This window comes from Telopea speciosissima, chromosome 9, assembly GCF_018873765.1.
Source record: "Telopea speciosissima isolate NSW1024214 ecotype Mountain lineage chromosome 9, Tspe_v1, whole genome shotgun sequence".
Classification (NCBI taxonomy): domain Eukaryota; kingdom Viridiplantae; phylum Streptophyta; class Magnoliopsida; order Proteales; family Proteaceae; genus Telopea; species Telopea speciosissima.
The window spans coordinates 39,631,987-39,692,934 of NC_057924.1; the positions used below are offsets into that span (position 1 = coordinate 39,631,987).

A 60,948-nucleotide genomic window follows, 5' to 3' on the forward strand; every position below is an offset into this window, starting at 1 on the left:
AAACCGTTTACAGAAATCAAACCGAACCTTTTAAATCAAAACCATCTAATAAATGGTTTGGTTACGGTTTCAAAATTGAAATTGTTTAATTAAATGGTTTAAACCGAACTGGACCGTTTGACACTATTAGATGTACATAAATGTGTCAAAATCAAACATAAACTGTTTATCAAAACCGAATCGAACCATTTAAATCAAAACCATGAAACCATTTAATAAATGATTTGATTATGGTTTCAAAATTGAGACCGTTCTGTTCAATTTCTATTGAACAGCATTCAATAGAATCTGTGTGTGTGTGTATGTGAGAGAGAGAGAAAGAGAGAGACCTCCAGTTAACTTACTTGCAATCCTGCATTGATAATAATGAATATACTAAAAATAGAAATAATTATTTTTCATGTAAATTTGCTCAAGTCAACAGAAGGAAATCAGGTTACTCGGTCAATAACAGCTCCTCCAGAAATAATTAAATAAATAAATAAAAAGAGGTCTATCATCTAGAGGATTCTTCTTACCCTGATCAATGAGAGTTCAGCAGTGGAAGCTGTAGCAATATAATAATTGAGCGAGAGAGAGAGAGAGAGAGAGAGGGAGAGAGATGCAAACGAGTAATATTAATAAGGAATAAGGGCAAGAGATCGCTGTCTAGTTGCGTAGTGCCTACATTAGCGTGGGAACAATGAAAACGCACACATGAGCATCACCATTGATGTTGGTGGTACTTTCACGTGCTCCCATGCTAGGAAACGAAGAGTGAAATGGGGGGCGGGGGAGGGGATGACACTGAAATTACAAATATAACCTCATTTCGAAGGGGTTAAGTGACGTAACCAAGGATTAAAAAAAAAGTAGTAGTTATCAAGACTGCCCCATAATAATGCATATATCCTAGTATCTCCAAGTTTGTGTGTATTGCGGCGGGGTCGTGCACAAGTCCTGGGGGAATTAACCTCCATTTTCCAAAAAAAATAGCATATATCAAAAAAAAAACAAAACTGATTTTCATGTAAATTTGTTCAAATCAAGAAAGAAAACATGGTACTAAATTTTTTATTTTTTTTTTGTTGAATAACATGGTACTAAGTTAGTAACACCCCTTCCAAATAAATAAATAAATAAATAAAATGAGGCCTCGAGAATCCTTCTTACCGTCAATGAGATTTCACCAGGAGAAGCCGTAGAGCAATATAGCAACGAGTCGTCCCTCAATTGTGAAGTTTTCTGGAAAGCCACAATGGATGGAATTCGACCATCTCTAACATATATATAGTAAATGCAAGAGCCACAGTTGTTCTTTGTATTTTATTGCTTTACAAAGTTACTTCTAGAAGTTTACCCAAAAAAAAAAAAAAAAATTACTTCTGGAAATTCCCTCCCCTTGGCCACAAAAGGAAAAAAAAAATTGCATCCTAAAAACAAAGTTACCCATATACAATGCAAAAAGGCTCTTGTCCTGCAGTGGCAGGAGCTGGAGCGTCCAGCCCATGGGAACCACAGCAAAAACAGGGGTGGGATGGTTATTTCACAGGTGGGGACCAGGTAAAATTGCATCCTAAAAACAAAGTTACCCATATACAATGCAAAAAGGCTCCTGCCCTGCAGTGGCAGGAGCTGGAGCGTCCAGCCCAGCAAAACCACAGCAAAAACAAGGGTGGGGTGGTTATTTCACAGGTGGGTCCCTCCTGGTCCCCACATGTGAAATGACACCCCACCCCTTGTTTTTGGGTGGTTTCCATGGGCTGGACGCTCCAGCTCCCGCCACTGCAGGACAGGAGCCAAATCCTATACAATGAGCCATCTAATAACTTTAATGTGGTTATGCTTTGTCTTTTGGACTTAAAGTGGAGTTTAGGGTTGTAAAAGCAATGTTTATGCTACACTCAAGGTGTCTAATTCCTTATTAGTTGAAACATTAAAAAGATAAAGAGGGAGGTGAATAAAGGGTTTATAAATTGTTTTATACTACATTCAAGGTGTCTAAGTCCTTGGTTGAAACAACAATAAACACTTTTATGGAGTAAGAATGTAAGAAAATTAAGGAAGGAAAACCAACTTCCCAAGTAATCTCTTCATGGCATGTAAAACACTTTAGAACTTTTAATTTAAGAGTCTTACCTTTTCCTATGACTCCCTCCGCTTTCATGTAAAAAGAGAGCAAATACAAAATTTTCATATAAAATAAGATTTTCACTATTTATTTAAACATATGATACTTAAAAAGACAAAGGAAAAAAAATTACAGGGAATTTTACTTTTAGGTAAAACATAATTTCAAAGAAAAAGTGTAAAGCGAAATAAACAGTGCCTAAAGGGCAATCTATCTATAGGAAAAACTATGACCTGGCCATATAGTGGAGCTTTTCATATCCAACGATCGATATGGTCCCACATCGGTAATCTGAGACCTTGGATGTAATTTTAGATATCATTGGGCTATCTCCACCTAATAGCTTAAGTTTTTATGTTGGATTATATATTAGCGCTAGTCTATTCCTATCCAAAGGCTCAAATAGAAAGACTAGCAATATAAAAGGAACGGGTTGGGGGGGGTGGTTGGACAACATGCAATCAAGATCAACTCCCAAATGAATCACACAAAGCCCACCTCATTGTCCGGTAAATTTAAGCAGCATTCCTAAACTTACTTAACTATAATGGGCTGGGCTTGGGCATCCTACCTTCTAGCCCATATAACTATGCAAGCTCAAGCTACGCATATAACTCAAGATCCCCAGCATTCAAGCTAAAGTCATGGCCCTAGATTGCATTCCTTGGTGTGTATATATAGCAGTGGATGGTCTTTCTTATGAAAAAATTTTATACACAACATCGCTTTATCTTTGTTACCTTGTGTCGATCTCTGTTATAGATTCATTATGGTTGGGATTCCTCTATAAAAGAAGGGAGTATCTGATTGATTCCTCTATAGCTGTATTTATAACTTGACATCTTCTTTTTAATTGTCTTTTGTCTTATTCTTAAAAGGTACTTAAGATAGAGCATATATGGGTTTTCAAAAATAAGTTGAAAGTGACATGTTATTATCGATCATTTCTATATACATTTTTCGAGTACGCATAAGATTTGACACTAATTTCTAACCCTTATAGTGTGAGGTTACAAATTCTAACACCTTGAGGGCGTCAATAAGAAAATCCCTCTATGTTTTGCTTAATTGATTTTATAAGGTCACACTAATCATGCCACATTTTTTGACTGAGCATTGAAAATATCCCCCCCCCCCCAACTCTTAAATATGTGCATTTGCCACATAGAAAGATATCAAGGAAGCTTCTTTTTTGACACGTACTAAACAAAAGGATGTTCCTTTTTTTGTTTCATCTGTCTTCCATTCTTTTATGGGAAAATTTTATTGTCACCAAAGTTGGTTACAACAAAATGGTAACCTTACTTTCTTACCATTTTAGTGTAACCTTAATTTCTAACCTTTTTAGTGTGAAACAATGTAAACTTAAATTAAGAAGTCGATGATTATGACCTTTGTATTTTAATTGGCAAAAGCATATCATTTTAGTGGAACAAGTCCCAAAAAAAAGGAGCCTATGCAATCACACCCAGCAGGCCTTATGACCTTAATAAAAGCATATCTTTTTTTTTGTTCCACCAAGAAAATAAAAGGTCGCATAGAAGAAATATAACAATAAACACCGAAATCACTCATATTCTTAGCATTATAAAATACCACACTTTACACATGATTGTACATTACACTTCTTTCTTATATTGTTCCCTCTACAAACACGCTAATGGTAAAGTATATATTATTACTACCTACCCATTCCGGCCTGCATGCTTATTTAACTCTCTTTCCAAAGACATGTGATGAGGATGTGGTAAACATCAATTGTATGAACAAGAGAAATTCCACCAAAGCATATATGGTGACTGGGATACTTGCTAGTAAGACAATTATAAAGAAGATACGTAGACGAAGATCATAGTGAAGCATAAATAAGATAGCTGCGACAAATGCTATCATCAATCCCACTATAGAGACGAAGAGAAATAAAAGGCCCAGCGTCAACATACGAGGCAAAGTCGAGAAGAAGTCTTCTTCCGCATATCGTGAAGTAATAATGGCTAGAAACAGCAACATTGAAGCGACCGAAGAGCAAAGTGCCGTTATGTTTGATATGACAAAAACTATTGGAAATTTGCCTTGTATGTAATTGGGTTCTCCTCCTCCTCCTCCTGTATGACCACCTGGTACGGTAAACACTGTTGCAAACATAATTGTAGTGATAAGTGTTGCTACCACCATGCATTGTGTTGATGTTTCCTTCATCCATGCTGCTCCTTCTTTAACTAGGTCTTTATGCTCCTCTGCAAATAATATTCTTGGTGTTTTCCCTTCTTTGTTTGGATCCACTCTATTGATGGAGTATGTAATACTTTCCACTTCCTAACATGAAAATAAAAAATAAGAAGTTTCTAAATTAACACATACATACTTGATGACTAGAATTAACTTGACATAAAATCAATGTATGAGAGAATTAAGCAAGGGAATTAAAATCAGGTACCTTATACCAAAGTAGCTCACGTTGCATTTGGAAAGCTACTCTAGGAATTTAATTGACCCTCTGAATAGGTGTTTTTTTGGCAACTAGTGATGGCATCGCTAGTGCGATAGCAACGGAAGCGTAAATAGGATCACAGTATCGATGGAGAAGTCATTCAAAATAGAATGAAGCAGTGATCGATTATTACCTAAGCCTCACAAGTGCAAGACCTCCAACCGATGATAGCCCTTTCTCAATCGTTCCACGCACCACGCAAGCTTTGCGTTCCCACCACGGTCAAGCTTACTCCTCCACAGTTCCAAGAACACAATAGCTTGGACCACCTCTAGGATCAAATACCAAGAGAACAAGAGAGGGAGAAGACGATTTTTCTAGGAGGGAGAGAGAGCTCTGCGATTTTGCTTTGGGTTTCCTTGTCTTGTGTGATTTTGTGATCTCATGAATATATATATTTCTCTCACAAAATCCCCTTATTGCAAGCTCACATGGGATAGATATATTGAGTTACTATAAGTGACTCAATTATCTCCCAACCAATCTTTCTCTAAATTAGGAAAGACATGGATTGCTAGGAAAATCCAATCTTGAGTGAATATGAATATTCTCTCCATTGGGTTTCCTTTTCTAACAACTAGATGTAACATCCAGTTTCCTGATGCATCCCCCCTTCATACACGATCATTCTTTTTGATGAGCTTAGATGATGGATAAGCCCGAAAACCTTTTCCTGACTATTTTTTATTGCATGGCGAAATACTATTCGGCTATTATCTCTTTGCAATTTCAATAGAAGCTGAGGATAGTTGTTGATGTTGGATGTAACAATTTTTCACACATTCTTATTATACTCAATTATATATATAGTACATGAGATGAAGCTTCTAGAGCCATCTGGATAGTGACACGTAACTGCTATACAAGTGTGACATAGATAACTACAATACATGAGATGTATAGACCATGCATATGTGTCACCTCTTCTTTGCACGCCCCCACAAGCGCAGCAGATCGGAGACCGCTAGCTTGTCACGAAGAAAGAGAAACCGTGTGTGTGGGAGACCCTTTGTAAGGAGATCAGCCAGATGGTCATGTGTGGAGATAAACCGGACTTGTAGGCGCTTGGCGGCAACCAAATCACGTACGAAATGAAAATCTATCTCGCTATGCTTGGTCCGAGAATGGAAGACTGGATTGGTGGTCAAGTAAGTGGCGCCAATATTATCATAATACAAGACTAGTGCTGCGGGAAGATAGACACCTAGCTCCCCAAGTAAGGAACGTAGCCAAACTAGTTCCGTAGCCGTGGTCTCCAAAGCGCGATACTCTGCTTCGGTAGAACTACACGCCACAGTGCGTTGTTTCTTGGAACACCATGAGACTAGATGGTTGCCAAGATAAATGCCGAAGCCTGTAGTGGAATGACGATCGTCAAGACAGTCGGCCTAGTCAGCATCGGAGTAAGCTGTCAGGAGGATAGAGGAGGCACGACTAAAGGACAGGCACAATGAGATAGTGCCCTTTAAGTAGCGCAAGATGCGCTTGACAGCAGCTCAATGAGAATTGGTTGGTGTATGCATGAACTGTGCAACCTTACTAACCGTATAGCCAATGTCAGGACGTGTAGCCGTTAAATACTGTAAAGCCCCCACTGTTTGGCGATATAGAGTCCCATCAGGTAAGGCAACCCCGGTGGTGGAAGATAGGGGCTGCCCAGCAGCCACTGGGGTCGAGATGAACTTTGCACCATCCATTTTTGTTTTGACCAGTAAATCTGAAATATATTTCCGCTGAGTAAGAAGGAGGCCATTCGTGGTCCGGGTGGCCCCAATACCCAAGAAATACCTCAGCTCACCAAGATCTTTGATTGCAAATGCACTAGAAAGAGCCCGATACAAACTCGAAATGGCTTTGGCATCATTACTCGGTACAAGGATGTCATCCACATATGTGAGGAAATAGATCACTACCGTAGCAGACCGATATACAAAGAGTGACGTATCAGTGCGTGATGCTACAAACCCATGAGAGATGATAAAGGTGCTCAGCTTGGTGTACCAAGCACGGGGAGCCTGTTTGAGCTCATAAAGAGATTTGCAGAGATGGCACACGTGAGTAGGAAATGTGGTGTCGACAAAGCCCGGAGGCTGAGTCATGTACACAGTCTCAGTAAGATCCCCATGCAAAAAGGCATTTGAGACATCGAGTTGTCGAACCGGCCAATTATGGGTCACAGCCAATGAAAGCACAACATGGATTGTCACCGGTTTTACAACTGGTCTGTACGTCTCATCAAAGTCAAAACTGAGATGCTGATTGAAACCCTTTGCCACCAACCGGGCTTTATAACGTTCAACCGTCCCATCGGGGTGGCGTTTCACACGAAACACCCATTTACAACTTATAATATTTTGAGCATGATCAGGTGGGATGAGAACCCAAGTCCCATTCTTTACTAGAGCGTTAAATTCTTCCATCATGGCGTGGCACCAGTGGGAATGGCGAGCGGCCTGTGTATAACACGTGGGTACCGAAAACTCTGAAACACTACCTAGTGATGGTGAATTGGATACATGTAGATTTATTCAGGTTGGCGGGGCCTTTAAAGAGCCAGTTTTGGACCGTGTGACCATTTTGTGGGAACGGGCCACAGCAGGCCCATGATGAGCAGGCAGGGAAGCCACCTGGGTAGGGCCAAATTGGGTAGGCCCATCAGTGGGATTATTACAAATAATGGGTCACGGATGTCCAATATTACAAGTGGTAGGGGATGAGCATGGCCCATCAACATTTACATCAAAACCAAGTACAGAACTAGAAACTGCAGAACAATCATCAACAGAAGGATGCCCAAGAACTGGATCAGCCGTGGTATCACCCGTTGTATCACCCGTGGCAGGAGGCCCATGAACCATATCACCATGCCCTGGAGCCACCTCAAGCACAGCACCAGTGCCCCGGTCAGAAGGACAAGGAAGAATAATGGATGAAGGAGATGGAATCTAAGTAGAGGCTGGAAGAGGGGCAAGCCGGGAGGATCGAAGAGCCGAAAAAGGAAACTGTTGTTGGTAAAAAACAACATGCCGAGAGATGAAATTCTTACAAGTGGAGGGATCATAGCAATGATACCCTTTGTAAGACAGAGAATAACCGATAAAAACACACGGCCTGGAGTGAGGTTGGAGCTTATTCTTGGCATAGGGTCGTAGCCAGGGGTAGCAAAGGCTACCAAAGACACGAAGTGAAGCATAATCCGAAGCAGTACGAAAGAGAACCTGAAAGGGAGAAAGACCACCCAAGACAGCCAAAGGGATCCTATTTATCAAATAAATGGCAGTCTGAAACGCAGCAGACCAAAAACTGTCTGGCATACCCGCCTGAAATAACAGAGCAAGGCCAGATTCAATGATGTACCAGTGCTTACGCTTGGCAACACCATTCTGAGCCTGGGTATGGGGACACGACATGCGATGTCAGATGCCACTGGTAGCCAAGTGTGGAATCAATTTTATAAATTCCCCTCCCCCATCTGTTTGGAGGGAAATGATAGAGGTACCAAAGTACTTTTCAACAAGTGCCTTAAAGCGAATGAACACCGCCAGTGAATCAGATTTATTTTTCAATGGGTAAATCCAAGTATACTTGGAATCATCTAACAAGACTAAGTAATAACAGAAGTTATCAAAGGAAAGTACAGGGGATGGACCCCAAATGTTGATGTGTACAAGTTCAAGTGGTTTAGTACTAATAGAAGTAGAAGTAGCAAAAGGTAACCTATAACTGTGGGAGCGACGACACGCATCGCAGGTGGAGATGGCGTCAGCAGAAGGAGTTGTAGGTAATGTTGATAGAATACAACGAACACAAGAGAGCGTGGGATGGCCAAGTCGTCGATGCCAATCCATTATTGTTGAAGTAGTGGACGAAACAATGGAGAATGCAGTAGCAGGTGAGGAAGGAAGAAGAGATAGAGTGTATAGGCCATTGTCACTCCGGCCGTGAAAGAGACTCCGGTGAGTCCGACAATCCTTGACAGCAAAGGAATCAGATGAGAACTAAAAATAGACCCCATTATTAGAACAAAAACGTGAAATAGACAGCAAATTACAATGTATAGAAGGAACATAGAGAATACAAGATAATGAAAAACAATTGCCAGAGTGGGTAACTGCAGTAGAGCCAACAGAGGAAATAGGGAGAGGATTACCATTGCCAACGATTACATGGTCAGACCCTGAGTAAGGTTCACAAACTGCAAGATTAGAGAGGTCTACAGTAACATGATTATTAGAGCCGCTAACTAAGATCCAACGATTAGAAATTGTGGAGGAAGAAAAGAGACTCAAAGAATAAGCAGAGGTGCAAAAGACTTTACCCAGGTAGGCATGGTTGTAGTGTTGCGGGCATTGGGATGTGAGGTGACCATCCATCCTACATATCTGACAATTCTCCCTGGGTGTATTCATAAATGATGGATTGCTGCCACCAGATGGTGGAGTCGATGGTTGTTGAGATTGAGAGCCACGAATAGAGTGACCACCAGAACCGCCACGGTATCCCGAGTTGCCACCACGGTTAGCCGAATCACCATTATTACGATAACCAGAATTGTTGTTGCGATCGTAACCAGAATTACCTTGATAGTTACCAGAATTACCAGTACGACCTTGAGACCAATTGTATGGACGACGGTAGTTGCTAGATCAAGAACGAGAAGAACCTCGTGACCGACCAGAGTTTCGTTGAGAAGTGGCAACATTCGCTGTCAGAATACCAGAAACACTCGCCGTCGCCGAAGAGGAAAGGTAAAGTTCTTGGCTCAAAAGCAAGCCAAAAAGGTCCAAGAACGAGATCGGCTCTACCCGAAGGCGAATAGAAGTGGCAAAGTCTTTGTAGTCTTCGCCAAGACCAAGAAGAACCGCCAAAACAAGATCCTCCTCAGCAACAGGATTGTTGATTGCTGCCAGTGCATCAGCAAGAGAGCGGGCAGCAAGAAGAAATTTGGCCACCGTTAATGAGCCTTTCTGTAACCGGAATAGACGATCTTTGAGATCCATCACCCTAGATCGTGAAGATGTAGCAAAAACACGATTCAAGGTCTGCCACGCTTCCAATGAAGATTTGGCACAGATGACATGAGGTAGGGTTTCCTCAGACAGAGAAGAAATCAACCAAGAAAGAATCAACTTATCCTGCCGCTCCCACAGATCTACAAGAGAGGGATCATCAGAAGCCGATGGTTGAGGAAATGAACCATCAATACAGCCAAGAAGATTATGTCCACGAAGTAGGGGAAGGAATTGTGCTCACCAAAGGAGGAAGTTCGTCGCTGAAAGCTTCAGCGGAAGAGAAGATTGAGTGTTGAAGGACACCAGAGAAGAAGCAGAAGGGTCTGAAACAGATCTCATCGAAAAGAAAAGCGAAACGAAATCTTAAAAAAAAAAAATCTTGAAATGAAAAAAAAAGGAAAGTCTCGTGAGAGATTAAGCTCTTGATACCATGTTGGATGTAACAACTTTCCACACATTCTTATTATACTCAATTATATATATAGTACATGAAATGAAGCTTCTAGAGCCATCTGGATAGTGACACGTAACTACTATACAAGTGTGACATAGATAACTACAGTACATGAGATGTATAGACCGTGCATATGTGTCACCTCTCCTTAATAGTTGATACACCCTTCGATGATTTCAACAATCCCTAACTCGGCTGCTCGAAAAATTGCAATAGAAAGTGTTTTCTTTACACAGTTAAGGTCATCCGAATCTAATAGCAACCTCCATAGTTCTTTTAGTAGCTTAGAAGCTGCATACTGCTTCAACTTTTCCTCATAGATTTTCTTGCAACCAGGCACTATATATATCAGTCAATGTATATACATGTAGCCAGGCAGGCAGGCAGGCAGGTAAGAGTTAACTTTCATGATTAAGGATGCAGCTTGCACTAAGTAAATTAACTATTTGATATAGATGAAGAAGATGATGATTTGAGGGGTGATTCTCATCAATTAATTTTTCAACTAGTTTGATAAGTGTATTCTGAAATAGCCTGTGGAAGCTTAACCATAGACCCTTACAAATCTGAAAAATAATGCAATTTGTAACCGTGCATAGCCCACAATTGATCATATTTCCTGCGTGCATCAGAATGAACTATTGTGTATATTGGGATATAATATAGTACTAGCTACCTAGGAAATTAAAAAGCCTATTAGCTTAGAGAGAGAGACACACAGAGAGAGAGAGAGAGAGAGAGAACCTTGACTGTTGTTTCCATTGGCATCGAAAGAATTTTCTAGGTCTCCTCTTGTGCGCCAACAAGCATTTTTGGCATCGACATGGATATCTAGCACTGGTCCAATTATATATTAATAGGGAATTTTGCATTTGGAATATGATTTAAGTAGAAAGTGAATTATAAGATCAAAGTTAATTAGATTCATATAAAAATAGGGGTGCAAATTTGGCCTGGCCATGTCAGCCTGAACCCGCCTTGACCTGCCCTGAGCTCGAACAAGGCTTGGGCTGAGAGATCGCCTAGCCTGAGGGCAGGTCAGGGTTGAAAATTTTAGGTCCTAAGTCAGGGATGGACCAGGCCAGGGTTGAAGCCTCGGGCTGAGCCCGGTAAAGCCAATCTCGGCCCTGTTTTAAGTTATGCTATAGAATATATATTGCTGAAGGTTAATTGCAGTAGTTCAATCAAAGTAGGACTAATGGTTGTAGCAATCCAAACCTCAACGGTGAACCAGTTGCTCCCTTTTTTAGATTAAGAGAAGAGCTAAAAGAAGGGATTGATGATGATAGAATATACTTACATGTGTATATGAAATAATATCCCAAGTTCCAAATACTTTTGGCTGGTGATGAACTTTTAAATGCAATGTACCTCGTTGAGAGTGCTTCCATGGCTGTATATTTAATATTATCCTCGATCAAGACTAAACCTGGGTACTTCTGCAGTAGATCAAGAGCTTGTTCCACAAAAAAAAAAAAATATTAATAAAATAAAAACATTAATACATAAGTTATTTTCTTTTGAAAATTGTGAAAGCCGATCTTCCATTGGTCAAAGTTTTAAAACTCGAAAGATCAATTTGGGAGCCTTAACTTTAATCCAATGTCTTAAAAGATTAAGGGTAGAAAAAATCATATTAGGCTTCCAATCCGCAGTTTGGTCAATTTGGACTTAAAAGTAAATTGGATAAAAAAAAAAAAAATTTTAATTTGATTTACTAATTTAATAGAAAAGGTTGAGAATTCTTAATTGAAAAAGACTATGAAACCACAAACTCAACCTTATCCCAACTTAATGGGTCCGTGATATGAATCCCACAAAACAAAGTAGGAAAAACTGAGGTATAAACGAAAAAAAAAAAAAAAAGGAGAATGAAGAGATGGGAAAAGAAATGAGAAATGAAAAAATGATAGATTGAAAAAAGATGAAATTAACAGGAAAGAGACACAGCAACCAGCAAGTCAGGAGAATCTCAGCTAAATGGGATATGCTACGTACATGCATGAATCCTTGCCCTCCAATAGTCCCTATCTGAGGTCGTCATACTTTGTAAAAGACCTAGACTCCAAAAAGACAATGAAACAATTTCATTTAAAAAAAAAAAGGTCAGGTTCAAATCATTTCTTGGAAGACCTTAATTAATTTCTTAGATCGAGTTTGGTTTTTTGAAAAACTTTTTCTATTTTTTGAGTTTTAAGAACAGTGAGATGATCGATCATATGGAGGAATTAAAGAAATTCAGAAAGAAGGGAAGATACTGATAACTTACCAAAGAAATCACTAAAAATGAGGTGAGTAATAAGTTTAACTGTAATTTGTTCAAGTTCACCAGGTTTGCGGTGGTCTTCTTCAACTGCTGCTAATTGGAGTAAGGTGATTGGGTAAAGATAATTCACCACATCTTTGTTGCTGGCAAGTACAGCGACCAAGATTGGGATGTAATCGTAGTAGTATTTAGATTTGAGCATCACCAGTTTCACATCTTTTTCTACAATGGCCTTGACCATCTCTAGGTTCCGACCAGAAGCAGCAATATGTAGGACTGAACCACAATCATTTGCATGTCTTGAAAGATGCTCTGCAGCCATTTTTTTAATCAACTCCTTTGTAATTTCAACATTTCCATTTTGAACAGCCACATGAAGAGGAAGTTCTCCTTCTGATGTGAGTAATGCTGTAAGAAGCTGATCTCCCTCATTTTCATTTTCTGATGATTATGATGATGATGATGATGAGAGGAACTCATCACAAACACTTCCAATTACCATTTTCAATAGCTTCATAAAATGGCACACACCATGTGTACATTGTACTCTTCCTACTCCTCATTGTCCCTACGCTAGCAAGTCAGCCAATAAGATAGTAAGCAGGAGTTAAGGGGTTTTTTTTTTCTTTTTCTTTTTCTTTGGGATGGGGGTGGGGGTGGGGGTGGGAGGATTCGGCTCCTGTCCTGCAGTGGCGGGAGCTGGAGCGTCCAGCACCACCTAAGATAATGACAAGTGTCATTTTGTTAATCCAACGGTCAACCTGAGTATGGGCAAAATGCAGATTCACTTTTCATCCTTCTCTCATTTTACCATAATCCGACCCGAACAAAATTTAAAACCCAAAAAATAGATTAAAATTTCCCCCGTTTTTCCCTCGTCTCTTCCCCCTTTCTTTCTGAAAAAATAGATTAAAACTAGAGGCGAGCTTCCATCGTCCCTTTAAACGACGACCGGCAACCGGTGACGACGAGGCTAAACATTAGTGCTCCTGTAGCGCGACAACAAGCAAACAAAAGAGGAGAACTTAAAGAGAAGGATTAGGGGGACGTGGGAGAGAAAAATTATATCTTTTGCATGCTGTTCGCCTATTCAGTTATTTAGCGGACAAAGTGTGAAAGCCTCTAGTTCTAAACCTTTCTTGCTCTTCTGATTTTGGTCTCATTGGGTGTTTGTGCTCTGTTAGTGATATAACATAGGGACCACTCTTGTTTGTTAAATTATAGCCACATGGCATAACTGATGTACACAAACACATGGGTGCACGTGATTGTTGTTGAATGTAACTGACTCTAAAGTTATTATAAATAAATGAAAAGCCTGAGACACAAGGTCAAGGGATTGAATTGTTTCAATTCTAACTTGGTATCAGAGCAAGTTAGTCCTGTTTCTCTTTTTTTTTTTCTTCATTTCTTGACTCTGGTTCTTCAGAGTTCTTAGCTATGGTGACTTCGTCTTCAACCTCAGATCTTTCCTCTCCTGCTTCATTTGAGTCTTCTCTCACTTTTTCCAATATTCATCATTTCCTCTCCATTAAACTGTCTTCTTCCAACTATGTGGTTTGCCGTTCTCAATTTCTACCTCTCCTTCGTAGCTCAGGACTATTAGGGTTTGTGGATGGTTCTTCTTGCTATCCACCGGAGTTTATGATTTCATCGGCATCTGAGTCTCCAGTGCCTAATCCTGATTTCCTCACCTGGCAGAAGCAAGACCAGCTACTACTTAGCTGGATTTTATCTTCGTTGACAGAGAGTGTACATTCACAGGTTGTTGGTCTTGAAATCACGTTTGAGGTCTGGTCCACTCTTGCTTCAGCCTATGCTTCTCACTCACAAGCTCGCGTAATGCAACTACGCATGAACCTACACAGCATCAAGAAAGGATCAGACTCTGTGTTTGATTACCTCTTGCGCATCAAAAGAATCGCTGTTGAATTAGCGCTTATTTTGAAACCGTTCGAGATGAGGATCTAGTCCTATTCACTCTCGGAGGCCTTGGATCTGAGTTTTCTTCTTTGTCACCTTGGTGACAACTCTTGTTTGTGCTCTGTTAGTGATATAACATAGGGACCACTCTTGTTTGTTAAATTATAGCCACATGGCATAACTGATGTACACAAACACATGGGTGCACGTGATTGTTGCTGAATGTAACTGACTCTGAAGTTATTATAAATAAATGAAAAGCACGAGACACAAGGTTAAGGGATTGAATTGTTTAATTCTAACTTGGTATCGAGCAAGTCATCCTGTTTCTTTTTTTTTCTTCATTTCTTGACTCGGTTCTTGAGTTCTTAGCTATGGTGACTTCGTCTTCAACCTCGAGATCTTTCCTCTCCTGCTTCATTTGAGTCTTCTCTCTCTTTTTCCAATATTCATCATTTCCTCTCCATTAAACTGTCTTCTTCCAACTATGTGGTTTGCCGTTCTCAATTTCTACCTCTCCTTCGTAGCTCAGGATTGTTAGGGTTTGTAGATGGTTCTTCTTGCTGTCCACCGGAGTTTATGATTTCATCGGCATCTGAGTCTCCAGTGCCTAATCCTGATTTCCTCACCTGGCAGAAGCAAGACCAGCTACTACTTAGCTGGATTTTATCTTCATTGACAGAGAGTGTACATTCACAGGTTGTTGGTCTTGAAACCTCGTTTGAGGTCTGGTCCACTCTTGCTTCAGCCTATGCTTCTCACTCACAAGCTCGCGTAATGCAACTACGCATGAACCTACACAGCATCAAGAAAGGATCAGACTCTGTGTTTGATTACCTCTTGCGCATCAAAATAATCGCTGTTGAATTAGCGCTTATTTTGAAACCAGTTTCAGATGAGGATCTAGTCCTATTCACTCTCGGAGGCCTTGGATCTGAGTTTTCTTCTTTTGTCACCTTGGTGACAACTCTTGTTTGTGCTCTGTTAGTGATGTAACATAGGGACCACTCTTGTTTGTTAAATTATAGCCACATGGCATAACTGATGTACACAAACACATGGGTGCACATGATTGTTGCTGAATGTAACTGACTCTGAAGTTATTATAAATAAATAAAAAGTATGAGACACAAGGTTAAGGGATTGAATTGTTTTAATTCTAACTTGGTATCAGAGCAAGTCAGTCCTGGTTCTCTTTTTTTTTTTCTTCATTTCTTGACTCTGGTTCTTCAGAGTTCTTAGCTATGGTGACTTCGTCTTCAACCTCAGATCTTTCCTCTCCTGCTTCATTTGAGTCTTCTCTCTCTTTTTCCAATATTCATCATTTCCTCTCCATTAAACTGTCTTCTTCCAACTATGTGGTTTGCCGTTCTCAATTTCTACCTCTCCTTCGTAGCTCAGGATTGTTAGGGTTTGTAGATGGTTCTTCTTGCTGTCCACCGGAGTTTATGATTTCATCGGCATCTGAGTCTCCAGTGCCTAATCCTGATTTCCTCACCTGGCAGAAGCAAGACCAGCTACTACTTAGCTGGATTTTATCTTCATTGACAGAGAGTGTACATTCACAGGTTGTTGGTCTTGAAACCTCGTTTGAGGTCTGGTCCACTCTTGCTTCAGCCTATGCTTCTCACTCACAAGCTCGCGTAATGCAACTACGCATGAACCTACACAGCATCAAGAAAGGATCGGACTCTGTGTTTGATTACCTCTTGCGCATCAAAAGAATTGTTGAATTAGCGCTTATTTGAAACCAGTTCAGATGAGGATCTAGTCCTATTCACTCTCGGAGGCCTTGGATCGAGTTTTCTTCTTTTGTCACCTTGGTGACAACTCTTGTTTGTGCTCTGTTAGTGATATAACATAGGGACCACTCTTGTTTGTTAAATTATAGCCACATGGCATAACTGATGTACACAAACACATGGGTGCACGTGATTGTTGCTAAATGTAACTGACTCTGAAGTTATTATAAATAAATGAAAAGCCTGAGACACAAGGTTAAGGGATTGAATTGTTTTAATTCTAACTTGGTATCAGAGCAAGTCAGTCCTGGTTCTCTTTTTTTTTTTCTTCATTTCTTGACTCTGGTTCTTCAGAGTTCTTAGCTATGGTGACTTCGTCTTCAGCCTCAGATCTTTCCTCTCCTGCTTCATTTGAGTCTTCTCTCTCTTTTTCCAATATTCATCATTTCCTCTCCATTAAACTGTCTTCTTCCAACTATGTGGTTTGCCGTTCTCAATTTCTACCTCTCCTTCGTAGCTCAGGACTGTTAGGGTTTGTGGATGGTTCTTCTTGCTGTCCACCGGAGTTTATGATTTTATCGGCATCTGAGTCTCCAGTGCCTAATCCTGATTTCCTCACCTGGCAGAAGCAAGACCAGCTACTACTTAGCTGGATTTTATCTTCATTGACAGAGAGTGTACATTCACAGGTTGTTGGTCTTAAAACCTCGTTTGAGGTCTGGTCCACTCTTGCTTCAGCCTATGCTTCTCAGTCACAAGCTCGCGTAATGCAACTACGCATGAACCTACACAGCATCAAGAAAGGATCAGACTCTGTGTTTGATTACCTCTTGCGCATCAAAAGAATCGTTGTTGAATTAGCGCTTATTTTGAAACCAGTTTCAGATGAGGATCTAGTCCTATTCACTCTCGGAGGCCTTGGATCTGAGTTTTCTTCTTTTGTCACCTTGGTGACAACTCTTGTTTGTGCTCTGTTAGTGATATAACATAGGGACCACTCTTGTTTGTTAAATTATAGCCACATGGCATAACTGATGTACACAAACACATGGGTGCACGTGATTGTTGCTGAATGTAACTGACTCTGAAGTTATTATAAATAAATGAAAAGCCTGAGACACAAGGTTAAGGGATTGAATTGTTTCAATTCTAACTTGGTATCAGAGCAAGTCAGTCCTGGTTCTCTTTTTTTTTTTCTTCATTTCTTGACTCTGGTTCTTCAGAGTTCTTAGCTATGGTGACTTCGTCTTCAACCTCAGATCTTTCCTCTCCTGCTTCATTTGAGTCTTCTCTCTCTTTTTCCAATATTCATCATTTCCTCTCCATTAAACTGTCTTCTTCCAACTATGTGGTTTGCCGTTCTCAATTTCTACCTCTCCTTCGTAGCTCAGGACTGTTAGGGTTTGTGGATGGTTCTTCTTGCTGTCCACCGGAGTTTATGATTTCATCGGCATCTGAGTCTCCAGTGCCTAATCCTGATTTCCTCACCTGGCAGAAGCAAGACCAGCTACTACTTAGCTGGATTTTATCTTCATTGATGAGAGAGTGTACATTCACGAGGTTGTTGGTCTTAAAACCTCGTTTGAGGTCGGTCCACTCTTGCTTGACCTATGCTTCTCACTCACAAGCTCGCATAATGCAACTACGCATGAACCTACACAGCATCAAGAAAGGATCAGACTCTGTGTTTGATTACCTCTTGCGCATCAAAAGAATCGTTGTTGAATTAGCGCTTATTTCGAAACCAGTTTCAAATGAGGATCTAGTCCTATTCACTCTCGGAGGCCTTGGATCTGAGTTTTCTTCTTTTGTCACCTTGGTGACAACTCTTGTTTGTGCTCTGTTAGTGATATAACATAGGGACCACTCTTGTTTGTTAAATTATAGCCACATGGCATAACTGATGTACACAAACACATGGGTGCACGTGATTGTTGCTAAATGTAACTGACTCTGAAGTTATTATAAATAAATGAAAAGCCTGAGACACAAGGTCAAGGGATTGAATTGTTTCAATTCTAACTTGGTATCAGAGCAAGTCAGTCCTGGTTCTCTTTTTTTTTTTCTTCATTTCTTGACTCTGGTTCTTCAGAGTTCTTAGCTATGGTGACTTCGTCTTCAACCTCGGATCTTTCCTCTCTGCTTCATTTGAGTCTTCTCTCTCTTTTTCCAATATTCATCATTTCCTCTCCATTAAACTGTCTTCTTCCAACTATGTGGTTTGCCGTTCTCAATTTCTACCTCTCCTTCGTAGCTCAGAACTATTAGGGTTTGTGGATGGTTCTTCTTGCTATCCACCGGAGTTTATGATTTCATCGGCATCTGAGTCTCCAGTGCCTAATCCTGATTTCCTCACCTGGCAGAAGCAAGACCAGCTACTACTTAGCTGGATTTTATCTTCGTTGACAGAGAGTGTACATTCACAGGTTGTTGGTCTTAAAACCTCGTTTGAGGTCTGGTCCACTCTTGCTTCAGCCTATGCTTCTCAGTCACAAGCTCGCGTAATGCAACTACGCATGAACCTACACAGCATCAAGAAAGGATCGGACTCTGTGTTTGATTACCTCTTGCGCATCAAAATAATCATTGTTGAATTAGCGCTTATTTTGAAACCGATTCAGATGAGGATCTAGTCCTATTCACTCTCAGAGGCCTTGGATCTGAGTTTTCTTCTTTTGTCACCTTGGTGACAACTCTTGTTTGTGCTCTGTTAGTGATGTAACATAGGGACCACTCTTGTTTGTTAAATTATAGCCACATGGCATAACTGATGTACACAAACACATGGGTGCACATGATTGTTGCTGAATGTAACTGACTCTGAAGTTATTATAAATAAATGAAAAGCCTGAGACACAAGGTTAAGGGATTGAATTGTTCTAATTCTAACTTGGTATCAGAGCAAGTCAGTCCTGGTTCTCTTTTTTTTTTTCTTCATTTCTTGACTCTGGTTCTTCAGAGTTCTTAGCTATGGTGACTTCGTCTTGACCTCGAGATCTTTCCTCTCTGCTTCATTTGAGTCTCTCTCTTTTTCCAATATTCATCATTTCCTCTCCATTAAACTGTCTTCTTCCAACTATGTGGTTTGCCGTTCTCAATTTCTACCTCTCCTTCGTAGCTCAGGACTGTTAGGGTTTGTGGATGGTTCTTCTTGCTGTCCACCGGAGTTTATGATTTTATCGGCATCTGAGTCTCCAGTGCCTAATCCTGATTTCCTCACCTGGCAGAAGCAAGATCAGCTACTACTTAGCTGGATTTTATCTTCATTGACAGAGAGTGTACATTCACAGGTTGTTGGTCTTAAAACCTCGTTTGAGGTCTGGTCCACTCTTGCTTCAGCCTATGCTTCTCAGTCACAAGCTCGCGTAATGCAACTACGCATGAACCTACACAGCATCAAGAAAGGATCAGACTCTGTGTTTGATTACCTCTTGCGCATCAAAAGAATCGCTGTTGAATTAGCGCTTATTTCGAAACCAGTTTCAGATGAGGATCTAGTCCTATTCACTCTCGGAGGCCTTGGATCTGAGTTTTCTTCTTTTGTCACCTTGGTGACAACTCTTGTTTGTGCTCTGTTAGTGATATAACATAGGGACCACTCTTGTTTGTTAAATTATAGCCACATGGCATAACTGATGTACACAAACACATGGGTGCACGTGATTGTTGCTAAATGTAACTGACTCTAAAGTTATTATAAATAAATGAAAAGCCTGAGACACAAGGTTAAGGGATTGAATTGTTTCAATTCTAACTTGGTATCAGAGCAAGTCAGTCCTGGTTCTCTTTTTTTTTTTCTTCATTTCTTGACTCTGGTTCTTCAGAGTTCTTAGCTATGCTGACTTCGTCTTCAACCTCAGATCTTTCCTCTCCTGCTTCATTTGAGTCTTCTCTCTCTTTTTCCAATATTCATCATTTCCTCTCCATTAAACTATCTTCTTCCAACTATGTGGTTTGCCGTTCTCAATTTTTACCTCTCCTTCGTAGCTCAGGACTGTTAGGGTTTGTGGATGGTTCTTCTTGCTGTCCACCGGAGTTTATGATTTCATCAGCATCTGAGTCTCCAGTGCCTAATCCTGATTTCCTCACCTGGCAGAAGCAAGACCAGCTACTACTTAGCTGGATTTTATCTTCGTTGACAGAGAGTGTACATTCACAGGTTGTTGGTCTTGAAACCTCGTTTGAGGTCTGGTTCACTCTTGCTTCAGCCTATGCTTCTCACTCACAAGCTCGCATAATGCAACTACGCATGAACCTACACAGCATCAAGAAAGGATCAGACTCTGTGTTTGATTACTTCTTGCGCATCAAAAGAATCGCTGTTGAATTAGCGCTTATTTCGAAACCAGTTTCAGATGAGGATCTAGTCCTATTCACTCTCGGAGGCCTTGGATCTGAGTTTTCTTCTTTTGTCACCTTGGTGACAACTCTTGTTTGTGCTCTGTTAGTGATATAACATAGGGACCACTCTTGTTTGTTAAATTATAGCCACATGGCATAACTGATGTACACAAACACATGGGTGCACGTGATTGTTGCTAAATGTAACTGACTCTGAAGTTATTATAAATAAATGAAAAGTATGAGACACAAGGTTAAGGGATTGAATTGTTTTAATTCTAACTTGGTATCGAGCAAGTCACCCTGGTTCTCTTTTTTTTTTCTTCATTTCTTGACTCTGGTTCTTGAGTTCTTAGCTATGGTGACTTCGTCTTGACCTCGAGATCTTTCCTCTCTGCTTCATTTGAGTCTTCTCTCTCTTTTTCCAATATTCATCATTTCCTCTCCATTAAACTGTCTTCTTCCAACTATGTGGTTTGCCGTTCTCAATTTCTACCTCTCCTTCGTAGCTCAGGACTGTTAGGGTTTGTGGATGGTTCTTCTTGCTGTCCACCGGAGTTTATGATTTTATCGGCATCTGAGTCTCCAGTGCCTAATCCTGATTTCCTCACCTGGCAGAAGCAAGACCAGCTACTACTTAGCTGGATTTTATCTTCATTGATAGAGAGTGTACATTCACGAGGTTGTTGGTCTTAAAACCTCGTTTGAGGTCTGGTCCACTCTTGCTTCAGCCTATGCTTCTCGGACAAGCTCGCGTAATGCAACTACGCATGAACCTACACAGCATCAAGAAAGGATCGACTCTGTGTTTGATTACCTCTTGCGCATCAAAAGAATCGCTGTTGAATTAGCGCTTATTTCGAAACCAGTTTCAGATGAGGATCTAGTCCTATTCACTCTCGGAGGCCTTGGATCTGAGTTTTCTTCTTTTGTCACCTTGGTGACAACTCTTGTTTGTGCTCTGTTAGTGATATAACATAGGGACCACTCTTGTTTGTTAAATTATAGCCACATGGCATAACTGATGTACACAAACACATGGGTGCACGTGATTGTTGCTAAATGTAACTGACTCTGAAGTTATTATAAATAAATGAAAAGCCTGAGACACAAGGTTAAGGGATTGAATTGTTTCAATTCTAACTTGGTATCAGAGCAAGTCAGTCCTGGTTCTCTTTTTTTTTTTCTTCATTTCTTGACTCTGGTTCTTCAGAGTTCTTAGCTATGGTGACTTCGTCTTCAACCTCAGATCTTTCCTCTCCTGCTTCATTTGAGTCTTCTCTCTCTTTTTCCAATATTCATCATTTCCTCTCCATTAAACTGTCTTCTTCCAACTATGTGGTTTGCCGTTCTCAATTTCTACCTCTCCTTCGTAGCTCAGGACTGTTAGGGTTTGTGGATGGTTCTTCTTGCTGTCCACCGGAGTTTATGATTTCATCGGCATCTGAGTCTCCAGTGCCTAATCCTGATTTCCTCACCTGGCAGAAGCAAGACCTGCTACTACTTAGCTGGATTTTATCTTCGTTGACAGAGAGTGTACACTCACAGGTTGTTGGTCTTAAAACCTCGTTTGAGGTCTGGTCCACTCTTGCTTCAGCCTATGCTTCTCACTCACAAGCTCGCATAATGCAACTACGCATGAACCTACACAGCATCAAGAAAGGATCAGACTCTGTGTTTGATTACCTCTTGCGCATCAAAAGAATCGTTGTTGAATTAGCGCTTATTTCGAAACCAGTTTCAAATGAGGATCTAGTCCTATTCACTCTCGGAGGCCTTGGATCTGAGTTTTCTTCTTTTGTCACCTTGGTGACAACTCTTGTTTGTGCTCTGTTAGTGATATAACATAGGGACCACTCTTATTTGTTAAATTATAGCACATGGCATAACTGATGTACACAAACACATGGGTGCACGTGATTGTTGCTGAATGTAACTGACTCTGAAGTTATTATAAATAAATGAAAAGCCTGAGACACAAGGTCAAGGGATTGAATTGTTTCAATTCTAACTTGGTATCAGAGCAAGTCAGTCCTGGTTCTCTTTTTTTTTTTCTTCATTTCTTGACTCTGGTTCTTCAGAGTTCTTAGCTATGGTGACTTCGTCTTCAACCTCAGATCTTTCCTCTCCTGATTCATTTGAGTCTTCTCTCTCTTTTTCCAATATTCATCATTTCCTCTCCATTAAACTGTCTTCTTCCAACTATGTGGTTTGCCGTTCTCAATTTCTACCTCTCCTTCGTAGCTCAGGACTGTTAGGGTTTGTGGATGGTTCTTCTTGCTATCCACCGGAGTTTATGATTTCATCGACATTTGAGTCTCCAGTGCCTAATCCTGATTTCCTCACCTGGCAGAAGCAAGACCAGCTACTACTTAGCTGGATTTTATCTTCGTTGACAGAGAGTGTACATTCACAGGTTGTTGGTCTTGAAACCTCGTTTGAGGTCTGGTCTACTCTTGCTTCAGCCTATGCTTCTCACTCACAAGCTCGCGTAATGCAACTACGCCTAAACCTACACAACATCAAGAAAGGACCAGACTCTGTGTTTGATTACCTCTTGCACATCAAAAGAATCGCTGTTGAATTAGCGCTTATTTCGAAACCAGTTTCAGATGAGGATCTAGTCCTATTCACTCTCGGAGGCCTTGGATCTGAGTTTTCTTCTTTTGTCACCTTGGTGACAACTCGTGAATCGTCAGTTAAAATGAAAGATCTCCATGGATTACTTCTTAGCGAGGAAATTTGTAGTATCTCTATTCTTCAAGATCTCACAAATTCATCCGCTCATGTCGCTACTGCTGCTCCAGGAGCTGATTCATCTTCTACTACTCCTACAGTAGTCAAAGATCGTTCTCCAGTGTCTTGGCAAGGTGATTCCTATCATTACAATCGAGGTTACCGTAGCTTTGATCGTGGTGCCCGTGATCGTGGCAATGGCAGAGGCTATCGCGGTAATGGTAACTATCGTGGTGGTTTTGATAAAGGTTCGCGTGGCGACAATAATTCTGGTCGCTATCAGCTGTGTCAGATCTGTAATCGTCTTGGACATTCAGCCAAATTCTGCTATCAAAGGTTCAATAGTGATGCACCTTAGGCTAATTTTAGTGGTTTTCAAGGCAATAATCAGCCGTGGTATCCAGATACTGGAGCCACACACCACATCACTCCAGATATGAGCACTATGCAAACCTCTTCTGACTATAATGGTGGTGATTCGGTTCGCATAGGCAACGGCACAGGTCTGCCCATCCAACATCTTGGTTCCTCTAATTTTTCAACTGATTCTTGCATTTTTCATCTCAAACATATTCTTCATGTTCCAAAAATGACTCATAATCTACTCTCTGTTAGACAATTTGCTCAAGATAATGGTTGCTATTGTGAATTTCACCCAAATTATTTTTGCATCAAGGATTGGTGCTCGGGGAATATCCTGCGAACCGGCCCAATTAGTGATGGATTCTACCAATTGCATCTTCCTCTATCTACTGCTCCTTCTCCTGCATCAGTGTCTACTCCAACCGGCTACTCTGCTGTTCATTCGTCTAAGGATATTTGGCATAAGCGCCTTGGTCATGCTTCAAAAGTGGTTGTGAATATAGAGCTTTAGCTCTGGTTACAACTGAGAGCACCTGGGTTCAGTCGCTTCTTGGGGAGTTACGTGTTCAGTTACCATCTCCACCAACTCTTTGGTGTGATAACCTTGGTGCCACTTTTCTCTTGACCAACCCTGTGTTTCACGCCCGTACTATACACATTGAAATTGACTACCACTATGTATGGGATTTGGTGGCCAAGAATGCTTTGCGAGTTCATTTTGTGTCTACAGTAGATCAATTGGCTGACATTTTGACAAAGAGTTTCTCCTCGGCTCGGTTTGCTCAATTACGGTCCAAACTCAATCTCCGTTCTGGAATCCTGACTTTGCAGGGGGGTGTTAGTGATATAACATAGGGACCACTCTTGTTTGTTAAATTATAGCCACATGGCATAATTGATGTACACAAGCACATGGGTGCACGTGATTGTTGTTGAATGTAACTGACTCTGAAGTGATTATAAATAAATGAAAAGCCCAAGACACAAGGTCAAGGGATTGAATTGTTTCAATTCTAACATGCTCTCTCTCCTCATTGATTCCCATCTGTTTGGTGTGAAGAGAGGCATTGGTTCATTTTCATTTTCTTTTGGTTAGTTGTATCCCAGATTTTTAGCTAATATTTTTTCTTGAATAGCAAGGCTGAGATTTCACTGCAAATTTGGGTTGATCATTTTATGAGAATTTTCTTTGGTTTTCCTTCTGGGTTTTTTTTTTCAAGTGGAACTTTTTTTACTCATGAAATTTTGGGTACTGAGTATCTTTTGGCTTGTTCTTTGATAGTTCTTGGATCACTAGATAGAGTTTCATTTTTTGGGTTCTGGGATTTCAGTAAGTTTATCTATTTGCTGAAATAAAGGTGAAGGTTTGGGTTTAGTACATTCATCTTTTGGGCGAGTTCTTCAAGCACAGGAAAAGGAAAAACCAGAAAGGGAGGAAGGAGAAAGAGGAACGATGAAACTCGGTTTCGAGGTTTGGTTTTTGAAATTTGAACTCCACGGGTCGGGTTAATTAGGGATTTGTTCGGGTGAGAGAAACAAATGGGAGTAATTGGATTAAAATAATCTGTATTCACTTCATGCCATTGAATTTTTTGTTGTCCATGCGGAGGAATCTTAGGGGAGGTGTTGGACGCTCCAGCTCCCGCCACTACAGGACAAGAGCCAAATCCGGGGTCGGGGTGGGGGTGGGGGTGGGGGAGGGGAATAATTAGAAGATAATTAATGAGAATAAAAAGGAGGGGGGGGGAAACTAATATATTTTATGTTTCTTCCAAATAGAAATAGTTGTGTAACATAAGGATCAGGCTCCTTTGCGGCTTGGGGTTGTGTGGTCATCGTGCTATGTGTAACTCTCAGGTCGCCAACTCAGCACATATGCCCATCCAATGGAATTGGGCATCGAGCTCCTTTCAAATTTGAATTTTGAGTGACATTTTTTAAGAACTTAATGCCCAACTATTGGATGGGGATCTATGCTGAGGTGGTGACCTAGGAGTTGAACACAGCATGATGGCCGCACAACCCCAGGTCTCAGTGGATCCAAATCCATAAGATAATGTATACAACTAGAAAGTAGAAACTATGTGCTGGGCATGGCGACCAAGCCTAGACACATAACCGTCTTGGGGCGTCTGGAAATGACCGCCTTACCCCCATGTAAAGAAGGAAATTTTGAGACACCCAAGATAATTATTTGTCTAGGCGGGGTCGCCACGCCTAGCACACTGATTGGGTAGCGTTTTATTCCCTGTATATATAAAACTTACCTGTCGTGGTTTTTGTTGGATAAGTGAAACCATACATGGTAACTAATTGGCTCCAAATAAGTTTGATAGTGTCTAGTTGTTCAATATACAGTCGTGTCCTAGCTCCACACTTTCTTGTGAATATTGAAAGAATTTCTTCCTTTCTTGGCTTCCAATCCTCATACTCATTACTAGAAGTATTTTCAGGTTCATGTTTTGTTCCAACCACATAACCCCACACTCCTTTCTTCTTCAACAATTTTTCCATCTGGTCTTTCCAAGTCTTATAGTTTTCTTCTATTAGAATAGGAATGTCGCCTTCGGTTACTACTTCTGTTACTGATGAGACATTAGTTTCCTTTGGTCTATCCATGCCTATATTTATGAATAAAGAAAGCAAATTATATATTTTTTTAGAGTAATACATATATATATATAAACAAAATGATGAATATTGTACTTTCTTGAATTAATATTGATATTCCAAATTTCAATTCCATCCATGATCCAACCTACCAAGGTTTCAACACTGCTTCTCTATCAGAGTATTGCAGGGCAGCAGTGGGGGAAGTGAAAGTTGAGCTTGAAATTAAGAGGTTTTTTTTTAATTCCACAAGTGTCAGGGCACATATGTTGGGTTGGGTTTCCCTCCATGTGGAGGATGGCCGAAAGGTTTTTTGGTGAAGCCCATTAGGGGTAAAGCCCATATGAAGGGTATTTTTGTCCAGTGATTTGGTTAATGAGGTTTTACCTCATTTTTGGTCTCATTGAGGCAGAATAGAGTGGCTGGTCGTGTGAGAAAAGAAGAGAAGAAGAAAGGGGGAGGTGAATAGTTTTTCTGGTTTTAGAGGCTCTGCGCAGTCACCCTCGAGAGCTCACTCGGATGGTCAATTTTGAGCTGATTTTTGGATAGCAGATTCATAAGACATAGATCTTCATTCTGAACGGTGTGATTGTTGATTTGATTCCTCTAACTCAGTCCGATAACTTGTTGCCCCTGTTTTGGTGAGATCTCTTCCTTTTTCATTCATTCCTCTTTTGGAGTTCATCTTGTTGATGATAGATGCCAAGGATATATTATTCTTGATGTTTGGAATGGTTGTATGCCTCTAATCTTTATTAGAGCAGACTCTTGTGTATTCCCATTATTTGGAGATAGTGAAATTTTGGTGGGCTACGGTCCCATGGTTTTTACTCCTCACATTGACGTGGTTTTCCACGTTAAAAATTGATGGTGTTCATGTGTGTGCTTGTGATGCATTGAGTTGCTGATTTGGGAGCTTGGTTATTACCTTCATTGTGTTCAATATATATTGCTCCATATTGCTCTATTTGTTTGCTTCCTATTAAGTTCACTTAAAAAGGGAAAAATTGCAAGTGTTTGTTGATCGGGCACACATTGGCTTCCCTAATTTTTCCCATTAAAGTGGTATCAAAGCTTGGTTGCTATTTGGAGTATTTGTCTTGGATTGAACAATGGAAACAAATACAAGTAGAATGGTTCAAATTATCCTGTTTGGAAAGGAAAAATGGAAGATCTTCTTTATGTGAAAGATTATTATCTACCTATGTTTGTTAGTGAAAAATCTGAAAACAATACTGATGAAGAGTGGAATATATTTCATCGGCAAGTGTGTGGGTTTATTAGACAGTAGGTGGATGATAATGTGTTGAACCATATTAGTGGAGAGACACATGCATGCAGTCTATGGACTAAGCTTGAGCATATGTATGCTCGAAAGACAGGGAACAATAAATTATTTTTGATCAAACAGATGATGGCCCTGAAATACTAAGATGGAACTCTAATGATAGATCACTTGAACTCCTTTCAAGGAATTATTAATCAGTTGTCCTCTATGGGTATCAAGTTTGATGAAGAAATACAGGGATTATGGCTTCTTGGCACCTTACTGGACTCATGGGAGACGTTTAGAACATCATTATCAAACTCAGCTCCAGATGGTACAATCTCGATGGACTTGGCTAAGAGTAATGTCTTGAATGAAGAGATGAGAAGAAAGTCACAGGGTTCCTCTTCACAGTTAGATGCTTTGCTCACTGAGAATAGGGGAGGAGTAAGAGCCAATGTTCCAAGAATAGAGACAAGAGTAGAGGTAAGTCCAACAAGTTTGCCAATGTTGAGTGTTATCATTGTGGCCTAAAGGGACATACCAAGAAGTTTTGTAGGAAGTTAAAGAGAGAAAATTAAAAGGAAAAGAGTAAAGAAAAGATGAAAGATGATGAAGGCAATGATGATCGAGTTGCCACCAATTCTGAGAATTTTCTCATTGTCTACGATGGTGATGTTGTTAACCTTGCTTGTCATGAGACAAGTTGGATGATTGATAGTGGTACTTCCATCCATGCTACATCTCGAAAGGACTACTTTACATCTTACACGCCTAGTGACTTTGGGGTTGTAAGGATGGGCAATGATGGTTTGGCTAAAGTTGTTGACATTGGAGATGTTTATTTGAAAACTAATATTGGCACAAGATTAGTTCTTAAGAATGTGAAGCATGTTTCTGACATTCGTTTGAATTTAATTTCTACGGGTAGACTTGATGATGAGGGTTTTTGCAATACTTTCAATGATGGCCAATGAAAGCTCACCAAGGGTGTCCTGGTTATAGCAAGAGGCAAAAAATATTCAGCATTGTACTTGTTGCAAGCAAAGATTTCCAAGGACATTGTAAATGCAATTGAAAATGAAAGTACAACTGAGTTATGGCACAAGAGACTTGGTCACATGAGTGAGAAGGGAATGATGTTGTTGTCCAAGAAGAAACTCCTATCTGGAATGAAAGATGTACATTTGTAAAAGTGTGTTCATTGCTTGGCAGGAAAGTAGAACAGAATCTCCTTCAAAAGCTTACCTTCTTCAAGGAAATCAGATGTACTTGATTTGGTGCACTTTGATGTGTGTGGTCCTATAAAGACAAAGACACTTGGTGGTTCTCTTTATTTTGTGACCTTTATTGATGATCACTGTAGGAAGCTATGGGCTTACACCTTGAAGACAAAGGATCAGGTACTAGAGGTATTCAAGCAATTTCAAGCCCTAGTTGAGAGACAAACTGGAAAGAAGTTAAAATGCATCCGCACAGATAATGGGGGAGAATACACAGAACCATTTGATGATTATTGCAGAGAATAGGGTATTCGACATCAAAAGACCCCTCCAAAGACTCCTCAGTTGAATGGTATAGCTGAGAGAATGAATAGGACATTGGTGGAGAGAGTAAGATGTTTACTCTCATAGGCAGGGCTACCAAGATCTTTTTGGGGTGAGGCATTGAGTACTATTGTACATTTGTTGAATTTGTCACCATGTGTTCCATTACAATTTGATATGCCAAATAGAGTTTGGACAGGTAAGGATGTTTCTTATGATCATCTGCGTGTCTTTGGATGCAAAGCATTTGTGCACATTCATAAAGATGAGAGGTCTAAACTTGATGACAAAACACGACAATGTGTGTTTGTGGGGTATGGTCAGGATGAGTTTGGCTATAAGTTCTATGACCCGATTGGGAAGAAAATTATTAAAAGTCGGGATGTTGTATTTATGGAAGATCAGACCATACATGATATTGATAAGGTTGAGAAGGCAGTGCCTCAACATAGTGATGATTTGACTGACTTGGATCCAGTTCCTTTAACATCGGTGCTAGAACATGTTGAAGAGGAAATTCATAATGATCAGCAAGGTACAGGTGATGATGAGGTTCCCACATAGGTTGAGACAAATGATGATTCTCATGAGCAGTTGTCAGTACCAGAAATTCCACCGCCTGTTCCTATTAGAAGGTCTACCAGAGATAGACAGCCTTCCGCTTGTTATTCTACTGATGAATATGTATTACTAACTGATGGGGGGGGAGAACCAGAGTGTTTTAAAGAAGCAATGGAAGATGACCACAAGAATGAGTGGGTTGAAGCCATGCAAGATGAGATGAGATCATTGCATGAGAATCACACCTTTGAGTTGGTGAAATTGCCCAAGGGTAAAAGAGCTTTGAAGAATAGGTGGGTGTACAAAGTGAAGCAAGAATAACACTCCTCACGTCCACGATACAAAGCTAGATTGGTTGTCAAGGGATTCCATCAAAGGAAAGGCATTGATTTTGATGAGATATTCTCTCCAGTTGTTAAGATGTCATCTATCCGTGTGGTTCTTGGTCTAGTAGCTAGCCTTGACTTAGAGGTTGAGCAGATGGATGTGAAGACTACCTTCCTTAATGGTGATTTGGAGGAAGAGATTTACAGGGAACAACCAGAAGGTTTTAAGGTCAAAGGAAAAGAGGATTATGTGTGCAGATTGAAAAAAAGTCTTTATGGCTTGAAACATGCACCAAAACAATGGTATAAGAAGTTTGAGTCAATTATGGGGAGTAAGGCTACAAGAAAATTACTTCTGACTATTGTGTCTTTGTTAAAAAATTCTCTGATGATGATTTTATTATTCTTTTATTATATGTAGATGACGTGTTGATTGTTGGCAGGAATACTTCAAGAATTGACAATTTGAAGAAACAGTTGAGCAAGTCTTTTGCCATGAAAAACTTTGGGCCAGCAAAATAGATTCTTGGCATAAGAATCAATCGGGATAGAAATGCTAAGAAGTTGTGGTTATCACAAGAGAAATACATTAAAAAGGTGCTTTAAAGATTTAAGACGAAAAAAGCTAAAGTGGTTAGTTCTCCTCTTGCTACTCACTTTAGATTGAGCACTAAGCAGAGTCCTTCTACTGTTGAAGAAAAGAAAGACATGGAAAGAGTTCTATATCCTTCGCAGTGGGAAGCTTAATGTATGCCATGGTTTGCACAAAGCCAGACATAGCTCACGTAGTTGGCACAGTTAGCCATTTTCTCTCAAATCCCAGAAGAGATCATTGGAATGTAGTCAAGTGGATTATGAGATATCTTTGTGGCAATTCAAATTTGAGACTTTGTTTTGAAAGTGAGAAACCTTTGTTGGTTGGTTACACAGATGCAGATATGGCTGGGGATGTTGATTCTCGTAAGTTTACTTTAGGCTACCTTATCACTTTCTCAGGTGGTGCTGTAGCTTGGCAATCAAGATTACAAAAATGTGTTGCCCTTTCTACCATCGAAGCAGAGTTTATTGCAGCAACGGAAGCTTGTAAAGAGTTGCTATGGATGAAGAAGTTTGTGTAGGAGCTTGGCTTCAAGCAAGAGCGGTATATGTTGTTCTGTGATAGTCAAAGTGCTATTCACCTTGGTTAGAATTCTACTTTTCATTCTAGATTAAAACACTTTGATGTGAGATATCATTGGATAAGAGATGCCTTGAATTCCAAGTTGCTAGAGATTGAGAAAATCCATACTGATCACAATGCTTCTGATATGTTGACAAAAGCTTTACCAAGGGAGAAGCTTGAGGTTTGTCGTTTGATCGCCAGCATGGCGAATCCTTCCACATAGTCGAGAGGGGGAGATTTGTTGGGTTGGGTTTCCCTCCATGTGGAGGATGGTCCAAAGGTTTTTTGGTGAAGCCCATTAGGGGTAAAGCCCATATGAAGGGCATTTTTATCCAGTGATTTGGTTAATGAGGTTTTACCTCATTTTTTTTTTTTTTTTTTTGGTAATTGGGAGCTTTACATATATAGTTGATAGAAGGGGGGGAGGATCGAACCGAGGAGGGGATAAGATACCAGCCAAGAGACTCGAACTCGAGACCTCTTGGTGGGCATGGGCATGAAGCGCACCACGGCTCACCAACTGAGCTAAGCAGTTGTCGGTGTTTTACCTCATTTTTTGTCTCATTGAGGCAGAATAGAGTGGCTAGTCATGTGAGACAAAAAGAGAAGAAGAAAGGGGGAGGTGAACAGTTTTTCTGGTTTTAGAGGCTCTACGCAGTCAACTTTGAGAACTCAATCGGATGGTCATTTGTGGTTGATTTGAGCTGATTTTTGGAAAGAAGATTCGTCAGACATAGATCTTCATTCTGAACGGTGTGATTGTTGATTTGATTACTCTAACTCAATCCGATAACTATGTTCTTGTTGCCCCTATTTTGGTGAGATCTCTTCCTTTTTCATTCATTCCTCTTTTGGAGTTCATCTTGTTGATGATAGATGCAAATGATATATTGTTCTTGATGTTTGGAATGGTTGTATGCCTCTAATCTTTATTAGAGAAGACTTTTATCTATTCCCATTATTTGGAGATAGTGAAATTTTGGTGGACTATGGTCTCGTAGTTTTACTCCTCACATTGAGGTGGTTTTTCACGTTAAAAATTGATGATGTTCATGTGTGTGCTTGTGATGCATTGAGTTGCTGATTTGGGAGCTTGATTATTACCTTCATTGGGTTCAATATATATTGCTCCATATTGCTCTATTTGTTTGTTTCCTATTAGGTTCACTCAAGAAGGGAAAAAATTGCAAGTGTTTGTTGACCGGGCACACATCGGCTTCCCTAATTTTTCCCATTAACAGGGGCAGCATGTTCTGCGCGACTGGGTGGCGTTCTCTTTTCTAATAAAAAAATTTATATAAAATACATTAAGAAATGAGAAGTGGGCCCTAGAGAAAGATAGGGTTCCTGAGAAAGATAAGAGTTCTTACACTGATTTTTATATAAGTAGAATAGAAAGATTTGGCCAGTATGAAGATGGAGTTAAAGGGTGTCAAAAGCAAATCGAAACCATTACCAAAACCAAATCGTTTAATAAATGGTTCATTTAGATGTACAATTAAACAATTTAAATCGAACCGGACTGTTTAACACTCTTAAATGTACATTTATGTGTCAAAATCAAACATAGACCATTTATCAAAACTGAATCGAACCATTTAAACCAAACCTGTAAAACTATTTAATAAATAGTTTGATTATAGTTTCAAAATTGAGAGCGTTTTTTTCATGAATCATTGTGTGTGTGTGAGAGAGAGAGAGCTGCACTGAAATTGATGGCTGTCAAGTATGTCAAAGTCAAATTAACAATGATATCAAACAAGGGTGAACCAGGTGGTCCGAAAAGTAAGCAAAACACAATAATACCCAACCAAACTTGTTTATCCTATATTCAATTATGAACCAATAGTTCTACTTGAGGGAGATTCAATAACAATCGGTTTCAATATTCGGGGCTAGTAAGTAATACAGATCAAGTAACTTTTTTTTTTTTTTAATATATTATATAATAATGAATACACTAAAAATAAAAAATTGTTTTAATTTTCATGTAAATTTGGTCAAGTCAAGAAGAAAAATCAGGTCACTCGGTTTGTAGCATCTCCTCCAAGAATAAATAAATAAATAAATAAAAAGAGGTCATCATCTAGAGGATTCTTCTTACCCTGATCAATGAGAGTTCAGCAGTAGAAGCTGTAGAAATATAATAATGAGTCCTCCCTCAACACTCCCAGCAGCAGCAGCCAACTAGTTCTTTAGTACTGAAGTATTCTCGAAAGCCAATATATGGAATTGGACCATCTCTAACATATAATATTTATAATGCGAGGTAAACCCACGGTCATTCTTTGTGTATTATTGGTCAAGAAAGTTACTTCTTGAAATTCCCCACACCCCCACAAAAGAAAAAAAAAAGTGCATGAAAAGACAAAAGTACCCATATGTAGTGAGCTATTTTATAACTTTAATGAGGTTATGTGCTATGTTTTTAAGTAAATTTACTATCTTCCGGACTTGAAATGAGGCCGGGGTTGTAAAAGTACTACTTATGCTCTACTCAAGGTGTCTAATTCCTTGATTGAAATATTAAAAGATAAAGTACTAGGGAGGTGAATAAAGGTTTATAGATATTCCTTCTATTTTGTTAAAGAGGAAAGATTCAAATAGCATCATAACAGCCAACACTTTTATAAAGTAAGATTACGTTATGCGAAGGGAGGGATACCAACCTCCCGAGTAATATCTTCATAGAGTGTAAAACACGTTAGAATTTTTAATTCAAGAGTCCAAATTATTTCTAGGAAATTTATCCTCTCAAGTGTGGTGCATTAAATCCAACCGTCCACTCTTGAAAGGATAAAAAGACGTCACTGTCCATGTTTATACAGTTAGATTCTTAAGAGTGCACGACACTAGAGAAGATGAAAATCCTTTTTCCTATACGTTGGTTTTCATGTAGAAGGGGATAAAAGAATTTTTCTTTTTTTTTGCTATAAAAAGGATTTTCAGTATTTATTTAAACATAAAATACTTGAAAAGGTATTGAAAAATCAAAAATAAAAATTACAGAGCAAAATTTTCATGTAAAATATCATTTCAAAAAATAATTTATAACAAAACAAGCAGTTAATATAATTGACTGGATAATGTATGAGGGCTGAGCCAATCATTTAAATGCTCCACCTTGGTAATTAATTACAATCATATTACTTTGATTATTGTTTTAATCTTGACTTTTCATCATGATTTGAACCTAAAATTTTGATTTGACCTAATATGGTCTTGACAGATCCTCTCTTTTGTCCAAAAATAAATTTTTAGAATCTAACCTTGATTATTGTTTTAGCCTTAATTTTTAATCAATAATTGATCCTAAGCCGCCATAATTTTTTGTTCCAATTAAAGGGGTAAATTTACAATGGCGACAACTATATGGGAAAATTCCTAGAAATAACCTCTTTAGAAATAGTGGTAAGGCTGTGTACATTTGATCCTCCCCAGTCCCCAAACCTGTTAAACACGGGAGCCTTGTGCACTGGGTATAGCCTTTTAATTTTGACAACTATATGGGAAAAGATATTACTTGTGATAGACGTACTTAAAATTCAAATCTTATCAATATCCTCTTTAGAAGGGATTTCCTTTTGTTTTGAAACTTAAAACCTTTCGGTTTCCATTTTCAGGTCTATCGGGTTCGATTTGGGTTTGCTATGTTCGTAAACAGAAAATGCCTCATTTGTTAGAGGATTTCAAACTTGGACATTGGATATGGATAATGATCGACAGGTGTCAAGCTCACAACTGCCGATAGGACGATGGCAGGAACATACTCGGCAGTAGAGTATCTGAATCCCCCCCCCACTTTGCCATAAGCAAGGGAAATGTGGATATATACTAAACCATTTTTATCTAGGGAATGGTTTAGATTCGTTTGCATGATCTAAAAAAACTTAATTAGGACCAAGTCGATGAGCCAGATCAGCTCATCTAACAAGTCAACCGAGGTCTTAGGATACTGGCTTGATTAGGTTGGATGGGATAAGTTATATATGTTGATTGGGGGAAGGTTTTCCTCCATGGCCCACATACTTTTGCCACATGGCAAGGGGAAATGTTGATTCCTACCATTGTATAAATTAAGGTTCTAAAACTCGGGTTTCAACTAGGTTTTGACCAGCCAGAAAACGAGTTCGTCTCGATTTCAATCATATCTCGATCGAAACTTGGGACTTTCTCCAGGCTAACTTGAACCTTGGTTTCGAGGGCCATAAGTTATTTTTTTGCCCTAATTCTTGTTGTGCTGCCTATTTTTTACATTTTAAACTCAATCCATGCATTAGTTTCATATAGAAAACACTAAAAATATTACTTGTGATTTTGATTCAAGTTTGATACTATATTTTGTTCTTGGAAATGGTATCACATAAGGTTTGACCAGAACATAACTCCATCAATATAAATAAAATTTAAGCAATCTTGGATTTGTTAGAAAGCTTTGTTTTGATAGTTTTCCAATAAGTCCAAAATTGCTTAAATCTGATTTATATTGAAGGAGTTATGTACCGGTCAAACTTAATTTGGTGTGCACTAATACTGTCAAAATCGTACTGAATGAAAATATATTTTTAGACGTCAAAGCAAATGAATATTTTACCGCACTTTGGTTTTTAGCAATGTTTTACCATATTAAAATTTATGAAATTTTTAGAATTAAGAAAAACCCCAGCATTACAAAGTTGAAAATTGCACCTACCGTCGAAAATCCAGTTTTTGTTTTTGAATTGGGGGGTTGAATTTTTTTTTTTTTTCCTTTTGAAAATTGATTTTTTAACTATTTTTATTGGATTCAATACAGGGTATTTGCTTATTTATGAATAATATCTTAAGTAAATGAAATGCAAATACAAGAACATTTACTTAAATGATATTAGACATAACTAAGTGTGTGTACTGGTTTTTGGAATAAATACCCGTCTGTCCTAGTTTTGAGCCAAGTTTTTCCTAGTTTTGATGGGCATATGTGTCAAAACCCCCGAAATATGGTCGAAACCATCGAAACCCGGTCGAATCCAGGGATTTTATAAAATCCCCCTTCAACTCGTCTCGAAAACTTGGGAAACCGAGTTAACTCGGTGGTTTTGATAGGTTTCGGTCGAATTTTTGTTCCATGGTATAAATTACAACAACATCAACTGAACTCTTTATGTAGTTGGCTTCATTTTGCATTAAAATTGAATTGATTGTTGAGGTTTCAGTGATGAATTCTCTTAAGTAACATACTGATTTATCTTACAATGCCTAATGGTGAATAAGAAAAGTGGTTGAGTGAGAGAGAGAAAGAGATGAAGAGGGAGAAGCATAAAAAGAGAGAGTGAACGGGGTGTAAGTGAGAGAGAGAGAGAGAGAGAGAGAGAGAGTGATTTGAGTCCAAAATGCATTTTGAAGCATTTTCCTCTTTCTCTCTCTCTTAGGTTCCATCTTTAATTTAGTTTATGTTTGGTATGCATTATTGGAATAGATTATGAGTCTAAATTGCATTTTGAAGGATAAAATAAAGAAGAATTGAGTTTCAAGATCCATTCTAGACCCAGAATCTATTTTAAGAATGCATACCAAACACAACTTTAAGTATAAATTATCTCCTAGAACGTGCCTTCCCTCAAGTCAAAAACGATAATGCAATGACATATGATGTGATCTTGAAAATGACAGACCAACTCAAAGATCATCTTGCATAGATCCAATCAATGTGATTCTATGGATGCACTCCCATACATGTACATATACAATGTAAACTTAGGCTGTATTTAGTATGTATTCGTGGAACACATTCTAGGTCAATTTCACATTCTCGGATGATAAAAATAATTGTTTTTGATGTCCGAAAATGCAAAACTGACCTAGAATGCTTTCTAAGAATGCATACTAAACATAACCTTAAATTAAGAAGTCAATGATTATGGCCTTTGTATGGCAATTGGAAAAGGGAAATCATTTAAGTTGAACAAGTTGGAGAAAAAAAAAAGGAGCCAGTGCAATCACACCCAGCAAGAAAAAAATAGACCACATAGAAAATTTATAGCAGTAGACATAGGAATCATTCATTTTCTTATCAATTCAAAATCACACTAATGAGATGTATAAACTAATGCCAAACAATAAACTCAAATGTTTATAACAAACAAAACACACACTATGCCTGATTAATTATACATTGCACTTTGTTTATATATTATTCCCTCTACAACACACCATGGTAAAGTACTATGTACTCTTACCTATTCATACATGCTTGTTTAATACTCTCTTCCCGAAGATATATGACGAGGATGTCGTAAACATCAATTGTATGAATAGGGGAAATTCCACCAAAGCATATAGAGTGACTGGGATACTTGCTAGCAAGATAATTGGAAAGGAGACCCATATACGAACACCGTATCGAAGCATAAATAAGATAGCTGCCACAAAATCTATCATCATCCCCACAATAGAGACGAAGAGAAATAAAAGGCCCAACATCAACATTCGAGGCAAAGTTGACAAGAAGTCTTCTTCCGCATATCGTGAAGTAATAATAGCTAGAAACATCAACATTGAAGCGACTAAAGAACAAAGTGCTAACATATTTGATACCACACAAATTATAGGAAACTTGCCTTGTACATAATTGGGTTCTTCTCCTCCCGTATTATCAGAACTACTCCCCTTATTTGAACTTGGTATGGTAAACACTGCTGCAAACATAATCGTAGTGATTAATGTTGCTACCACCATGCATTGTGTTGCTATATCCTTCATCCATGTTGCTCCTTCTTTTACCAGATCTTTATGCTCCTCCGTGAATAATACTCTTGATGTTTGCCCTTGCATGTTTTCATATAAATCATAGTTGGAGGTCATAATACTTTCCACTTCCTAAAATAATGATAAAACATAGAAAGTATTAAAATTAACACACACACACACACACACAGATATATATATATATCATACTATTATATGAAAGCACGTTGTGGCAAATCTTTCAGTTACCTATTCTACCCTTCATTCTTATCTAAAATTTCATTATTCAACTCTTAATCTGTATGTCATTCTTTCTTAGAACTTCATAATCTTAGGTACCCTTAGTATTAATTATTACTGTTTTACATTAGAGGCAAATCATGGAGAGTACCACAATTATGGAGAGAAAATCTCTCCAGTTTCACTTGACATCTTTACCCTTCTTTTTAACCTAAATTCCATCTCATTATCATTATTGTTCATGTATTTTCTTTTATTCTTATAATAATTTTGGTATCCTTAGTATTTTTTTAATTTTAATTAAGTAAAATATGCTCTCTAAACCTAAACCCTACTGCGTCTCACTCCACGATCTCCTTCTTAACCCTGTGAATTCCACCTCTAAGGCCCTAAACCTAAACCCTACCGTCTCCCGCTCTCCACAGTCACCTTCTCATACCTTCCGAATTCCACCTCTAAACCTAAACCCTACCGTCTACCTCTCCCCACGATCTCCTTTCTCATACCTTGCGAATTCCACCTCTAAACCCTTCTTCCTATTTTCGGCAGGTTCAACTCTCTCTCTCTCTTTATAGCTATTGTTTTTTCTTAAGTAAATGCATTTGTTAGTTTTGACGTTTCAGCAAGGAGGTTCTCTACATGTACTGGTTTATTTTTTTAGTATTAATGTTGTTGATGTAATGGCCATATCTACCATTTTGCTTGTCTGCACTTTCAAAGATTCCAAACGAATAACTTCTACAAGGGAATAAGCATGCATCGACATAATCATCCAAGGGGACAGATTGGTAATTGATGTTGCTTTCCAGTCAGAATTCGAGATCGCTTGATCACCAAAAAAATTAGGGTTTTTTACAATTATCACCCCAAAAACTTTGATATCTACTATTACCCCCCTCCCCAAAAAAAAACTTTGAAACAACTGTTACCCTCCCCTGTTGCATACTAATAACCAACTGGCCCCCACTGTTACAGACCCGTAACGGAAGGGGTTAGTCGTGAGAGTGTGCCATTGTTACCGATGTTTTAGGACCAAAATGCCCTTTTGGGGTGGTAATTGTAAAATACCCCCACCCCATCACCGTCCCTTCTCCTTCTCCTCCTTCTTCTCCTTCTTCCATGGCGTCGGTTGCAGAGAAAACGGTGTAGACTAGGGGAAGATTGTACAGTGATAGGGATTGACCCAAACACCCACAAGCCCTTGACTGAAACTGAAGCACAAGATGAGAAGAAATGCAGAGAAATGAAGACTACTTGCAAACATCTCAGCCCAAGAAATAGAGAACCTTATCAAGTTTACAACTTGGGACTACAGTTTCCATTAACGATTCAAACTACTATGTTCAGCCTGTGACCAAGCAAGTCTTTGATCCCTTCCCTTTGTTTGAATTCCAAGAGAGCACAATCAATCCAATGGGATCTAATCCCAACTTTCTGTATCAAAGCCACCAAGATTCCAGAACTTTGAATCAGAATCAAACCCATTTGGAAACGAGCTCAGAATTTGGGTTTTCTTTGATTCGCCGTCCAACTTCTTGTGATAATGTCACAGAGACAGATATTTCAAAGAATTCTATCACTACATCAAGAGTGAGTAATGGATTCTTCTTCAATGAAGCAAGAGAGAGTTATAGCAACAGTTGTAACTGTGGAGAACAGAATTCATCAAAAAAATTTCCCGTCTTTTTTTTTCAAATCTAAGATTAGGTAGCTCATCTTCTCCTTGCCCTAGCAATCTTTATGAAGGGAGAGCGAACCCTTAAATCTTTAAGGCGTATGTGTAAATGCTCACTCCTTAACCCCAAAATCACCATCAGAGCACAAAGAGCAGAACCCCAAAACCCACCCCTTCATCACCTTCTGGTAATCCCAAACCAAAGATCCTACCAGCCCTAAAACTCCACAGGCCAAATCGGTCTCAGGTTTCCTTCTATTACTCAGCAAAATCATCAAACCACAAACGCCCAACTAACCCTCCATCTCCTCCTTCCCCATCCCTCAAATCCTCCCCCTCCGAATCTTTTTGGTTCCAGGAAAATAAAATAAATTTCGATAAGGGCATAATAGATTCTGGTTTTACCATCTTGAATTGGGGTCTGTTGACAGCCAAGTAGTAGTGACGTTGTTTGCTGTAATTTTAGCAAAAGAAAAGATTATAATTTACATATCCAAATCTCAGTCCACCCATGAAAGAACTATTCAAAACTGTTATTGCTTATATCAATCATACCTGAAATGGGAGCAGGAAGGAGAAGGAGAAGGAGAGGGAGACGAAGATGGTTTTTCGATCCTTCTACGATTTCTTCTTACAGCGAGAATTGGATTCTGGGTTCACGATGATTGCAGAGTACACAGCCAAACATGATTGAGATCTGAGAAGTCCGAAGTTGTACGAAATAAAGGAAATCGAGTGATTGCATAAGAAAACGTTGTGGCAGATGTGCTTATGAACAGAGACGACGCTGCTCGAACCTTACTCCCATGGTGTGAAAGAATATCTTCTTTAAAGAGGAGAGACTGGTGTTTGAAATGTATACTCTGCTGCTGCACATAGCTTCCGGGTTGATCGAAGAGGAAGAAAACAACGAGAAGAGAGGAAAGCTTACAAGGAGAAAAACGGAAGAAAAAAAAACACAAAGAAGTTCTTCCACCGATTTGCTGCAACAGGTGAAGAGGAAGTAAAGAAGATGAAGTGCAGTTGAAGTGAAGAGGAAGTGAAGAAAAATTTCGTTTTGACAAAGAGTATTTTAGTCCTAAAAAATTCGTGACAACGGCACACTCTCACGACTAATCCCTTCTGTTACGGGTCTGTAACGGTGGGGATCAGTTGGTATTTAGTATGCAATAGGGGAGGGTAACAGTTGTTTCAAAGTTTTTAGGAGGATAATTGTAAATACAAAAGATTTTGGGATGGTAATTGTAAAAGACCCAAAAAATTACGGATCGGTTCTCCAAACTGTCCCGCCAATATTTGTCGGCAAACCCGATCATCTTCAACAGATTGTCTTCATCATATCATATGCCACAAAACAGAGTCTGAAGAAGGGATGCTAGGATGTGCATCCCATCCTCAACATCCACCCAGCTTTGTGATCCCAAGCTCGGGCAGCAGCGATAGTGACAGCGATAGCAAAGAGCAAACATGTGGACGGGTTAGCACTTCCATTTGTTTCTTCTTTGCAACGAGAATGACTGAACTGAACTCAAAATGCATTAGCATCTCACAGATGCTTTTATTTTGGATTCTCGTGCTATTTTCTCTTGATCATTCTGGTAAATGAATTACATTTTTTGAAATTATTCAGGGATGTTATGATGTTTATTTATTATATAGGTATGATGCATTTGTTTGTGGCAACAAAACAGTGGAGAAATTTGCTTCTGGTCTTCTGGAACAGCTTGTACTGCATCTCCCAGAAGCAAAAGATGCCCACTCCAAAGGAATGGTTGACAACTTCAAACTTCAGTTGCCTGGAAATCTCAGGGGCTCAGCATGGTTCTCCCAATCTACTCTTTTGAGGTTTGTGAAACACAAATATTGGTTGGATTTTAATTTTTTTTCAACTTGCGTTTTTTCTGGCAAGAGTTTCCTGTTAGGTTTATTTCTTTAAAATTGACTATTTTCTTTCTTTTCAGGTTCATTCATATTGTTGGAGCACCTGAATTATTAGAAGCCACTAATGCAATTGAAGATGAAATGTCTCAGCTGGAGGAAGCTAGGAGGTTTCATCTCTCTGTACACACAGGTAACAGCCAATGCAAGAAATGCTCCAATTTTAATCTTTAGGGGAAAACTGAGAGATGGTCATCTTCCTTTCTTTAATGTGGATCATTTTTTTTTAACTGTGCCCCTTTGCCATTTGTCTTTTGTAGGTTGTGATGAACGACGGCATTGACGATTGAATGTAGTCAATTTGATCGAACCCACTGATTTTTTTTCTTCTTCTGGTCTTTGGGCTTAAAAATCGTTCAATTGGAGAGGTTTCTTATGATGGATTTCACTCGCCACCATATTTTTGGCATTTTGGGAAGGTAAACTCTCTCCTATTTGTTCTTTAATTGGGTTTTTAATGAACAATGAGTTTCTTTTATGATTCTTGCAAAGTATTCATGACTTACTATACGGCAAATCTTTTTGTTTGTACGTCTTGTGGGTTAGGTATTTGATTAATTCTGGCAAAGACACTGTGAGTGGAGAGCTTTGGCCCATTGCAGCTCCCATCGATGCTTGTTTGTGCTTGTAAGTCATAATCATATTCCTCTGTAGTTTATTCTGTCTTTCATTGATACTTGAATCGATGGTCTTAATATACCTAATCATTTATTGCAATATTGCAGTAGTCAATCAAGTTTGGTTTTTGGTTGTGGCCCATCTGTGACTATGTGGGTTACCCAGCTCTTCTACTGTCCAAATTCCATATGGGTGCATGTGAAGGCTGTATGTATCCTAGGTAGGGATGTAAATGAATAGCCGAAATCCGTTTCCGTATCCGTTTAGCACTATCCGAATCCGTCCAAAAGCTAAACGGATGCGGATGCGGATACGGATAGGCTATAGCTATCCGAAAAGCTATATTTACATGTAAATGGATAAAATATCTGATCTGTATCCGTGTCCGTATCCGTTTAGCACTATCCGAATCCGTCCGATAGCTAATCGGATGCGGATGCGGATATAGCACTATCCGAGCCGAATTCGATCCGTTTACAGCCCTAATCCTAGGACATATTTAGGTATCATCAGTCTTCACATTTATAGGAAATATAAATAGGAATCTATTTACCTCTTCAATCTTGGCAATAGATTGAAGAGGAACAGCAAAATCATCCAAATGAATTTTTTTTCTAGCTAAGGTAATAGCCTTAAAGGATTGTGGATGATGAATATGCGCAGGACCAAAATGTGGCTTAAATTTCATTCCTCCATACAAAAGTTACTGTTAGATAGTGAGGATTGACTGAACTGTTGATGAGTTCTTTCTGCAGGTAAGTATCAATAGTGAGTGGCAGTAACTACTCTTCAATGAGGCAGCCAATATATATTATGTGAAAGATTGGAACTAGAGAAACGTGCCTCGATCACTACCGCCCTTGTTATTGCAATCAAGAATTACTAAATACATATCTGACTGGAATTCCATATTCGATGTAAGATCCCCTTCTGATTTCAGATAATCATGGTAAAAGGAATGTTAATAGACGGGTAGAATTGATATTAGCTTTCATTCTTTTTAATATTCTAAATTTCCTGAGATTTTCCTTTGGATTTTCATTATAATCATTCTGTTTCTTTTACTTGCAAGATCCTCTGGTCGTATCTTTTAAAATATATATAGTATAATCACTATATTTCCTCCTGCATTTTTTACCGTCGACTTGAGCTCCGGCTATCTTTCTTTTCTCATAAAGGCCACAGTTCATTCCCTCCCACCCTTGGTTGTGCAGTACGTTCCTCTAAGTACCTCACACCGGATTGTCAGTTGATAGTTGATAGAGGATCCTTCCTTTTTCTCCTTTGAAAGTTGTTCTCTAGTAACATATACATACGGTTTATACCATCAACTTCCAAGTTTTTTTAAGTTGTACGTGCCTATAAACATAGCGCAGTCTTTTAAGTAAACATGGGGCAGGCTCATTTAAGTTGTACAATGTGTCTGTGGTTATGCCCTAAATGCTCTGGCATAGATTGGTATATATGAGAATTCTTCTACGAATCAATGCTTATAAATTTCTTAATCTATACCTACATGTTCCCATTCTATTTGTTTGCACTATCTCAAGCTCCATTATTGGTTATTTTGAAGAAGACTTACATATTTTCAAGTTTGTTTATTCTGAGTTACAAGAAAAACTAAACAACTTTGGATTTTCATTGTGACTGCCTTTTGAGATTATAAGATTAATGCTGGTGAATATGTATTCTGAATTTTTGGATGTTACATCTCACAGTTGATTTGTTTTGCAATTCTTTCCCTTCTTTTTAAGTTGTATGATTATTACCAGCAATAGCAATCTCTCAAAGATAGGTATGTATGAGTTAGTTTCTATTTTTTACTTCTTATTTTTGTAAGCTTGCCTGAGCTATAAAACTGGCACCCATTGTAAGGAAGAGTTGCCAATTGATTAATGAAATTTAAAAGCAATGGTTGCACACGATTCTAAAAAAGAATTCCCCTTCAACAGCTGAGATCGCTATGGGTGAGAGACCCAAGGGCTGAAACAGCCCAACCCTTACCCTCCTCTATCTTGAGCTCTCTTTGCTCCTTTGCTTGTGATCTCTATTGCTGCCAATCGAAGATTATTTCTCCATCAACTGAACAAATGCTGAAACCCTGCTATTGTGCAAGAAGACTCTCATCAATGTTGCTAAAGATCAACCAACAAAGCCCCACTTTCAGTCCAATCGAGCTCTGCTGAAACCAGGGATTTCCTGGAGAAATTCATCTGCTGTTGGTGTCTCTCTTAAATTCTGTTTTCTATGGGATTTTAGGATTTTGTCCAAACCGGGCTGCTCGATCTCAGTTTGGGCTTCTTTACCTGCTGCTACTAATTCTCAGGTTTTGGTTGATTACTTCTTCTATTAAGATCTGAGTTAGTTTTCTTGAGTTCCGTGGGAGTTGAGAACTATTTGGAATTATTGCCTTTGGTAGATAGTCCGATATTGTGCGCCCTTACATTTTTGCCATGACAACCCCAAGACCTCTGGACTATTTGGGACTGTTGCCTTCGGTAGATAGTCCGACATTATGTGCCCTTACATCTTGCCATTACAACCACAAGGCCTCTATCTTGTTTACAAGGAGAGACCTGTTTTATTTTTTAAGTAGAAAATAATTTACTGACTTTTGTTCTCAACACTTGACTGGATATGGGTTTTCACATGGACTCTAGATATGTTCGGGTGACCTCTGTTAGATGAAAGATTTATGTTCTTCATCTCATCCCTTGATGGAAAGAATAATTTGTATTGGTGGTATATAGGATAATATTACCATCTCTTTTCAAAAGAGACATTTGGGTTGCCTACTGGTCCTACAACTTAGCCTACCAAGTAGTCAAAATTACATGCATACCACTTGATATGTGGAGTCTAAGAAGATACTAAAATTAATCATAATTATTTTATATTGTTCTTTTAGAAAACTACAACAATAACCTCTTCTATTTTCCTTTCATGAATAATCACCATTCATGTCTAGCTAGATGGTATAGAAATTGTTCTCAATAGAAGGATCATACTGAGCACATTCTTTGCTTTTCAAAAGGATGGATTTATAGTCATGAGGTATCCAAAGTCCTCTTTATTTCTTTTGAAACATCACTCTTCTATTACTAATTTCATATTTTGATTTAATGATGACAGATTGCTAATCTGCAATGTTTATGGTATATCAGTTTGAATGTGGCACCCGAAGTGGTTGTAGATCCAAGAGGTAAGATTGCTATGTTGATATATATAATGTATTTAGTATATTTTAAGGCATTTCTCATGGATATTTTGTTGGACAAGTGTGTGTCCATCAAACCCGGTTCGGTCCGGTTCAACCCGATTCACCTTTGTATTGAACATTTATACATTTTAGTTTGATATTGTCACATGCGATATAAACTTTTTGAGCATTATGTGTCCCTAAGTTTTACTTAAAATGGTAGTCACGACTAGGATTTGGGCTGGGCATCCTTATCATATGGTCATCGCATTGGGTATGCCTAGACATGTGATGTCAGGATACAAATGCGAGTGCTCACATGTTTGATGTGTGCATTGGCGAAGAATCTACTTTGTCGATTCCCTCATGTATTACTGTCAGATGTAGGAAGGGATAGACATGTATCACCGACACCCTATGCCTGAGGGAACCCTGTCGCTGCAAAGTGTGACCGCATTCTTTGGTTCATCAATGACTGAGACTCGAGCGAGTCAAAGCCGGTGTTCTGGAAATACGTGAACACTTTGTGAGTGAAGGAGTTATCCAACACGGTCACCACTGCCCGATTGGGGAACACCAAGATAGAGACTGTTTGTGCATGGTCGGATCAGAATCTGGATCCAGTGCCGTTTTGAAAATGATTTTGCAAAAATCTATTTTACATAAAATGATAGATTATTTATAATTATTTGAGCAAAGTGTTTTATCGAGTTTTGTGGGATCTGATCAGATGCACAGACGCTCGTATATGGACATGTAATATGGATTGGTGTTTGGCAGTACATGTGTACATGCCCTAGATTCCATAATGATGGTGTTGATTAGTGGGGGGGTTGTCTATGATAAATTGTTATCATATAGGGAGTTATATGGAATTTGCTAATTTAATTGGCTCTTTATTTAATTAATGGATTTGGTGCTAATTGTAATTATTCATTAATAATTAAATAAAGAATCTAATTAATACTTTCCCTATTAGATTCTACTTCTTCACCTGTGTAGTACTTCAAGTTTAAACAGAACTATCAAACAAAGAGAGAGAGAGTCAGACTCTCACAGGGGTTCTATTAAATCCTACTAGGATTTAATTAAATCCAAATAATATATATAGCGGACCAAAAAGTAGAAGGGAGAGAAGCTTTCCACGTTTTTGAGCAGACACTCTCTCTCCTACATTTTTGGTTTTCTCTCTCTCCCTCTTGTGCTCTCTCTTCTTCTTCTTGCTTCTCTCATCTGTGTTTGAGAGTTAGGGCTTGAGAAACCCTAGATCTGTGTTGAAGAGTTCGAGAGCATCTGGGATTGGCTTGAAGAACCTTGGTAGCACCATTGGAGGTTTAGATCTATTTGCTTGGAGCGCTCACTGGAGGAAGAACCACTGTCTATTGGAAGAGCAACACTTGAGGCTCACCAGGTTAGCAGTTCTTTATTAATTCCTTCAGTTTATTGATTATTAATATTTATGGGATGCGAAAGAAACTCGAATCGATTAATTTCCACTGTGCATTCGGATATAGGATGGATCCCTCTTGCCATGTGATGGACTAGAGATGAATTTCTTCGTCCCTATTGTGATAATTAATTTTATGGGACGCAATAGGGAAGGAGAAACCCTAATAAGGATGCACCAGGGTTCCCATGGCCGACCATGGGAAACCCTAAAATTTAATGGGGCATCCATGGGACACCATGGGATAACCCAGGGCGTGCAAAACCCTAATTTTTTTGTATATTGGTTTCCCTAGGGAACCATGGTTTGATCCTTGGACCGTTGCTTGACCAACAGTGTGGTATCAGAGCCACCTTTCCCACCCATGAATATTGAATAATTAATAGTTTAATATGATTTTCATGAGTGGGATGGAAGTTGCATATGGGAGGTTAAAATTATGGTTGTTATAACAACCTTCTCATGTGCACATGGGTAGTTACAAGGTTGTTAGTGTAACAACCTACCCATGTGATGATGGATTTGGTTTGTTTTATTTATTCCAATTATTGAAGTATGTATCCAATTAAGGAGTGATTATTAATTTAAATTTTTTAATCATGTTTTATATGTGGGGGGGGAGGGGGGAGCGCACACTGCCAAGCCACTGCGCACGCCCTCCTCTTGTTCCTTGCCCTTGTGCGCATGCCTTAACGGGTTGTTGCCTGCGGGCAGCAAGCTTGGGGGCTGCGGGCCTGCAGGCTGCTGTCCGTGGGCTTTAGCCTATGGGCAGCAAGCCTGCAGCCATGGGCTGCTGCCCGTGGGCCTTGGGCCTAAAGGCTGCACAGGGAGTACTTGCAGCCTGCGCATGTGGGCTGCATGCACCCCCCTTGTTTTCCCTCCAGTTTAACATTTTAAAAAAAAAAAAAAAAAAAACAGATTTTTTAAAACAGAAATTTTTAATATGTTTTGTTTTTTGAGGAAGAAAATGGATGATGGGATTCTTCCCTCCACCAACTTATAATTAAAATTGTGATTTTAATTTATGGGTTTGGACACATGTTACCACATGTGATGTGGTGGTTCAATAATTGAAGGAATCCATGTTATAATTTTTGTTTACTTACTTTAATGCCCATGCATGGAATTATATTATGATGTGATTATAAGAATGGCATTCTAATAAATGGATGGATTGTTTATGTATGTAATACATAGGGTTATAGGTGGATGTGATGCTTCTCTTTCTTTCTCTCTCTCCCCCTATCTTTTTTATAAACAAATATACTCCACCCCAAGGGCAGCCCAAATGGTGGGTTGGTTTCTCCATACGGGGTTTCTTTATTATTATGGAAAGAAAAGTGTATAGAATTTTTTCCTAGGTTTCCATTGTAATTTTAGAGGAGCTAGGACTCCCAGGGCATGTTGATGGAGATCCACATGTGGCGCTCAAAGCTTATAGAGATGAAGTCACCTACTTTGAAGACGTGATCAGGCGGAGGAGATGATCAAGGCGTGGCATCCATGGCATGATAAATGCACCCAAAGTTATTAGTTTTATTTTTATTGGGAGGATTATTTAATTGCTTCTGATAAAAATGCCGCCATCCCATAATCATTTTTAATTAATGTTGATTAATTATGAATGTTTAAATTTGTCCATGATATGTGAGAGTTGATTAATCCCTCTTAATTGATAATACATGTATGATATGGACTAGTCTTAATCGGTAGACATGTCCATGGCCTCCTATTGAAGATAAATGTAGAAAGTGTGTGACATGACCCCGCATAAGCCAACAGGACATTGCCAGGACCTCTGTCACACATTTATCTATATTTACCTCTATCAAGATAAGTTAGGGTATGGATAGTGAGAGGGCACTGCGATAGTGGGCCATCTTTCATGATTCCATGATTCTAACTAATGCAATAGGTAAGTACATGACTTGGGTGTATGTCAGCCGACAGGATCTGGACATGACACCCAGGTGGCCAAAAATATTGGAAGCCCATGAGGCAAACAGCTTAGTCCACACTACCATGGTGTGTACAATGACTCTCGATAGGGTAAGTTATGCATGCAAGGGTTGTACGTATCCAATTCATCTTTTGGGTTATGAGGAAAACCCAAATCATGAAAGACCATTGATATGTGTGTGCTCAATTTATTATTTTCAATGGTTATTAATTAGCATGTGGTTATTTACTTGTGCATCTGTAGATAATTATACAATGGCTGCCGTTAATTTCAACCTGTTAGCACTCTCATTAGTGAATATAAACTTAATGGTACAAATTATGTCGATTGCTACCGGAGCATTAAGTTGCTCCTGACTGCTGAAGGACTGTACACACTTCTAGATGAACAAGTTCCTCCTCAACCCGACCCAAACGATTTTGAGGCAAATGAAGAGATGCAGGAGTTCCTCATGAGGGATTCCAAGGCATCACTCTATATCCTAGGATCGTTGGAAAAGTCAATTGTAGACTTGGTCAAGGATATACGCACTGCTGGGGGTAAAATGGATAAGCTTGTTGAATTGTTTAATAGGCAGTTGAAACACACACATTCTGATGCGGTGACTCAAATCCATAACTCCAAGATGTCCTAGGGGACTCCAGTAATGGATCATGTAATGAAAATGATCAATCTGTTTGAAAAACTGGAATCCATGGGGACTGATTTCAGCCTGCGATACAAGACCAATGTGATCTTAGAGTCACTCACTTCTACCTACGCACCTTTTAGGATGTCCTACAAGATGTTTGAGAAGGAGATGGAGCTCACCGAGCTTGCTAATGCACTGGTAGAGGCTAAAGCGTCCTTGAAAAAGGATAAGGCTGAGGTAAATGCAATTGAGGCAAAGCCTTCTTCAAATGGGAAGAAGAAGAAAAAGGGAAGTAAGGGTAAGACCCTGAAAGCCAAGGGTGGGAAGTCTGGCAATAAAGGCAAAGGTAAGTGCTTCTATTGCAAGAAGGAGGGTCACTAGAAAAGAAACTGTCGTGCTTACCTGGCAACTTTGAAAGACAAGAAGCCTGATGAAACAGAGACTGCTAAAGAAGGTACATGTGATGTTCATGTTCTTTATGAGTCTAATTTATCTTTTGAACCGACCAATTCTTGGTTGGTGGATAGTGGATCCACTATTCACATTTACAATGATTTGTAGGGGTTCAAGGAGACAAGGAACCTGAAAAGAAATGAGGTGCGTCTTCGGATGGACACTGGAGCTGAGACCAAGGCGATGGCTGTGGAAACTTTTATTTTGAAATTTAGTTCTGCTAGTTTAGTTTTAAAGGATTACTATTAGGTACCCTCTTTCAAGAGGAAGATAATTTCAGTTTCAAAACTTGTTTTGGACGGATATAGTTTTTCCTTTAATTCTAAGTTAATTATTCGTTTTAATAATTCCTTTGTGGCATCCGAATATATGCAAAGTGGTTTGTATTTCCTAGATTGCCTTGCTAGAACGAATGTAGTTTCAAATGTTGATTTGAAACGGAAAGTAGCTTCAGTGAACTCAACATACCTGTGGCATCTAAGATTAGGTCACATTAATTTGGACCGAATTAGTAGATTGATGAGGGATGGGCCCTTAGAGAGTCTGAGGGTGGAACCATTCCCCACCTGTGAGTCATGCCTTCAGGGCAAAATGATCAGAAAACCCTTTAGCAATAAAGGTGCTAGAGCCACAAATCTGTTGGAGTTGATGCATACTGACATGTGTGGACCCATAAACATACAAGCAAGATATGGGTATGAGTACTTTCTCACATTCACCGATGATTACTCTAGATATGGTTACAAATACTTGATGCGTAGAAAATTGAAAGCCTTTGATAAATTCAAAGAATTCCAAGCCGAGGTCGAAAGACAGCTCGATAAATGCATTAAGTCCTTACGATCAGATCGTTGAGGGGAGTATCTATCGGATGAGTTTAAAGATCATCTCATATCCCAAGGGATAGTTAGTCAGCTAACTAATCCAGGTACACCACAACAAAATGGTGTATCCAAACGATGCAATCAAACCCTATTGGATATGGTCCGGACGATGCTCACTTATAGTGAGCTGCCTCTTTCTTTTTGGGGGTATGCTTTAGAGACAACGATATATATCTTGAATAGGGTTCCATCTAAGTCTGTAGCCAAGACACCCTTTGAGTTGTGGAAAGGGCGAAAGCCTAGTATTCAACACCTTAGGGTATGGGGTTGCATAGCACATCTGCGAAAGCAACAGACAGACAAGTTGAAATCCAGGACTTCGAGATGCTATTTCTTAGGCTACCCCAAAGGCATGATAGGCTATTATTTCTATGACCCGGTTGACCAAAAGAACATTGTAAGTAAACATGTCACATTTCTGGAGGAAGAAATGATGACCTAGAGGTCCGAACCAGTAGTCATTAAAGAGCTATCAGATAGTTCAGAAACGTCACTTCCAGAAGTGAGACCAACTGACATACCTGCTGAAATACCAACACCTGAAGAACCTTGATGTAGTGGGAGGACTATTAGACCACCCACCAGGCTTACTCTTCTAACCGAAGAGGAAACAGTGGACAAGTTCCACATGGTATCGGTTGAATCGGATGATGATCCGATGACATACTCTGAGGCTCTAAAGGATGTTGATGCCACTAGGTAGCTGGAGGCAATGCGCTCTGAGATCGATTCGATGCATTCCAACAAGGTCTGGACTCTAGTCGATCCACCACTTGGGGTCAAGCCGATTGGATGTAAATGGATCTTCAAGAGGAAGAAGGGCATAGATGGAAAGGTCGAGAGATTCAAAGCGAGACTAGTGGCAAAGAGCTATACCTAGAAAGAGGGTATAGACTATGAGGAAACCTTTTCACCAGTGGTGATGATGAAATCCATCAGGATTTTATTGGCAATCGTAGCACACTTGGATTATGAAATCTGACAGATGGATGTGCAGACTACATTCCTGAATGGGTTCTTATAAGAGGAAATCTACATGGAACAGCCAGAGGGGTTCTCTTCCTTGGAGGAAGAAAGAAAGGTGTGCAAATTATAGAGGTCCATTTATGGGCTGAAGCAGGCTTCCAGGAGCTGGAACATCAAGTTTGATCAATCAATCAAATCGTTTGGTTTTGATCAAAACATGGATGAGCCATGCATTTACAAAAAGAACAGTGGGAGGGCAATATGTTTTCTTCTTTTATACGTAGATGACATATTGCTGATTGGTAACGATGTAGGTTTTCTTTCATCAGTAAAACAATGGCTATCCACAACATTTTCGATGAAAGTCCTTGGTGAAGCTAGCTATATCCTTGGGATTAAACTCGTAAGAGATCGCCAGAAAAGGATGCTAGGCTTGTCACAGGCTACCTATATAGACAAAGTCCTGGCCATATTTAGTATGAAAAACTCCAAGAGGGGAAGTTTTCCCTTCAGACATGGAGTCAGTCTTTCCAGATCTCAATGTCCTCAGTCTCAGACAGACATTGAAGAGATGAAGAGGATTCCCTATTCCTCAGCAGTAGGGAGTCGTATGTACGCTATGTTGTGTACGAGGCCAGACATTTGCTATGCAGTTGGTATGGTAAGTCGTTATCAATCTAACCCTGGACGCGAGCATTGGAGTGCTGTCAAGAATATCCTTAAGTACCTGAGAAGGACTAAGGAATATTTCTTGGTTTTTGGATCTAATCAGTTGTCAGTATTGGGATACACAGATTTGGATTTCCAAACTGACAAGGATGACAGAAAATTCACGTCCGGGATGGTATATCTAATGGGTGGAGGTGTTATTGTGTGGCGGAGTGTGAAACAAAAGTCCACAGTCGATTCTACTACTGAAGCAGAATACCTTGCAGCTTGTGATGCAGCAAAAGAAGGTGTTTGGCTGAGGAAATTCCTATCAGATTTGGAGGTAGTCCCTGACCTTGTCAAAGGCCCTATTCCCCTATTATGTGACAACAGAGGGGTCATTGCACAAGCTAAGGAGCCTAGGGCTCATCAGAGGAACAAGCACGTGCAGCAAAAGTATCACCTCATCAGAGAGATTATCCAGCAGGACGACGTGAGTATCTCTAAGGTGGACACAACTGAAAATGTGGCTGATGCCATGACAAAGGGTTTGTCACCTGGAGTGTTTGAGAAACACATGGAGGGCATGGGTTTAAAATGTATGGGGAATTGGCTTTGATGTACAAGTGGGAGATTGTTGGACAAGTGTGTGTCCATCAAACCCGGTTTGGTCTGGTTCAACCCGGTTCACCTTTGTATTGAACATTTATACATTTTAGTTTGATATTGTCACATGCGATATAAACTTTTTGAGCATATGTGTCCCTAAGTTTTACTTAAAATGGTAGTCACGACTAGGGTTTGGGCTGGGCACCCTTATCATATGGTCGTCGCATTGGGTATGCCTAGACATGTGATGTCAGGGTACGAATGCGAGTGCTCACATGTTTGATGTGTGCATTGACGAAGAATCTACTTTGTCGATTCCCTCATGTATTACTGCCAGATGTAGGAAGGGATAGACATGTGTCACCGACACCCTATGCCTGAGGGAACCCTGTCGCTACAAAGTGTGACCGCATTCTTTGGTTCATTAATGACTGAGACTTGAGCGAGTCAAAGCCGGTGTTCTGGGAATAAGTGAACACTTTGTGAGTGAATGAGTTATCCAACACGGTCACCACTGCCCGATTAGGGAACACCAAGATAGAGACTGTTTGTGCATGGTCGGATCAGAATCTAGATCCAATGCCATTTTGAAAATGGTTTTGCAAAAATCTATTTTACATAAAATGATAGATTATTTATAATTATTTGAACAAAGTGTTTTATCGAGTTTTGTGGGATCTGATCAGATGCACAGACGCTCGTATATGGACATGTACTATGGATTGGGGTTTGGCAGTACATGTGTACATGCCTTAGATTCCATAATGATGGTGTTGATTAGTGGGGGGGTTGTATATGATAAATTGTTATCATATAGGGAGTTATTTGGAATTTACTAATTTAATTGGCTCTTTATTTAATTAATGGATTTGGTGCTAATTGTAATTATCCATTAATAATTAAATAAAGAATCTAATTAATACTTTTCCTATTAGATTCTGCTTCTTCACCTGTGTAGCACTTTGAGTTTAAACAGAACTACCAAACAAGAGAGAGAGAGTCAGACTCTCACAGGGGTTCTATTAAATCCAAATAATATATATAGGGGACCAAAACGCAAAAGGGAGAGAAGCTCTCCACGTTTTTGAGCAGACACTCTCTCTCCTACGTTTTTGGTTCTCTCTCTCCCTCTTGTGATCTCTCTTCTTCTTCTTGCTTCTCTCATCTGTGTTTGAGAGTTAGGGTTTGAGAAACCCTAGATCTGTGTTGAAGAGTTCGAGAGCATCTGGGATTGACTTGAAGAACCTTGGTAGCACCATTGGAGGTTTAGATCAGTTTGCTTGGAGCGCTCACTGGAGGAAGAACCACTGTCTATTGGAGGAGCAACACTTGAGACTCACTAGGTTAGCAGTTCTTTATTAATTCCTTCAGTTTATTGATTATAAATATTTATGGGATGCGAAAGAAACTCGAATCGATTAATTTTCGCTGCGCATTCGGGTATGGGATGGATCCCTCTTGCCATGTAATGGACTAGAGATGAATTTCTTCGTCCCTATTGTGATAATTAATTTTATGGGACGCAATAGGGAAGGAGAAACCCTAATAGGGATGCATCAGGGTTCCCATGGGCGACCATGGGAAACCCTAAAATTTAATGGGGCACCCATGGGACACCATGGGATAACCCAAGGGGTGCAAAACCCTGATTTTTCTGTATATTGGTTTCCCTAGGGAACCATGGTTTGATCCCTGGTCCGTGTCTTGACCAACATATTTTTGCCTGAGTGATTACAAAAATTACATTAGAGAAAAGTGTTCGCCGAGGGGCCCTTGAAGCAACTCTTCATGAGGTCTTGTTTGAGATCATTAAATTTGTCAATATAAAAAAGAGATCATATTTCCTCTGTAACAAAGGTTGTCTCATTTCTTGGCTCATGGATACAATTATCAACTCTCTTTATAGCAATAGAGAGATTTTCTTCAGGGAGCTAATCTCTAGTGCTTTTGATGCAAGATAATTTTACCAAGTCTTTATTGTCCTTAATTGAATAACTAAATTGTTATTGTTGTCTTAAGCATTTGTTTATTTCCCAATCCCATTTGCTGCTGATTTTATTTGAATATGTTTACTCTATCTCAGGTTTTGGATAAAATCAACTTCCTTTCCTTCACATGAAAGAGATTTTGGGTGAAGGTGATAGAATTTGGCTTTTGCTTTACTTTTTTCTAATTGAATGACTTATTGAATATAATTTTGCTTCATATGCAACCTTTGTAAGGAAAATGAAGACAAACAGTGACCTCAATCTCATTGGACAATTTGGAGTTGGGTTTTACTCCGTATATCTTATTGCAAACTATTTTGAGGCATTTAATTTCTCAAGGTCGCCTCCCATCTTGTAGGAAGAGATATTGTTCCACTTCCTTTTTTTGAATTACAAGTATACATCGGAGTCAAAAGTTGATGGGTTATTTGCAGTCTAGGCGTATTTAGTAAGCTAGGACATGGAACTGAGTTCTGATTTCATCTTTGAGAGGAAGCCCAATAATATTTAAAGAACAAACTAAAAGTGGCTGTAATTCCTCTTTGTTTATTTGCCTTGCTTCGTAAACTGACATCATTAATTATAATAAAGTGCTTCCATATTGTTGATGGATTATTGGTCCTCTCTCTCTCTCTCTCTCTCTCTCTCTCTCTCTCTCTCACACACACACACACACACACATTCTTGTCCACGTGCATTTGCACGTGCATGTTTACTAGTATATATATAAGGCGTAAAGGTCGTAGGACATGCGTGGAAATAAGCTGGAAAGGCGTTGTTGAAATCTAACCTTCCATTTAAGTTGATTACTTTAGAGCCGTGGATTATGGTATGAGCATTTATGTTTAAGTCTGACAGTCTAATAGTTGATTTGTAATTTCTCTTTTGAAGTAAATTTTGAAAAATGAGGACAAATTCATCAATTGCACAGTCCAAGTTGTATTGCAAAACGTCATATAACTTATAGTGGCCGGAAAGGGTAAAAGAGGGTTTTTCCTTAATCATCGTCTTCCCTTAAAGAGGGTTTTTCAGTATTCATCGTCTTCCATATCGCTGAACAAACAGGGACCGCCGGCATCTCCATTATCGTGAGGATATTTTCATCGGTATATTGAAGTTATTTATTTTTCAGCACCGCGACTACAATTTAGAGAGGTTACTTTCCGATATAAATTTGTTTATTTTAGAATAATGACCTTTATTCATGAGTTTATGTTCTTGTTGTGGATGTTAGACGTAAAAACGAAAAGTCGTTAATGATTTTATAGTTCTTGTTGTGCCTGTTATACGTTTAAACCATAGCTCATTAATGATTCTTAGTTTAATTTTTGAATGTCTTCTTTAAGTCTCACCGTCCATTTTAACACCCAAACCCCATCGGTCAAAACCTGATGGGTAATCTATGTGAGAACAAAAATTGTCCCCTTTAGATTTACCCTGATTCATATTCTTCCACCTCCGATACATTTTAGATCCCTAATATTTCTGTATCTACTTCCTGTAGCAATCAGTTCATCTATTACTCTATTGTCAATGTCGTAAACCCAAAGTTTGTTTTCTTGCCTTCAACTCATTCAGTCCTACTATTTGACTGAGTTTCCAAAACACATGTATGGGTTTTAGTAATTGTTCATGTTACATTTTACCCCAATTTAGGAGGTCAAGTCATTTTGTTATGGATTTTCGATGAAGTTGGAATGTGGGTTATATTGAAGTGAGATTGTGGGTTTGGTTGGATGTCTCCTAACAAGTTGTGTTAATGGACAACTGTGTGTTTCTAACATATAGGATTCCATAGAAGAACAATGTTGAATGCAGGTGTATAGAAATTAAAGTGTTGAAATATCATAGTTATTTGTTATAAAATGGATGTGTATAATGTAGAGTTATTTTTTCGTTCATATGAATGGAGGTGTGTTTAGATCTACACTCAGTTTGATTTGTATTTAATTTGAGTATTTATCGCATGTAACATATCCCCCTGTTGGATTGTTGTTAGGTCTAAATTGTTTTCTTGTTAGAGTATCATAAGAACTAGTATGGGTTAATTTCAGTAATGTACCAACAAGTGCCTAGCTCAGTTGGTGAGCCATGGTGCGCTTCATGCCCATGCCCACCAGGAGGTCTCAAGTTCGAGTCTCCTGGCTGGAACCTTATCCCCTCCCCGGTTCGATCCCCCCCACTCTGTATGCTTTATATGTATATAAAGCTTCCAATTCCAAAAAATAACAAAATTCACCACCATGTGTTGGAATCACTTTATCGTACTCTACAATCAATGGCTCACATTTGTTGGCAATTAGTTTCCTTATGTTGTGTGGAAATTAGATAGTCATTCTAAAATCTTATGATGGGTTGCAGATCATTGAAGAGGGAAAATGGACCAAAAGTATTATGTTGTCTTTCAGGAGCGTAAACCAGGAATTTACATGAGTTGGGAAGAGTGCAGTATGCATGTCTTTCATTATCCAAATGTTGTGTATAAGGCTTACAGTCGGCATTTTAAAGCTGAAAGTATGTTCAAATTATACAATTCCAGTCAACAGTCATATGGGATACAAGGGGTATCACAAAGGAATATATTGAGTGGTGATGTCCATGAACGATCGTTGGAGAAGAAGTCAATTGTTGAAGCCGGGTTGGATGAAAGTCATCAAAGCCATGTAGATGTGTATGGAGGGCCATGCAACTCTTTGGTTGAGAAGTTAGGTATTGACAATAATTTGAACGAAGGGACTTGCATGAAATTTGTAGTAGCAATCTCATTTGCTTGCTTTTTCTTAGTATTAAGAATAATGATTGGGTATTTCATCCGTTAGTATACTTGATATGTAAATAGTAACAGTCCTGTGTCACATGTTTGTCATAGTTACTTTAAATGTATGTATGAAATTGCAACACAATTGTCCTTGCCTTATTAATGTAAAAACTTTTGTTATTCATTGAAAAATGTTGTGTGGCGTGTTTAATGTTGTGGTTAGGGGCTGTACTACCTAGGAAGAAGTTATGCCAAGAAATGTGATGGCGAAGTGGTGGAAAAAATAACTTACTTTAATTAGTAGTCATGTTGGTTGCACAAATTAGATGAGTTGTGAACAGAAAATACTCCTCAATCTTGAACGATTTGGTTGTTTGATTGGGTTGTCCATGCAGAAATCTAATGAGAATAATGAAACCTTTCTGAAGAGAAAGCGAGATGATTTGATATGATGTGCACTAAAAATGCAAGATTAGCATTATATAGTCCCTTTGTAATGAAGTATATGGAGTTTATCTTTCGTATGGTTATGCACCAAGTATTTGAGGATAGGAGGCACAACAAGAAGGGTGGTTTAATGAGTAATTGACATTAAGAATTAGCAAAAGTATATGAATGAAAATGATAAGGAATTTAATTCTACGTTCAATAATGTTGATTCCAACATAGACAGCACCAAACGTATTGGATCACCTTGGGTGTGTGCACTAGGTTTTCGCAGAGCATGCCCTGGGTTGAAGGGGTGTGTGGGAGAAGGAAATAAATTTCCATCATCAGTAACAGCTATAGCTATTGCTGCAACGTTCAGCAGCTCCCATTAAAAGGGGGTAGAGATACTTCAATAAAGGCGGTACCCTAAGCGTATGACAAATGATTTAATAGAGAAATCAACAAATAGGAATGCGAGTTTATCATTCGTGCTGAAATGTAACTAAAGCAGTCTATCATAAGGCATAATGAAGTGTTAAAGTAAGTTATGTTGCAAGAGTTTGGCCAAGATGTGCAAGTATAGGGTTCTGGGGCACACACCAGTAAAAAAGGAATGATGGAAATGAGAAAATGACTTTTTGGCAACCATAATACTTGGTTTTTGTATGGGCTAAGTTACCCCCACGAACTCTACCCCTTCATAAGTTTACTTTGTTCACTTCCTGTAATCCCAGTATTCATGGGCACTCTTATACATCCATACATACCTGCGAGATGAGATAAGTCCCCTTCTGAGGTAAAAGAGGTGCAAAAGTTGAACACAAAGACTAAGTCCCCACAAAGCATTTCCAATAGTATCCCAATAGAAGTTCATAGAAAGGCTTTAGATGAGCAACACTACTGGGCAATAAAATGAAAAGGTGTTCAATATTTAAAGGCTCAATATCCATCGATTAAGAAGATTTTTATAAGGGGAGAGTGCCTTGTATTTCCTTCTCCTGCTGGTCACTAAATTTCCTTCCCTTTCTTTTACGGTCAGTAATTGGTACGAATAATGTCATGATCAGGAAGGAAACGACATGCACAAAAATGTATGCATGCAAAGAATATATTGTTAGGGTTTAGGGTTTAATCACAAAGTTGGTTGAAGCAATACACCCTGCATATCAACTTTGGAATAAACTGGATATGTTGGAGTCCGGATCCTCCACTTCCACGTGGATATGTTGGGGCCTCTAGCTATAGTATTTATGGGAAAGACTAGTGTTTTATGTTAGATGGGATGTCTACACTCTAGCCCACCACAGCCCCTGATTCGTTGTTTTGGTTATACCCAACATATTGCTTCAATAAAAACAGTGAAGGCAAAATTAGAAATATTATCCCACACACAGATCCAAACAGAGGTAATGGTCAATTGACCCCAGAAAAATTAAATCCCGAAAACATAAGAATTGTATCTAAATAAACACTCCAGTTAAAGTGCAAAAATGGGGCATGAAATGTTCAATTACAACCCAAAATCGGTTCCATAACTATCACTGAGAGTTCTGGTGTTTGGAATCTTGAGCATCTTCAGACTGTTGGTGTCAATATCTCCAGGTGGTTGAATAGTAACCTCATGGGTGAGATCAACATTGAAATGTAGTAGAATTTTAGTGATGAGGCGTCCATATGGGAGGTTCCCTTGGTCACTATTAATGCCAAACCATAGCATGTGATTCATGATGATCCAAGACATACAGATTTTAATTTCACGCATCAGACAGTAAATGATATATGCTTCAAAAGGAAGAACAAAATCACGTCTACTGCCACGGGGTAGTATATTTGATTGGACAATCAAATGTAGCACCTTTGCTATAGTGTTCAAATGGTTGGACGTTATTGTAAGGTTTGGAGAAGATGGAGATTTGCATAAAATGGTTTCCAAAATCTGATTGGGCTCATCCAATTCATTAAAACGGATGGATGGAGGGAAGTACTTTTGTGTGTCCGATGCCTGTAACTCTAGAATACAGTTCAATTCTTCCAGTCCAAATTCCAAATATACACCTTTGACAAAAGAAATAATTCTGAAGGTTGAGCCAGTCTCCTGAATGTGCATATTGCAGTAGAACAGTCTTACTAATACAGGGTAGCAGTTTGTGGTAGGATAGAGCAAATTCGACTTTCCCTCGAAGAGATGGGGGATATTTAAAGCAGAGACATGTTGATATATGACCTTTCTTGGTTGTTCGATGTTTCTAAACTCATATAGATACCAACTAAACCACCCTTTATCAGATTCGAATAAACTTACCTTGGGGGGTGAGGAGGCACGCAGAAGCGAATCTCCGTCGTCGTCAGTTACAGAACATCTGTCGCTCTCAAAATCACCGTCACTCTCATACTCTCCGACTGTAACTTGGAATGTTCCTAGTAATATTCCAGATTCCGATGGTGATGCCGTAGATATGTTGGGTACAGTTTCTGGGAAGAAAAGAGTTGGGGGTTTTGGTGTATATATGTGAACTGGGGATGATGAAGGACCCATTACTTGCTTTAAATCGTCATTTAGTTCAGGGTCTCCAAAGACTGTTCCCGACTCGTTTTTTGATGCCATGTATATGATGGTTAGGGTTTCTGGGAAGAAGAGATCTGGGGAAATAATAGGGTACAAGAAATGTGATGGAGATAGAAATGGGTGTGATTAAGGTTTTAGATTAGAAAGATTCTGGCCCAAGATGTTCAAGAAAAGGGTTTCGTGTCCGAGAGCAGTAGAGCAGGCAAGGCGGCAGAGGGTTTGGGCTGAGGGGAAAAAGATGGTGGAGAAGATGGAGTGGCCAGAAGACCTAGAGGGGAGTTATTGCGGAGAAGAAGAAATGA

The 60,948-nt window shown here is 39.2% G+C and overlaps 1 protein-coding gene and 1 long non-coding RNA gene across 2 annotated transcripts; both read right to left on the reverse strand.

Annotated features, from left to right (window-relative positions):
- Positions 1–3,817: 3,817 nt before the first annotated feature.
- Positions 3,818–4,591, reverse strand: LOC122640938. The gene is made up of 2 exons (XM_043834232.1): positions 4,548–4,591; positions 3,818–4,426 (listed from the first exon to the last, which is right to left on the reverse strand). Exons 1-2 carry the CDS (start codon positions 4,572–4,574, stop codon positions 3,818–3,820), a joined length of 636 nt encoding a protein of 211 aa, XP_043690167.1. The 5' UTR covers positions 4,575–4,591.
- A 32,562-nt stretch (positions 4,592–37,153) lies between these two features.
- Positions 37,154–57,778, reverse strand: LOC122640543. The gene is made up of 3 exons (XR_006329688.1): positions 57,767–57,778; positions 54,014–54,023; positions 37,154–37,717 (listed from the first exon to the last, which is right to left on the reverse strand). It is a non-coding gene; the product is annotated as an uncharacterized LOC122640543 (long non-coding RNA).
- Between the last annotated feature and the right edge of the window lie 3,170 nt (positions 57,779–60,948).

Coding starts and splice junctions, on each gene's coding strand:
- LOC122640938 (XM_043834232.1), bottom strand. CDS start 4,574: ATGCAACGTGAGCTACTTTGGTATAAG. Junction 4,427..4,547: donor GTGAGCTACTTTGGTATAAG/GTACCTGATTTT, acceptor TTTTCATGTTAG/GAAGTGGAAAGTATTACATA.